Source organism: Hibiscus syriacus, unplaced genomic scaffold (genome assembly GCF_006381635.1).
Source record: "Hibiscus syriacus cultivar Baekdansim isolate YM2019G1 unplaced genomic scaffold, ASM638163v2 tig00110450_pilon, whole genome shotgun sequence".
Classification (NCBI taxonomy): domain Eukaryota; kingdom Viridiplantae; phylum Streptophyta; class Magnoliopsida; order Malvales; family Malvaceae; genus Hibiscus; species Hibiscus syriacus.
In genome coordinates, this window is record NW_024062743.1 from 6,042,471 (window position 1) to 6,114,559 (window position 72,089).

General features: G+C 31.7%; 4 protein-coding genes and 1 pseudogene across 4 annotated transcripts in view; 2 read left to right on the top strand and 3 right to left on the bottom strand.

The window, feature by feature from the left end:
* Positions 1 to 1,536, top strand: part of LOC120125948 (ataxin-3 homolog) — a 5,446-nt gene extending 3,910 nt beyond the window's left edge. Inside the window, exon 3 of the mRNA XM_039144263.1 lies at positions 1,449 to 1,536. Coding sequence (XP_039000194.1) covers positions 1,449 to 1,475 — 27 coding nt within the window. The 3' untranslated portion in view covers positions 1,476 to 1,536. The remainder of the gene's footprint in view (positions 1 to 1,448) is intronic.
* On the bottom strand, positions 899 to 2,703 carry LOC120125950 (probable sugar phosphate/phosphate translocator At5g05820). Its single transcript, XM_039144265.1, has 4 exons — positions 2,263 to 2,703; positions 1,454 to 1,557; positions 1,156 to 1,384; positions 899 to 1,072 (listed from the first exon to the last, which is right to left on the bottom strand). Exons 1-4 carry the CDS (start codon positions 2,701 to 2,703, stop codon positions 929 to 931), a joined length of 918 nt encoding a protein of 305 aa, XP_039000196.1. The 3' UTR covers positions 899 to 928.
* Positions 2,704 to 13,925: 11,222 nt separating this feature from the next.
* LOC120125947 lies at positions 13,926 to 17,554 on the bottom strand (annotated as a pseudogene).
* Positions 17,555 to 30,206: 12,652 nt separating this feature from the next.
* LOC120125949 lies at positions 30,207 to 31,499 on the top strand. Its single transcript, XM_039144264.1, has 2 exons — positions 30,207 to 30,660; positions 31,168 to 31,499. Exons 1-2 carry the CDS (start codon positions 30,270 to 30,272, stop codon positions 31,320 to 31,322), a joined length of 546 nt encoding a protein of 181 aa, XP_039000195.1. The 5' UTR covers positions 30,207 to 30,269; the 3' UTR covers positions 31,323 to 31,499.
* Positions 31,500 to 58,191: 26,692 nt separating this feature from the next.
* Positions 58,192 to 58,718, bottom strand: LOC120126071 (copper transporter 4-like). Its single transcript, XM_039144370.1, has one exon. The coding sequence runs from the start codon at positions 58,633 to 58,635 to the stop codon at positions 58,192 to 58,194; it is 444 nt and encodes a 147-aa protein (XP_039000301.1). The 5' UTR covers positions 58,636 to 58,718.
* Between the last annotated feature and the right edge of the window lie 13,371 nt (positions 58,719 to 72,089).

The window sequence follows — 72,089 nt, forward strand, 5'->3', positions numbered from 1 at the left end:
ATTTACATATAATGGTAATAAGGTTTAATTATGGTTTTAGACCTTTTCCTATGCTGAAATTTAAAATTAATCTCTTTACTTCTTTGGCATAATCAAATTATGCCACTTTTATAATGCCAAATCTAATTATTCCACTTTTATAATGTTTTTAATATTTCCAATTCGCATGATTTTTTAATGGTAACAATAAAAGAGTTCATATGCTATGATATAAACACATTTATTTTCATATTTTAAAACTCAAATTTTATTTGAAATTTTTTTAGTTGAATTTATGAATTTGAGTCAAGTTATTCGAGTTTATGTTCAAATTTAATTGTAAATATTTATAATGTAATGACACTAATTGATTCCAATTTAAATGATTGTCTATAATCATCTGCTATGATACACACACATACACATTTTTTCATATTTTCTCATATGTGATATACATTCATCGTACAAAGAGCTCATGTACTCTATTCGAACTTAAAACTCAATCTATTAATTACTAAAATATTTGAATTATTCGACTCTAATTTTATAACTTAAATTTTATTTGAATTGTTTTCAAGTCCAATCGAACTTATAAAATTACGAATCAAGTCAAGTTGAATATTTTTGTGTCGGATTGAATCAAAAAAATTTAATTTTTTTGATTCGAGTCGAATTATTTGAGTCTTATTTTGAAATTTGAATTTTTTTCAAACCAAATTTATTAAATTATGAATGGAATAAGTGGAGTTAAAATATTCAACTCTTTTTTTTTTTTAAATAAAGTAACAAGATTATAAAAGTAGAGGATGTAATAACTTTAACTCTGATGGATGTCTCATAGTAGTAGTGGGATTAGAAGTACTGTTAGAGAGAGATTTAAATTTGTGAGCCAACTCCGAGCGTAGCAAATCAATAGAAATGAGTTTCTTAGGATGTCCCCATAAATCATTTATTTTGCCTTCTTGGATTCACTGTAAAGGAAGACCCCAACGACTGTCAAGGAGTAGCCCATCATTCCCACAACTGAAACAGGGTTCTTGAATATGATAATCGACACCACCACAGCCACCGCACCCTTTGCATTCCCCAGAACCTGCAACCACATTTTCAACCGAGCTCGGAATAAAATCCTAAACATAAAATTCTGCATGCATTCCTGTGTTGTATAATCCGTACCTGGAGAGTCAATGCACTTGTGTGTTTAGTGACCAAAAAGTTGGTCAAATTCACCAAATATGCAAGCGATGAATTGAAAAGCAGGTAATACACTATTCTCATGTCTTTCCTTGCAAGTCCCACTGTTACGCCTATCACATTCCTCTCCATCAACACCGTGGCCGGAAGCAATATCGCCACTGCTATTGGTGCCATGTACATGAGCAGATTCATTGAGTTCAGTTTTTCCCTGGCATGAATAGTATTTGGTTAAATTTGAAAACTGCTCATTTCATTATCCACTTTTGTTGCAGCTTACTCTTCTGATGACAGCAAAATAGCCTGAAGCACAGACTTGGACGCCCTTGCAGCTGTTGCTGAAACACACACTATGAATCCGAAAACGTGAAAACTTGGTTCTGCCTACAACACCACGTACACCATTATGTGAAATTCTATTCACAAATCTCTAGAAAACTTGATTAGCAATCCTAAATTAAATCCTATCTAGTCTATTTTGATCATAAAAATTGTTGTTTTTATTGACAAAAACAAGTTTATATTGTATGTCGTTGACGATTCACTCTTCTGGTTCGAATGAAGAACCGTGATCGGTGGGAAAAAGATCGTTGATTGGTGTTTCTCTGTTCTAGAGGTGATGTCATAATGAAAAATATAGGAGTCGAGGAGAAGGAAAACGAGAAGGGATTCCTTCCTTAGTCGTGGCTAAGGAGTATATATAGTGATTCTAGTTGAGGGTGTCAAAGATTTAATGCTTAAATTCTTGAATTTCGTTCTAGTAGATCATGTGAATTTGTCAAAGGTTTTATCCATATGAGTGAAAGGGTCTATTCGGAAATGTTTGACTGGGAGAGGATTAGCAGTTTCTGGAGACTATCTTCGAGATATAAAAATAATAATTTGAACTTAAATTGACCGAATAAATAACTGAAACCTAGAATAATCCTAATTTCCAATGACCTGAGTCGAAAAATCAGAATTTAAAATAAATGTGCCAAATAGTTCATCCAAAAATCCTAAAAGCAAAACAACCAAACTCAACATTAACCTCACTAGCAGAAATAATCCAATTATCCTAAAACACTGGTAAAGTTATGAAATTGTTACCCTACTAGCAATGACGACTCCAGCAACCACAGGAATGAGCGTCATGTATGTAACCCAAGTCTCCATCTTCTTCATCATAAAATAGGCGAAAACCGCCGTGAAAAAGGGTGTCGTGGCGCCGACGGCCTGATTAAATGACACCGGAAGATACCGTAACGAGACGTTTCCGAGCACAACCGAAAAGCAGAAAACCAAACTCAACCCTGCGATCTTGACGAACTGTTTGGTGGAGCCGATGGTCTGCATGGGAACCACCTTGAGCCATGCTATGGCTACGTAGCTGAGCAAAGAGCAGGCGAGAATGTGGCACAGGGTCAAGAAAATTGGGAACTTGAAGCCGCAGTTGGTGAGCAAGTACTTGTTCAGAAGGAGGACTCCAATGTTGGAGCCGTACCATGAGATCACGATCCAGATCGTGGTCCATGGAAGCACATTCTTCATGGCTATAATGATTATTTCTAGGGATTTTATTTTGGGTGGAAGAAGCTAATAAGGTGTGGGCGGGGGGGGGGGGGAAGCGGAAGAGGAGACGTAACGTAAGAGTCAAGGATTGAAGTGTCAATGCCATTTGCATGGGGAAATGTACGTTTCGTGGTTTAATGATTCATCAAATGTTGGGGTTGCTATCGGATGATTATAAATCCGAATAGCTGTTGAAAACGTGATTCCATGTATGTTTCAAAACTTTTCAGGCTTCCTCCCTTTAAGCTTTGATGACTACTTTGGTTTTTCGCCCTCAAAAAATTGAGAATCCAAATAAGCTCAATTTAAATCTATGAATGACTTTTAGGTTTGTTTGTTTTATTGTACTTAATTTTCGTGAAAAATATAACGAATCCTGATAAATAATTTTCTTTTACATTTTCTAAAAAATAACTTACAATTCGTAAGTCATTTTTAAACTTTTTCACTTCAAATAAATACTTAAAATAATATTATTTTATGTATTTAATATTACTATAATATTTTAATAAAATTTAATAAAATTATTGATTACAAAATATATTTATTAATAATTTTCAAAATATAATTAAATATATTTATTTTAATATAGTAAAAATATTTTTTTATTTTAATACATAACCAATATTGTTGAAAACATATTGATGTTTCGATATAACAAATAAAATATTATTGAATTTTAACATTTTAAATTCAATTTTAAATTATATATTCGATTAAATTATTCGAATATCAAAATATTACTCCAAGATTTCAAATGACAATTTTAATCCTTACCTAAGTGTAAAATTGTGTATGGGTCTTAAAATATTTTTGAAACAATTTTTACAAAGTATTTTGAACCTTAATCGGGCCAAAAATGATTTTTACAAAGGGAGGTACCGATACACTATTTGATGTATCGATACACCCCCAACATCAAATGCATTTTATGTATCGATACACTAGTTGATGTACCGATACACCCCTGGCTCCGAGAAACATCGAATGTAATTAGTGTATCGATACACCCCAAATGTACCAATACACTAGGTCAACCAGCGATCAAATATTTGAATTTTACACTGAGTGTACCGATACACCTACGCTCCCAACAGATTTTTTAAATGGTTTTCACACCATAATTACTCTATTGACTTCACCAATAATCCCCAACATTCAGAATCAATTGAAGGTGTATTTAAACAAGCTGAGCAGCCATTGATCAATAACAATTGTGAGTGAAACAAAGAGAAAGCCTTAAACATCAAGTTTGAGCAACTCAAGCCTATTTTCTATTCAATATTCATTTTGCTTTCAAGTACACCTTTTGTACTCAATTGTATTCATTCTTGTGTGTTCTTTCTTTGTTCTAGAATTGTGCAAACATCTTGCCTAATGAGGTTTTTCTGTAAGTTTGTGAAATTTGTAATCTTCTCTTTGGGAGAGAGTGTTCTCAAGAATTTGGGGTATAATTCTTGAGGGAGTTGTAAGGTTACTCTTTTACCTCAAAAGGAAGAACAAATTAGTGAATTTGTTGGAAAATCCTTAGTGTGGATAGCTAAGGTAGTGGACGTAGACTTTGGTTGAGAAAGTCAAACCACTCTAAATCGATGTACAAATATTTTTATTTTCTGCAAAAGCTTCCACCAAAATTTTTATTGCCAATTCACCCCCTCTTAGCTATTTCATCGATCGATTAACTCAACAATTGGTATCAGAACTACACTCATTTGAAGGTTTAACCACCTCTTTAGTCGATTCGGGAAGAGTTACATCGATATTCAAGTCATCAATGGCCTCCACTTCAAACTTCGACTTCGTTCTTGATTCTCAGCCCGTCAACAAGCTTCCTTTCTTCAATGGAGCTAATTATGCTTATTGGAAGAATAGAATGAGGTACTTCATTCAATAAAGTGACATAGGAGCATGGAAAATCGTGGAAAACGGATACATCATACCATCCACTCGTTCAAACTTGTGGAGTAAAGAAGAGGCGAAGATGTTCCATCTCAACTCAAAGGCTATCCATATTTTATTTTGTGCTCTTGGACCAGATGAATACGGGAGAGTTTCATCTTATACAACCACCAAGGAGATATAGGATAAACTACAAGTCACTCATGAAGGCACAAATGAGGTAAAAGAATATAAAATTAGTCTTCTAACTCATAGCTATGAAAATTTCAGGATGAAACCAGATGAAGACATCAAAGCTATGACGGATAGATTTTTCGTGATTGTCAATGGTCTCAAATCATATGGAGAGATCATTCCAAACGAGAAGCTTGTGAGGAAGTTAATTTATTCTCTTCCTAAAGCTTGGCAATCAAAGAAGACGACGATCATCGAAGCTAAAAACCTAAAGTCTCTAACTCTCGATGAACTCATCAATTCTCGCCTCACGCATGAAATGATGATTCAAGATGAGGTAGACCTCGAGAAGAATAATGAGACAAAGAAGAAGACGGTGAAGAAGAAGAACGTTGGAGTTGCTCTAAAATCTACAAAAGATAAGAGTGATTCTGATGAAGATGACGATGACGAGGAAATGACATTATTTTCCAAACGATTCAGAAAACTAATGAAGCACAACAGAGAAAGAAAATTCAAATGAAATGAAGGCTTGAAGAATGAACCAAAGGAGAAAGACCAGATCATTTACTACGAATGCAAAAAGCTAGGGCATGTCAAATACGATTGCCCACAATTAAAGAAAAAGGGTCAATCCAAGAAGAAGTATAAGGCACACGTGACTATATGGAGCGATGATGAAGCTTCCGATGAAGAGGAGCAAGAAGTAGCAAACTTGTGCTTGATGGCTTTCGAGGAGGATTCTCAGGTAACCTCTAGCTCATTTAATTTTAAATATTATTCTTTTGATGAGTTGTTAGAGTAATATACTGGGTTGGCTTCGGATTATGAGAAATTATTTTTGAAATACAAGAATGATATTTCAAAATTGAAAAAAGAAAATAATCTCATATCTAAGACCAACTTTGATCTTGAGAGTAAGATTAAAAATTTGCAAATCAAACTAGATGAGTTTGAAAAGAATGCACTGATTTGCATAACTTACTTTCAAGAGTTAATGACGATCATCAAAAAGAAATTGATGATCTTAAAGCTTCTTTTGATAAAGTTGGAACAAAACATTTTAAAAATGGAGAAAGTTAAAAATCTATCTTTGTTAGAAAAAGTTTTAAAAACTACAATCATAGAGGTCCCAAAAGAACCTCAAATGGAAAAATCGTTAGAAGTATATAGGTTCCTAAAGGACTCGTTACTACTAAAGATAAAGATATCCTACACAAATGGATACCCAAGGGGACTAGGATTTTAAGTACTAATGAATATGGACCCAAAATAATTTGGGTACCAAAAATCAAAAATTAATCTATGTTTGTAGGGAAAGGAGAATTGCTACAAGGAACGAGAAACAAGTTCAAACTCGTGGTACCTTGATAGTGGATGCTCAAGACATATAACCAGAGACAAGAGCCAGTTCATAGAGCTAAAGGAAAAACATGGAGGAGAGGTGACTTTTGGTGATAATTCAAAAGGTCACATTGAAGGTATAGGTACTATAGGTAATACCTCTTCCATAAAAATTAAAAACGTGTTATATGTTAATGGGTTGAAGCATAATCTTCTAAGTATTAGTCAATTATGTGATAAGGGATACAATGTCTTGTTTGAATCTAACGGTTGTAAAGTTATTGACATTGCATCTAACAAGATTATGCTCATTGGTCATAGAATATAAAACATTTACATGGTGCATTTAGATTCTATAAATATGACTAATTTATGCCTAATTGCTAAGGATGAACATGATAGTTGGTTATGGCATAGGAGACTAGGACATACTAGCCTGAGTGTTTTACAAAGACTAATTCAAGGAGATTTAGTAAGAGGGTTGCCAAAGTTAAAATTTGATAAAGATAAAATCTGTGATGTTTGTGCTAAAAGAAAACATCAAAGAGCTTCTTTAAGTCCATTAATGATGTAGCAACTAGTAGAATATTACAATTGATCCATATAGATCTTTTTGGGCCAATTAGGACTGTTAACTTGGGTGGAAAACAATATTCTTTTGTATTAGTATATGACTATTCTAGATATACTTGGGTTCTATTCTTAAGTACTAAAGATGAAGCATTAGAAAAATTCATAACGTTTTCAAAAGTAATCCAAAACGAAAAAAGTTACTCCATTTCTAGTGTTAGGAGTGATCATGGTACTGAATTTGAAAATCTTTGATTTACTGAGTTTTGTAATTCTAATGGAATTAGCAATAATATTTCAGCACCTAGAACCCCTCAACAAAATGGGGTTGTTGAGAGGAAAAATCAAACTTTAAAAGAAATGGCTAGAACTATGCTTTTTGAAAACAATTTGCCAAAATATTTTTGGGCGAAAACCACAAATACCGCTTGTTATATTGTAAATCATGTAATGATTAGGCCTATTTTGAAGAAAACTTCATATGAACTTTTCAAAAATAAAAAGCTTAACAGTAGCTATTTTCATCCATTTGGATGTAAATGTTTTGTTTTAAACAACGATAAAGACAATCTTGGCAAATTTGATGCTAAAAGTGATGAAGGAATTTTTCTGGGTTATTCCTTAAATTCTAAAGCTTATCGAGTATTTAATAAAAGAACTTTAGTGGTAGAAGAGTCTATACATGTTTTCGATGATAATCCCCTTCCGAGGAAGGATTCTTGTGTTGATGATGACATAGGTATTGTAAATACACATGATGTTGGACATGACGTTGGAAAACCATTATCAAAGGAATAAATTAAAATTGAGGAAACTCAAGATGTTCTTGAGAATCCAACCATTGAAGAAAGGGAAATCTCTTACCCAAGAGAATACAACTATGTCAAGGATGGTGAAATTATAGGTGATTCATCCAAAGAGGTAACAACTCGATCTTCTCTTAGAAATATATGTAATTATGTTGCATTTATCTCATGCATAGAGCCTAAGAATATTCAAGAAGCATTAAAAGATGAAAATTGGATTATGATCATGCAAGAAGAGTTAAATCAATTTGAGAGAAGTAAAGTATGAACATTAGTTGAAAGGCCTAGTAATAAATCTAGTGTAGGTACTAGATGGGAATTTAGGAATAAGCTTGATGAAAGTGATAAAATAGTAAGGAACAAGGCTAGACTTGTTGCTCAAGGCTCCCGTAGCTAGGATGGAAGCAATAAGAATGTTATTATCATTTGCATGTTTCAATGAATTTAAATTATATCAAATGGATGTTAAAAGTGCATTTTTAAATGGTTTTATAAAAGAATAAGTGTATGTGGAACAACCTCCTGGTTTTGAAGATTCAAATTTTCCAAATCATGTTTTTAAATTGACAAAAGCATTATATGGTTTAAAACAAGCTCCTAGAGCTTGGTATGAAAGATTGTCAAACGTTTTAATAGAAAAAGGTTTTTCAAAAGGAAAGGTTGATAATACATTGTTTTTAAAGCGAAAAGGTAAAGATATATTAGTAGTTCAAATTTATGTTGATAATATAATATTTGGTTCTACTAATGATGCTCTTTGCCAAGAATTTTCTAAGCTAATGCAGAGTGAATTCGAGATGAGCATGATGGGTAAGCTCTCATTTTTCTTGGGACTCCAAATCAAGCAAAGAAAAGATGACATCTTCATCAATCAAGCAAAATACGTCAAGGATATGTTCACAAAGTTTGGATTGAAAAATGGAAAACCCCAAGCCACTCCAATGAGCTCATCTACAAAGTTTGACAAAGATGAATGAGGTAAATTTGTAAATGTTAAATTATATAGGTCTATGATTGGCTCTTTGCTTTATCTAACAGCAAGTAGACCAGACATTATGTTTAGTGTTTGCTTATGTTCTAGATTTCAATCATGTCCTAAGGAATCACATCTAAAAGCCATTAAGAGAATCTTTAGATACCTTAAGGACACTCCTAATTTAGGGCTTTGGTATCATAGAGACTCTAGCTTTAGCTTGCATGCCTTCTCTGATACAGATTATGGAGGATGCAAAATAGATAGGAAAAGTACCTCCGGTACTTGCCAATTCCTAGGAAATATGTTGATCTCATGGTTTTCAAAGAAACAAAATTGTGTTGCATTATCTACCACTGAAGCGGAATACATTTCAGCTGGTAGCTGTTGTGCACAAGTTTTATGGATGAAACAACAAATTTTAGATTATGGAATTGAATTTAGTACCATACCTATCAAGTGTGACAATACTAGTGCTATTGGTCTCACTAAAAATCCCATCCAACACTCTAGAACTAAGCATATTGAAATTAGACATCATTTCATTAGAGATCGTGTCACGAAAGGAGATATAGTTCTAGAATATGTTGATACTTTGCATCAAATAGCTGACATTTTTACAAAACCTTTAGATAAAGAAAGATTTTGGACATTTAGGAGAGAATTAGGTTTAACTAACCTACCTTGACTTAGTGTTTAAAATAATTTTAGCACTTTTAATTAGTTTTGAAAAATGCTTATAAAAATAATACTTTTGATTGCATTCTTTGCTAATAGTTAGGGGGAGTGTATGATCTTTTAGTGAAAATTAATTATATGTTCAAATATAATTTAAAGATAGATTTGATTGATTGAACATTGTTAATTTTCGATCTATGAGTTCCCAATACCACTAGAGCTAATTTATTTAGCATTTTAAGTGTTTAAAAATGGATTTTGTCATTTTTGTGCACAGTGTATCGATACCTATGTATCGATACATCCTCGCTATGTATTGATACACTATAAATGTGTACTGATATATTCCTTGAATGTGTATTGATACACTCAAGAGTGTACTGATATATCCATCGGGTTTTGGGTATTAAATCCTTAAAATTCTTCATTCTCTCAAAACCTAAACTAAAACACTCCTCACGCCGTCGTTCCTCTCTCTCACCATACTCTCAAATCTTGCTCAAATCCAATGTTTCAAGTCGGAATCCATTCTTTTTTCAACTCTCAATCCTGCTTGCATCAACAAAATCGTGCAACTATCACTACATTCTCACTCAATCCGAAATTTTCAAGGTAATTTTTTTCTAAAATCACTATTTTATTAATTTTTAAACTTAGGACTAGTTTTAATTAGTTCTAGGTTGAATTAGATATCGGGCATTACTCATATTATGTTTCTAAACTAGATTCTACAACTAATTTCATCAAAAACACAAAATTTGTCAAAAAAATTTAATTTCAAAATAAATAAAAAATGTTTTTTTAAAAATGTGATTTTTTTGATTTAATTATGTTTTTTGAAAACTAAATATTGATTTTCATTGTTTTCAAAAATTAGTTTTCAAAATTGCCCATTAGGATTTGATTTAGATAACCAGGAATATTGTGGACTCATATTGAGTTTTGGGATTGATTATATTGTATACATGTGTTTTTAAAATTGCAGGTATCCCTTAACCATTCCGGTTAAAAATGTCTCATTCAAAACGCCCTAGGTCTTCATCTAGTCGTTTCAACCAATCTTAAAACCGAACTCCTATTCCACCTCAAAATCCAAACCCAAACGCTCCCGATATGATTATCCTTAATTCTTGCTTTAACCAACCTAGTCGTCGAGAAGATCTCTACCATAGGTTCGTTAACTCATTCGAGTCATATAAAATCCGGGAAAAGCGTATCCCCTCAATCCAAGCAATGGTCGATATGAAATTTCAATATCTTTCTACCCTTAAATCTTGGAAATTTGATAAAATCTTTCACCTCAAACCTATCGTTTATCACCAACTAGTCCGTATTTTCTATTCCAATGCGGTTTATGTCCAAAACAAGTCTCGAACTGCCACCATATGAATTTGATCATATCTCTTAGGTCAATTCGTTTATATTTACTTTGACACAATTGCTAACACCTTTGGTTTAGATAACGAGGGTTTAGATAACGAAAAAGAAATTATGGTTACACCTTATAAAGCTAAGGCTAGTGCAAGCACCTTGTTAACTTATCACCAGCATTTTCTTCATTTGATCATCTCTTAGTGGTTTAGACCATTTGGATGTAGGTACTCCACCCTTAGAGTTTTAGATTTATGGTGGATACATTGTATCCAACATGAAAAGAAAATAAATTTGCCACAAATCATTTTCGGTGAGCTAGTAGAAACCGTAAACAATGTCCCGTCCAAATATATAGAAACCTTGGTTTACGGTTGTCTTCTAAGTAATTTGTTTATCAAATCCAATCTTAGGGTCTCGCTTGAAGTAGCCATCCCTCTAAAGAACCAAATAAATTTCACAACCTTGAAGAAATTGGGATGGTCCGGGGAAAAGGATCAATGGGTTCGATCCACCGATAAAACACCAGGTGCTAGCTCTTCACGAGCCCCTCTAGCACCGGCTTTGGATGATGATCCAGAACTTGAAGAACTCATACGCGATATAGATGATCAAGTACCCGAGGACGAGCCGATACAGCAAGAGAGTCAGATGCCTCCATACTTTCAATCGTTTATGGAGACACTTGATATGAGGTTTGCATCCATCGAGTCCCATTTAACTGCTAACAATGAAGTGATGAATCATTGATTTGATGCTATGGACGAAAGGGTTGACGCGCTTACACGAGATGTGGCTAACATATGGGCACATCTATCGCCTCCCGATCCACCAATGGATGATTAGATTTTTTTTTCTTGCTTTGTTTTCTTAGGTTGACTTAGAACTTAATTGTTAAAACATTTTGATTGTTTTGGATTTGTTTGTTATGGATGTTTGGATTATTGAACTTAGATGTTTATATACATATTTGGTTTTGATTGTTTGATCTGAATGATAAATTTAAGCTTAATGTTTATATTCATTTCATCATTTTGTGCATCATTTTAGATAAATATTATCAATCACCATTACACATTGTTTATGAATATTGTTTATAAACTAATGGCTAACATTTCTCTTGATTGTGATCTAAGCAGCTTAAGCTATATATATATAATCAATTGGCTATTTTCTTAAAAATCTTGTTTAAAACGTTTTATAGAGTCTTTTTTATTTAAAAAAAAGGGAGAATAGAGTAAGTGGGAGTAATTTTCAAAATTGATTTCAAAAATGATTTTCAAAGAAAATCTTAAAATTACTTAAATGTTTTGTTATATCAAAAAGGGGGAGATTGTTGAAAACATATTGATGTTTCGATATAACAAATAAAGTATTATTGAATTTTAAGATTTTATATTCAATTTTAAATTATTTATTCGATTAAATTATTCGAATATCAAAATATTACTCCAAGATTTCAAATGACAATTTTAATCCTTACTTAAGTGTAAAATTGTGTATGGGTCTTAAAATATTTTTGAAACAATTTTTACAAAGTATTTCGAACCTTAATCGGGCCAAAAATGATTTTTACAAAGGGAGGTACCGATACACTATTTGATGTATCGATACACCACCAACATCGAATGCATTTTATGTATCGATACACTAGCTGATGTACCGATACACCCCTGGCTGCGAGAAACATCAAATGTAATTAGTGTACTGATACACCCCAAGTGTACCAATACACTAGGCCAACCAACGGTCGAAATATTTGAATTTTATACTGAGTGTACCGATACACCTACGCTCCCAACAGATTTTTTAAATTGTTTTCACACCATAACTGCTCTATTAACTTCACCAATAATCCCCAACGTTCAGAATCAATTGAAGGTGTATTTAAACAAGCTGAGGAGCCATTGATCAATAACAATTGTGAGAGAAACAAAGAAAAAGCCTTAAACATTAAGTTTGAGCAATTCAAGCCTATTTTCTATTCAATATTCATTTTGCTTTCAAACCTTTTGTACTCAATTGTATTCATTCTTATGTGTTCTTTCTTTGTTCTAGAATTGTGCAAACATCTTGCTTAGTGAGGTTTTTCTGTAAGTTTACGAAATTTGTAATCTTCTCTTTGGGAGAAAGTGTTATCAAGAATTTTTGGTATAATTCTTGAGGGAGTTGTAAGGTTACTCTTTGTCCTCAAAAGAAAGAATAAATTAGTGAATTTGTTGGAAAATCCTTAGTGTAGATAGCTAAGGTAGTGGATGTAGATTTTGGTTGAGAAAGTTGAACCACTCTAAATCGCTGTGCAAATATTTTCTATTTTCTGCAAAAGCTTCCACCAAAATTTTTATTGTCAATTCACCCCCTTTTGGCTATTTCGTCGATAGATTAACTAAACAAATATAATTAACAATATTTATAATTTTAATTATATAATAATCTTATTTTAATAAAAAATATAATTTATAATAATTTCTATTTAAATAAAATATATTAATCTTTATATTTTTATTTATAAAATTATATAAATAATATTCTAATAACAATATTTGCATAAATGATATTGAATAAATTAATCTAATATTTTATAATAATATTAAGTTTCTTTATAATAAGTAATATTATTTAGGAACAATTGCATTAGAAGTCCTTGTACTTTTGACGAAAAAATTATTGGCTCTCATATTATTTTGTCTCTTAATGTGACACTTCAACTCAGAAAACAAACTCAATGTGACACTCTGATAACGTTTTTCGTTATTGACCATTAAGGTGATAACGTGGTAGTTTACAGTGCTGACGTGGTAGTCCATCTGTCATGTTGGAGTTATCAATTTAGCTCATCTATCATGTCATCCGACACGTTATCAACTATCGTAGACTGTCATGTCAGCATCGTATATCGTCACGTCAGCACTGTGAACTGCCACTTCAGCATTGAACTGTCAATGACGAAAAACATTCGTCAAAGGACCACATTGAGTTTATTTTTTAAGTTGAAGTGTCACATTAAAAGAAAAAAATAACATGAGAGCCACATTGGTTTTTTTAAGTATAGGAACCTCTAATGCCTTTTTACCTATTATTTGTATTTGATATTCATAATAAATAATTTTTAGAAAGTTTATCGACCAATAAAAAATACTTTACAAAACATCGTCTAAACACCCCTAAAATAATTTTAGAAACTGTTCTTTAAAAAAATATAATTTATATTACAAAAATCATTTTTTTTCAATAAAAACATTTATTCGCACTCAAAATTTAATTTAATGTAGGTATGGCTAAATAACCCATATCTGGCTGTGTTATTGCATATAATACAAGTAAACAACTCCCTTATTATTCCACCATATCTGGCTGTGCCAGTAAGTGTATTTATATACATGAACGCCTAATACAATATTTTCCCCTTTGCTATTCAACTACAAAGGCACTTGAAGTACCTGAAAAATGGCGAATTGAACCAAAAAGTGATTTCGAAGCACCAAAATGGCTTATCCTATAAACACCAGTGACCACTGATTCTGGTATCCTCCACTCTATGGTTGCATAACTCCGAGGACTTAGTTTTGCAGGCCTTGGCCACTTAAACCTTAAGCAAAAATCGTCTTCGTCGTATGCTGGGATCCATGTATTTTGATCTTGGAGAAGTTCAACCAACGAGAACGTGCTCTCCTTCATGAGGTCATTCCTAGGACATGCAGACCAGAAGGTGACCGAGACCATATCACCCCGCTTGAAGGTGGAATTTGAGACATCCTCTTTAACATCTCCAAAATTCACACCGAGAGGGGTCGCATCGAGGACAACCGGTGTTAATAAGCTAATCTGCTTATCGAGAAGATCTGGTGGCTGTTGTCCTGTTTCGACAGATCTGCCGCTGATAAGAGCCTCTGCGAGTTTCTTGAACTCTTGTATGTATGCATTAAGCGTGTGTGGTCCGTACAGAGTAGAGGCTCCCTAACAACAATAATAATATCAATAGACCAAATATCTATAGCCTATAACAATGAACCGTAACGATATAACAGACCGACCCAATTAACAAGCCAAAATTCGTGTTACAAACGAATCGATGACGAAGAAAGGTGCAACACGAACCTCATATCTCTGCACTTGATACTCCTCAAAAGTGGAAACATATTGGGAATAAGTATTTGTCAACCCTGCAATGACAATACGGACATTACTGCCGAATCGACTATTGCATCCCGTGGTAAGCACCGTCTTAACTGCATCTCGAAGGCGCCTGCCAACCATAGTTGTGAACTCTGCAAGAAATTATAGCATTAGGAAAATAGTTCAACATTCATCAAGACAGCTATTACTAAAATTACAAGCCATTTGAAAGGTATATAGTAGCCATGAACTGCAGCAACCTCCAAAATGAATAAAGTAAGAGAGTGATAATAATAATAATTATTATTATTATTGTTAAAGAAGATTACTTCTACCTGCAGGTACACTGAGAATGACAAGTTGCCCTATCTGCAATATTTGAACCGGAAGTATAGAGGGCTGCATGAATCATTCAATCTGAGGACAAAATTAAAACATTCCCAAATTCTTGTCAAATTCTTGTCCCTAGAATTTGAAAGCAAAATGAGGCCCCATGGCCATGTGCTATACAAATTTACATTCCAGTTTAAAACAGCATATACATATATCCCATGGTCTAACGCTTTTTCACCACATACATCAAGCGCACTCAAACTAAACACTTACTGCCCAGTCATACGGTTGCTTCATTTCACTGGTATCGAGCAAAATAGGCTTTGGTTTCTGACAATTGATCTGTTCCTCGCTTGGCATTTTCAGCACGTTCCTTAACAATCTCCAAAAGGCATTCCCCTGAAAGGAAACATAGTAACAGAATCACTGCATAGATTTATCTATTCCATCCTTACATGGCACTAAGACAAATGTGGCAAGTCTGCAGCTTTGGTTCTCTTACCTGATCATCTCCTTGTGTGAAATCAAATGCTCCGGGACCGTCAGTTGTTCCATCAGCAAAAGCAAACCCCATAGCTGCAGGGCAGGTTTTCACCACCTCATTCCCACCTCCAGCTTTAGGAATTGAAACTTCAAGGTTAGAGAAATCTAGAAAGGCGTGTTGATACCCGACCTTTCCTTTCAACTTTTCGGTTCCCTTATTAAAAAGTTCAACCGCCTTTTGACTTGCCTTTTTCCGATGATCTCTGTGCTTTCGAATTCATCAGGGTAGCTGCCAGCAAATGTTGACATGGTCCCATCAGTGAACAGTGATAAAGGGGGCAAAAGCGAATGTGTAAGATGCAAACAGAATACCCTGGGCCCCTGCCATAACACAGTTCATTCTTCCCATTGCAGGTGCTATGATTGAAATCGCATGGCAGTCCGGTGTCCATGCAAAATGCGCCAAGCGTGTTCGGGCTGACATCACCACAATTTGATTGACAGAATGTTGATACAAACTGGGGTCTATCTGCATGCCTTAAGGAATTCCTAACTCGTTTTGCAACATTCAGAAGTCTAGTAGCAGGTCGCCCTTGAGAAGATTTGAATGAAGCAGCAAGTTCCATCAACTCTTTACCTATTCGAATCAAATGCAGCGAGTGCTATATGTTCTTAGGAGTAACAAATGATCAAGAACATTGTGTATGCATAATTTCTCTGTCTGCTACTGATGCTTCTAAATAAGTTTACTTGGTCCTAGATTTAAGTCAGGTGGGCACATTTATCAAGCCAACTTAAGGTTTGAAAATGACACAAAATGGCAGATCTGAACGAGAAAATAAGACATCAGCTTTTCTCATAGAATTCGATTCCATCATCGAGTTCTAGTCGTTCTTTAAATTAAACCTTATCGTCTTTCTTGTAAGCATGGAAGGACATATTATAGCAAAAGGATAACTGCTAACTAGCATAACACGATCAAGCTTCCTACATTAGAACAATAATTCTCCATACAACTTAAAAGCGAGATTAACTTACGTTTGTCACCAAACTTAGGAATGATTCTGGAAACTCTTCGAGGGATTCTATCACGGGCGGATTTGTTGAAAGAGAGGGTGTCAGAATCTGTCATAAAACCTGTCTGTTTGAACCAATCTTCCATAAATCGTGTCAATGAGTTTGTACTACTCATAGAAGTTCCATGGGTAGCAAACCAGTTAAAGCTGCCTGTGGGACCCCACTCTTCGTCAACAAACTTAATCAATGCCATTTCTTTATCAACGTTGTACTTATATTTACTTCGTTCATCGGCTGGATTATTCAGATAAGCGCTTGGACTACGATTTATACCAGCATCCAAGAGTTCCCCTGTACCACCATTGTGTGCCTAAATATTCATATCAACCTAAAGAAAGTAAATATGTAATGACTATAAGTAAACTTTCTCACCATTGTTTATCAGAATATAACCTGGGCGGAGATTTTCATGAGCTTGAATAATGCTTTTCTCGATCCCATCGACAATAACATCAAAGGACTCTCTTACAAATCCAAGAGAAGTTACAATATACACAACATATTGAAGATATTCCCCAGGGCCAGCATGAGTATGAATGCCACTGATGGCAACATTCTTCTCAGTGTAAAGCTCATCATACCTACACAAAGTAAAGCATTATCATTGAAAAATAGGCTTACAACCTGCTTAATCCTAAAAGCAGAATAAAAGTTCAGGGTTGTACCTTGCTTTTAATCTCTCAAGTACTTTAATTGTAACAATTTGTGAGGCCATACAGGCTTCAAGATTCACAAACACGATACGGTTCCCCTGAGGTTCGGCGACGATAAAGGTTCTAGCACGCAATCGAAAATGAATGCCGGATGCGATTTGTTTGATATTTGCATAACCCATCATGTTAACATCAGCAGCAGGCCCCGTTATGTCATGGCTACCAAGGCCAATCAAATAATCCGAAGCTGATAAAGATACTCCAATTTGCAGTAAAAGAAACAACAAGGAAGAGAACCAGATAACCCTAGATGGCCTCTCCATAAAGCAACAATCTTTACAAACTATCTTCATAGCTTCAGCCTTATTTCATTCTTCACCCAAAAAAAAACGGAAAGTAAGCTCTATATTTCAGATTCATACAATAATGGGTCCAAGCTAGAGCTTACCATAATTGAAAATAACCAAATTCTAATAGCAAAACATCAAATCTGTCAAAGAAAAAGAAACAAACAAGAAGACGGGAAAATGGGTAAATACCTGTAGGTTGAAGCAGTGTTTGAGTCAAAATCTGAAGCTTGTTGAAAGTGACGTTGTAGGGAAGAAGCTCACTCATACAAGGAAACACTAAAGAGTGATATTATATATATAATATTTACTTACAATACAATAAATGCTTATATCTACGTATACACTGCTCGAATTTATTTTTTTAAAAAAGTAACAACAATTCCTTAATTAATGAGTTTGTTTTATTCGTGATACAGAGTGATATTGAATAAAGTAATTATATCTCCTTTGGGTGTGAGCCGTTGTTTAAAAGGATAAAAAGAGTAGATCATTACAAGAAGTGCCAAAAGGAGACATTCGTGTTGGGAAGCGAGACTTCCTTTCAGTTTCAGGCCAACGATTATTACATGAGTAACTGCAGGTGTACTAAAATATGTCTAAACATCATTGAACAAACAATTTAAAGTGTCTAAACATCCTGTCACTTCACAAATCAAACAAGCTTGGATGGTGAAGATTATGATTGTTAAGGCAAAGTGTTATGGATTGGTGTCCCACAACCAAGAGATGGAAGAATTCTTCTGTGTTTTTGACGGAGTTATCTCAGGAAGAGTGGATTAATATATTGTTAATATACGGCGTTACCGGAAATATAATAAGATACTTAATAAAGTCGGTTTAGTGCTATCAAAAATATTGAGTAAAAATAATGTTGTAGGTGGAAATCATGAAGAAATATTAAAAAATTTGGCAATTGACAAACTTAGCTTGTCAGTAGGTATCGATACCTTGCAAAGCAGTATCAATATGTAACAATATAAAAGGTTGAAGTTTGACAAAACCGGTTTCAATTTGACAAAACCAGTAGAAAAACCTGAATTATTGAAATTTGTATTTTCTAAGTATATGCACCAAATTATCGATACTTTAGGATTTTAAAAAAATTGCAATAATAGCGCCTATAAAGTATTGATACTTTATAAACATGTATCAATACATGACAATATATCTTGTAAAAATATGACAAAATCGGTTTCAATATGACAAAACCAGTAAAGAGCTACCAGATATGTTGAAGGTATCGATACTTTTATAAGTATATGTATCATAGTATCGATACTTTAGGAATTTAAAAGAATTGCAATAGTAGTGCCTATAAAGTATCGATACTTTAGAAACATTTATCAATACATGACAATATAACAAGTTAAAATATGAAAAAACCGATTTTAATATGACAAAACCGATAAAGCGCTACCAAATATGTTGAAGGTATCGATACTTTAATAAGCATATGTATCATATTATCGATACTTTTAAAAGAAAAAAAATGAAAACGTATCGAAAGTATCGACACCTGACACAAAAGTATCGAGACTTAGGTAATTGTATCGATTAAATATAAATAAAATTTCCAGTTAAAATATCAAATGCATAACTACATTTCCTTTGAAAATAGATAGAACACGGCCGTAGTTTTCAAAATCGAAGCGTATTAGTTGTTGTGAAATAGAAGGAAGACCATTTTAAAGCGAAGTTGTTTGTTTGTTGTTGCAGTCGAATCTAAAAGTATATTGTCGAAACCCTAGTTTTTTATTATTACAGTAATAAAAAATAGGGGTTTTATGGGTTTGGGGATTTCGAATCAAATAAGGATTTGGGACCGATTAGAGTTAGAAAGTGATATTATAGGTAGAAAATAAATATTAATATTTGTATATAATATTATAGGTAGAAAATGATATTGTAAGTTGTATAAATATACCGATACTTGTAGTAGAGAGTATTCTCATTCGTTTGAAGGAAATCCTAGTTTTTTTAGTATTATAGTAATCGAAAATAGGGATTAGGGTTTATGGGTTTGGGATTTCGAAGTAAAGAATGATTTGGGACTGATTAGAGTTAGAAAGCGATATTATAGGTAGAAAATAAATATCGATACTTGTGTATAATATTATAGGTAGAAAATGATATTGTAGGTTTTATAAATGTATCGATATTTGTAGTAGAGAGTATTCTGATTCTTTTGAAGGAAACCATTTTACTGTAAGATTAGTTATCGATATTTGTATATTGAATAAACTGTATGTAACCAGTATTTGATTTGATTTGATTTGCGTAAACTGATATATGAAGGAAAAATGAAGTCAACGGATCTTTCAATTGTTGTTCGGGAATATGACATTAAAATGGAGTTCGAGAGTATCAACAATGAAGTAAATCGAAAGCAACCACTGAGTGGATATATTTACTTATAGTAAGTATCAATGTATTTTTGTTATTATTGTTGAAATGGTAATTGAATTAAAGTATTTAAGAACTTTTAATTGATTACAAATTTTAAATGTTGACAGAATGATTGAATGCCAAAAGATGAAGGAAGCTGGTAATCACAACATCTGCTCGATATGTAAAATGAAATTGACATTGAGTATTATTTAGTGTTAATGTATTGATTAAGAAACATTTATGCTTAATTTTAGGTGAAACATGAGGTGTTGGAGAAATGGAAGTCGATGAGTGATGCTGAGAAGGAACAGTACGTGACACGGTCAAAAAAGGATTGACAACAATACAAAGCTTGGAGGAAAGCACATGAAAAAAAGATATTCATTAAACTTGTAAATATTGTGATAAAATATATATAAAAACAATAACATTATATATTTTTTTAAAATGGAGGAAGTGTCGACAAGGTGTCGCATCAAAAGATTGAACTCCATAATTGAACACCTGAAAGAGAATAATAAAGTTCATGTGTTGGAAGAAATAGAGTTTAGATCTTTGATCGGAGTAAGGGATCGACCAATTCGGAGGGAATTGTGTCGATCCTTGATGAAGGAATTCGATGTAGAACAATGTAGAGTTAAATATGGTGATTATTTATTTCCTCTGGGGGTCCTATGTGTTGTAGCAGTCTTGGGGCTAGAAGATAAAGGCAATAGTGTTGAAGAAGTCATTAAGACGAAGAACTGGAAAGAACTTGGGATAAAATATGATTTAAAGCCCAAGGTGACATATACTGAACTTGGAGAGGAAATTAAAAGTGAGCTTACGAGGGGGATAACCTGAAGGCACGTGTACTATTGTACCTTGTCGGAATCTTTCTTTGTCCAACGGGTGATACATCCCCGAGCAAGGATAATATGAAGTCGATTTGCGATGAAGGCTTGCAAGGTGAATTGAATTGGGCTGAATATGTCCATGTCAGATTGATTAAATCAATAATCAACTTTCAGAAGGGCCGAAGCCAGAGATACCTCAAAGGGTGCATAGCAATCTTAGAGGTAAATGAGTTAAAGGACGTGTTGGGTTTTTATATAAAATGATAGTATAGTTATTATATAAAATGATAGATTTAATTATAAATGCAGGTTGTACTATTCAATTTTTTGTCTGACTGTGCAAGTGTGTCGGCATTCCAAAGAACCGAAGTGGCAAGCATCCGTGTATGGGGTAAGGAAGAAGTAGTTAGAGTGATGGCAAAGTTGAACTTGGAAAGGCCGAGCAAGAAAGAAAAGGTAATAAAAGTAATTATATAATATTAAGAATATAATCCAATATATTAATATTGTAATTTAATTTTGAAGGTTATTGGAAAGGAGGTAGAGGAGGCAGATGAGGAAGAGGAGAAGGAAGAGAATGAAGGAGAGAAGGTAGCAGGGGGATGATGGTCAGGCCAGTTCAAGTAAATTTAACATTTTGATGTCTGAGTTGGCGGAAAAAAAGTCATTTCTGATTGTTTACAAAGACAATCCAGAATCGAAGAGGCAATTGAGAGCCTTAAGGGGGAAGTGGGTGGAAAAATTGATGGAGTGGTGAAAGAAGTGGTGGAATTAAGGGGTGAATTTAAGGAGGTGATGGGAGTGGTTGAGAAAAAATTGGATGAAGGGGAAAATGAAGGCTGAAATAAAATATATGAAGAGTTATGTGAAGGAAAAATACGATGAATTTAAAACATATGAAGAAGAAAAGATGGATGAAGTGAGGAGGAAGAATGTTATACGGACATCGGAGATTATAATGGATGTTGAGCTGGATTCAGAATGTACTACACCCAATAAGAAGAAGGAGAAGGTAAGTTGAATAAAATAAAACTTAATTTGATTTTTTTTATTGTGTTGTGACAAATATTTGTATGCAAAATTGTAGGTTGAAAAAGCTAAAATACCAAGAGAAATTGGTAAATACGAAAGTGGAATGTGTGAATATATATGGAATAGTGGGTTACAATCGAGGTAGTGAAATATATTGCTTTGTGAGTGATATTTAAATATTTCATGAAAAAATATTAATCCAAATTCCTCATACAACGATATTGTAATCGAAATGGGAAATCAATACGCCACAGTATCCGACGTTGCAACGTTGAAGCCTATGGAATGGGTTAGCAGTGAGGTAAGTAGAAAGTATAAAATGTTAAAACCTAGTGAATATGTTGTAATTGTGTAATTAATTTTGTTAGGTTATTGATATGGTCGGCTGGGTGTTGGTTTACGAGTCGAATAAGATACCGGTGAACGGGAAAATTGGCTACATTCCATACAACTTAGTGGCGAGTTAAAACCTAATATGTTGATAATACTAATAACAAATTAAGTAATTAACCTATTTTGTTATCGTCGGATTTCCAAAGCTCCATCAGCTTTAAAATGTGCTACCTATTACGTTATATAAGCGCTACCTAATATGTTATTATGCTTGATAATGTTTCCAGTAATTAACCAGTTATGTTATCATCTATATTTTTTGGCGCATTTTACATAAGATGATAACATAACTGGTTATAACCGTTTTTATTATCAACTCAAATAATATTTCCGGTTAAATCATATAACATTTCCGGTATCGATTTTAACTGGTCAGTTGTTTAACCAGTCACACCGTTTTTTAGCCATATTTTAACTGTCTTGCAGCAGAACTTCCCGTTTTTTATTGTCTAGTGAAACGTGGAAATATGAGGAGGCATCATCTTATATGCGCCTAATTTCTTTAACTGAAGTGGCAAATCACTACATGAATCAAAATGGACTTCGTAGTAAAAGAATTATTGTTATTCTTTAAGAACTTGGGTTTGAGCACCATAAAGAGTTATTTTTAAACAGTACTGACCCCAGATTATTAGGGGAAAAAATGGCAGAGCACTAAGCCTTTCCACTACCTTGTCCCCTATTTAGGGTTGTAAAATCGGGTAATCGTTCAGGTTTCAGTCGGGTCCTGGCAGGTCGGGTAAAATCGGGTACAGGTAAAGTCAGGTAAATTTGACACCATATCCAGATCGGGTTCAGGTCAAGTCAAATCAGTTCGGGTTATTTTCAGGTTGATTTGACACCAGATCTAGATCGGGTTCAGGTCAGGTCATTTTCAGTTTGGATCGTTGCCAGTTCAAGTCCGAATCAGTTAAAAAGCAGGTTAATTCAGGTTCGGATAAACTTCAGGCGGATCTCGTTCAGATCGGGTCACATCATTGGCAGATAAAATTCAGGTCGGATCTCTATCAGATACGGATTGAGTTCAATTAGAGTTAATTTTTATTTTTGGATTAATTATTTTCATCTTTCGCGAACGTTGAATTGCAATTTGTAATTGTATATGATTTAGAGTAAATTACTAAGAATATAAATAAGCATGGTTCAATTTTATAAAAAATACAAATTTAAGAATTAAATTGAACAAATATGAAATTACAAATAAAAATTTAAATAAATTAAACAACACACATTGATTAGGGATCAAATTGAAATAATTTTAAATTGTGAGGTTGAAATTAATACAAAAAAGTACTAAATTATACCCATTTAAAAAGTTATGGGTCAATTAAAAAAATAGAATTAAGTAATAAGTATGGATCAATTTCATATGCAAATAAAATTCGGAGGACTAAATTGAACAAATATGAAATTAAAAATAAAAATTTAAATAAATTAAACAACACACATTGATGAGGGATCAAATCGAAATAATTTTAAATTGTGAGGTTGAAATTAATACAAAAAAATACTAAATTATACTCATTTAAAAAGTTATGGGCCAATTAAAAAAATAGAATTAAGTAATAAGTATGGATCAATTTCATATAAAAATAAAATTTGGAGGACTAAATTGAACAAATATGAAATTACAAATAAAAATTTAAATAAATTAAACAACACACATTGATGAGGGATCAAATCGAAATAATTTTAAATTTTGATGTTGAAATTAATACAAAAAAGTACTAAATTATACACATTTAAAAAGTTATGGGCCAATATAAAAATAGAAATAAGTAATAAGTAAGGGTCAATTTCATATGCAAATAAAATTTGGAGGACTAAATTGAATAAATATGAAATTACAAATAAAAATTTAAATATATTAAACAACACACATTGATGAGGGATCAAATCAAAATAGTTTTAAATTGTGATGTTAAAATTAATACAAAAATGTACTAAATTATACCATTTAAAAAGTTATGGGCCAATTTAAAAATAGAAATAAGTAATAAGTATGGGTCAATTTCAGGTGCAAATAAAATTTGGATGACTAAATTGAATAAATATGAAATTATAAATAAAAAATTAAATATATTAAACAACACAAAAGGGATCAAATCGAAATAATGTTAAATTTTAAGGTTGAAATTGATATAAAAATGTACTAAATTATACTCATTTTAAAAGCTATGGATCAATTAATAAATAGAAATTAGTAATAAGTTGAGAAAAAAATTAAAACAACTAATATATATATATATATATATTATGTATAAAGTATAAACTATATATACCATGTATAAACTATAATACTATATAGTTTATATATGAACTATTGAACTATATAGAAACTACATAGTTTATATATAAATTATATATGAATTATATATAAACTATACAATTTATATTTATATATTATGTATAATTATAAATAATATATATTGTATAAATTATATAGTTTATTAATATAAATTATATAGTTTTTTATATATATATAGTATTTAGGTTTTAGGGTTTATATTTATATTTATATAAACTACATACTATAATTTATATGTATATACTATATTTTATACTATTTACATAAACTATAGTTTATATTTATATACTATATATATGAACTATAGTTTACATATGAACTATATATATAAATATATATATACTAAGGTTGATATTTATATATGAACTATAGTTTACATATAAACTATAGTTTATATTTATATACTATATATTATATATATATATTATATATACCATATAGTATATTTTACATATGAACTATATATAAAAATCCTAAACCCTAAACCCCAAACTATACATTATATAGTTTATTAGTATATATAAACTATATGATATATATAGAATATATGGTATATATAAACTATACATTATATATAGTTCATTAGTATATATAAACTATATACTATATAGTTCATTAGTATATATAAACTATATAGTATATGGTATATACAAACTATATATTATATAGTTCATTAGTATATATAAACTATATATTAATTTATTAATATAAACATATATATTAATTGAAAGAATTGAAAAATATATAATGATCAAATTGAACAAATTTTAAATATGAAGCTTAAATTAATAAATTGTAACATTAAATTGAAAAAAGTTGAAATATGAAGCTTAAATTAATATATTAAATCATTAAATTTGAACTAAATTGAATAAATTTAAAACAAAGAGACAACACTACAATATCAAATGAAATTAAAAAACATGCGGGCTTAAGCCACAAGGTCACGCCAACTGTGGCGCCAAAATCAGCATAATTTCCCGTCAAAATCATCTCCCTCGCTTTTTGCCGCTCTTCTTTTCTTAGCCGTGGCTTCCTATTCTTCTCCTGCTGATTTCAACAACGATTACTCTCTCTTCTACTCTTCAAAACCTTGATTATATTTTATATATTTGAAGTGTAATTTTTTGGGTTGCTAATATTTTTAAATCTAGATAATTTTTTTCAGGTCCTTCCTCTCCTGACACCTCTTCCTCGGCTCATCGCCTCCGGCGTGGTCTCCGTCAAGCCTCCACTCCTTCCTCTGCCACCGCAACCCCACCTCCAAATCCTTCTCGTTTTGCCAATTCGGCAACTACCCCAACTCCATCCCGTCCGTTAAAGTGGAGTTGGGAGTTGTAACTACCCCAACGCCATAGCAAGAACTTGGGCTTTCAGTGATGGTGGAGACAGACCTCTTCAGTACTCACCTGGCTCCTACAACGAGCTGATGTTCCAGGTTCAAATTAAAACATTTTCAGGTTAAAAAATCTGGTCCTTGATCTGTTTCTGATTTCTTTATGTTTTTTTTGTTTCCTTGAAGGGATTGGATTTTGTAGTATCTGAAGCTAAGAGGTATGGGATCAAGCTAGTTTTAAGCTTTGCGAATAGCAATAATTCGTGATTTCTGGATCAGTTGCTGGCCTTTTGCTACATTATTTTTCTTGTTCAGGGAAAGGGAAAAAATCAACAAAAGTTACTTCTTCCGACAGTTCTGATGAGCAAGTGAAGAGAAGCAGAAAGTCTTTGAAGGATAGAAGGAATAAAAGAAAAAGAAGATATTCTTCATCTGATTCCTATAGCTCCGACTCTGATTCCGATTCCTATTCTTCAGATTCAGAACTGGTTGTGATGATGGTTCCCCCAATCGGTTCCCTCTGTTCGATGATGTTGTTGTATTTATATAGCCCCGATGAGGGCTGTTTCTGGTCATTTTGGAGGTCGATCTCGGATATTACGGGTCGTTTTTATTCGTGGTTGATCGGCCAGCCCGGAATGGGTCAGTCCCGAGATTTCGGCCGACCATTTCGCCAATGACCCTTTGACTCCCGTGCTGCGTTGTAACTGAACATGCTTTAGGGTTCCCAAACCTTAAACTCCAACGGGCTAGATCAGGCCTAAAGCTAGACCGAATTTAAATTAATGGACAGTTGACCCATTTGGACCTAAAAAAATAAAATAAAATAAGTAATATAAAAAATAATAATAGTAATAATAAATAATAATAATAATAACAATAACAATAATAAATAAATAAAAACTATATAATATACATTTTTAAAACTGTTTCTTTTAAAAACTATATATTATATATAAATTTTTAAAAATATTTTTAGAAAACTATATAATTTTTAAAAAAATGTTTTTAAAAACTATATAATTTTCAAAAATGTTTTAAAGTTTATATAATATATATATATTCAAAATATTTTTCAAAAACTATATATTATATTTATTTTCAAAAACGTTTTTAAACTATATAATATATAAATGTTTTCAAAATGTTTTAAAAACTATATATTATATATATATTCAAAATGTTTTAAAAACTATATAATATATATGTTTTAAAAACTATATATCATATATATTTTTTAAAATATTTTTCACAATTATATAATATATAAACAAAATAAAATAAAAAATAAATATAGACGAAAATGAGTGTTTACACTAACTTTTACAGGTCTCAAGGTCTTAGGAATTTGAGTGCATATAGATATCCTTGGCGACAATGCAAAGAAACATTCATGAAAAAATACCAAACAAAATGGATCTTTAATAAAGAAAATGAAAACGTGATTTGATATGACGTAATCAGATGCAATAATTATTTACTCACATAATTTCCTTGAAAGCTTCCAACCTTCGCCGTCAATACAAAGAAATATATGGCCATTGACCAACCAGCTGAGTTTCTTCATGGAAACCAACCAAAACCATCGTGTTAAGTATATGTAGGTGGCATTCAAAGGAGCATATGTTCCACTTTTCCTTCCGGTTTCTATTTAACACGCTGATCTAGTTTAATCCTTTTCTAATATAAAATTAAAGTATACAAATAATATAAAATTAGGGTATAGTATAAAAACAATCCCATGACTATAGAATGATACTTTGTTGAGTCCTTCAACTATTAAAAGTTATAAAATGGCCCATATATTATAAGATTATGATTTTGTTGAGTCCCTCGACTATTAGAAGTTACAAAATAGTCATTCGACTGTTCATATATTACAAACTCATCATTTTTCATTAAAAAAATTATGATCATCTGAGCTAGACGTTAATCTGTTCACTGAAATATGATAAAATTTGATTCTAGAACCGTTTGAATTGTATAGTCTTTTGAGATTCTAGAATCATATTTTATCATATTTTAATCAGCACGTTACCGTTCAACTTAGATGACCATCAATTTTTTTTAAGGAAAAAGATGAGTTTGAAACAGATGAATAGTCAAATGATCATTTTGTAACTTTTAATAGTCGAGGGACTCAATAAAACAATGTCTTATAATCAATGAACCATTTCGTAACTTTCAATAGTCAAATGACTCAACAAAACAGTATCCTATAATTGAGTGTCCATGTGTACTTTACTCATAAAATTAATATAAATAATTTTTTTGATCTCGTTATATAATCTATAAGAAAAACTATACCACAAGTCATTGTATTATGATTAATCTTATAATTAGGTTATCACAATTTAAAAGTCATAAAAATCACTTTATTTATCGATTGTTATAATTATATCATTTTATCCTTAAATGTATTATAATAGACAATAATTTTTAATTACATTTGAAGAATATGGTTTTATAATCAATAAATAAAGTGAAAATATTGCAACAAAAAAGTTTTTGTTACATATTCAATGGTAAAATAATTTGATAGTTATCAATAAAATATCCTAATTGAGAGATTTTAAAATACGATTATCCAATCATAAGCTCACTCATAATACAATGACATACGATCTAATTTACCCTAATTTATACCATTAATGAGGTATGAATCTCATAATGACATATTAATAAAACAAAAATTATTTTTAAAAAGTATTTGTGATGTATCCCCCCTTTAATGGTAAATTATGTTTTTCACCACCCAAATTATTCATGTTTCTGTTTTTGTCACTCAACTCTAAGTTTTTTAATTTGATAATTGAATTTTCAAACCGCCCTTATTTTAGTCATTTGAATGTTAAATTAGAGATTTTAGGGTGGCATGGACGGTTTTATACTGGCGTGAATTGATTTTTGCTAGCATAAAAGATATATATTGTCCATCTCATTTTTCGGTTTTCTTTTATTTCATCTTCTTCCACCCACCAACTGAAACATTAAGACCTTCATCCTTATGTCACTCTAATGCTAGAAAAACCATTCTCTGACATCTTCTTTGACCATTTAAATACACTAAAGAACATGTTTCATCATCTCCTACCACACTATAACTTTAGATTTTCTGAAAAATCTCTTTAAAACTAATGAAACTCAATCCACAAACTGAGAGAAAAAAATATTCTAATTGTCAATCTTCACTGTCGGATCAACATTAAATCATGATATATAGTTTGTCTCCTCCTTGTTGACCCTCTCACTATTAATATTTGTAATAAGATGCTCCGGTGCTGAAAAATCAAAGGGAATTCAAAAATTTAGATTTTAAGAAGATTTCAAGGTTTTTGAAAAAAAAAAGTAAAAATTTCTGGGATTTTTATAATTTCAAAATAAAAAATAAAAAATAGATGTGTTGTAACAACGTTGTTAATTATTTAACGGTAGAGTGATTAAAATAGGAACAATTAAGTTTTTAATGACCGAAACAGAAAAACGCAAAGTTGAGTGATGAAAAACAAAATTTAGCCATTTATTTATGAAATTGTTCGCCATTTAACATGAAAATTATTTTCTTTTTTGCCTCCCGGAAATTGTCCCAACGAAATAGCAAATACAAGTCAATGTTTAATTGTGAATATGTATTATGGTAGAAATATCTTTATTTTTTGTATATATTTGACAAGTATATTCACATGCTTTTAAAATGAATTAATCTAACACTATAATTTCGTCTTTGGTTGGCATTAAAGGAAGAGAATAATAATAATATTAGTTAAATTAAACCACTTAAATTTGGACATGCTGAGCCAAGTTGAAACTTCAAAATTCTAGAAACAAAATTACGAAACGGCCAGGAACTTGGAAATTTCTCCATCGTGCGTGTAAATAAACGCTATAAACTGGTAAACGGCCAAACGCGTCTTTACCTCAAAAAAATAATTAAAAAAAATACTTAGGATGAAATTGCATGTTTAGTACCTTAACTATTATTTTTATTTCATTTTCGTCATTTAGCTACTATTTTTTTCAGATTCATACCTACTGTTATGTTTTGCTTTCATTTTGGTCATCGTCGTCAAAAAGTAACAGAACTGCTGGTGTGAGAATTTTAAAAAAAATCAATGATGATGCGGCATTACCTTATAGTCACATGTCTTCATCATCGTTAATTCTTTAACGGTGGGTGAATAAAATGAAACTAAAATGTAACGTTAAGTATGATTTTGAAACAAAAAAATAAATGGGTGACTGAAACATAACACAAATGATAGTTGGGGTCCTAAAAGTGTAGTTTACCGAAAACTTATTAAAAAGAAAAAAAAGAAACAAAGCCATTTCTTGCACTATATATAAGCATGTATGCCCTCGTCTCCATCATTAATTCTTCCATCTTAATTCAAACAAACCCAGAAAACCAAATTGATCATCAAATCCATGGCTTCTCTCAAATTCCCCGTCTTTCTCTTCCTCTCTTCTCTTTTACTCCACGCTTCTCTGGCCGAGATTATTTGCGAAGATTTGCCCAAAGATGTGTGCGCGTTTTCGATAGCATCGTCTGGGAAGAGATGTTTGTTGGAAACGGCGATGGGGAAAGAGGGAAAGGTAGAGTATCAGTGCCGGACATCGGAGGTGGTCGTCGAAAGAATGGCGGAGTACATAGAGACTGATCAATGTGTTGCCGCTTGTGGGGCCGATAGAAACTCCATCGGCATTTCATCCGACGCACTCCTCGACTCACAATTCACTGCCAAGCTTTGTTCCACTGCTTGCTACCAGAAGTGCCCCAACATTGTTGACCTTTACTTCAATTTGGCCGCCGCTGAAGGTATGAAATCGCCACCTCCGCTTTTACCCACCACGGTCGCATGACATGATTCTATATTAAAAGATGAATTTTTAGAAATTTTAGAGTAAACTATATGCTTAGTATCTTAATTATAACTTTTATTTTGTTTTGGTCACATACCATTAAAAAATTAACAGTAACGCTTATGTGTACCATGAGACACCACCATGTTAGTAGTTTTATTATTTTTTAGCGAGTGGCCAAAATGAAATCAAAGCATAATGTTAAATATGATTTTGAAAAAAAATAGTTAAGTGACCAAAACTGATCAAAAGTAATATTTAGGGTATTAAATATATAATTTATCCAAATTTTAAAGAGATAACAAGCTTATAAATTTTATAAGGAAACAAATTATCAATAAAAAATAGAATAAAAGTATCTAAAATTATATAATAATTGTTCGAATCAAACTATTCATGCTTTTCTCGTATAACACTTGATCCTGTGTTCAATGGCATGATTAATGTATATTTTGGTTTGCAGGAGTGTTTTTGCCTGATCTTTGTAACGCTCGGCGCTCCAACCCTCGGCGGAGCATGGTGGAGCTTATAGCGAGCTCTGGCGCTGCAGCTGGCCCTGTTTCCAGTCAAGCAGCAGCTTCATCTGCCGTCGAAGCCCCTGCCCCATCTCCCTTTTGATGATCCAAGTTGCTTTTCTTTTTTCCAACAATTGTGATTTCCTCGGAATTATGTTACTTCGAGATGTAGATGAACACTTTAGAGAGATCTTTACTTTAGAATTTCAGTGTATGCTTATATGATTTGATTTTCAATTTTTTAATAAAAAAGACTCACACGTCTTCTATTTATCATCAACTAGGGTTGAATACGTTTTGGCCTCTAACTTTGGTTTTCAAATGCGATTTGGTCCCTAACTTTGGTTTTGATATGTAATTTGGTCATTGACTTTTGTTTTGATGCAATTTGGGCTCTAAATTTGAGTTAGATACAATTTGGCCCCTCACTTTAACTTTGATATGCAATTGGGCCCTTGATTTTAGCTTTGATATGTAATTTTACCTAACTATTTTTTATATAAATATATCCTTAATTAAATACTTGTATTTGTATTAAATTAAAATTCTGCTATTCCTGGTTCAATCTACCCTCCCTGGATGCGTGTCTAAATATTAGGGGTGTATAAAGCTGACCCGACCTGTAAAACTGACTGAAACCGACACGAGTCAAAACTGTTTTTGACCTGCGTTGTGGCGATTCGAAACCGACTCGAGTCAGAACTGGTGTTGGCTTGAACCCGAGTTGGACCTGGAAATTGTGGATCTGAACCCAACTTGCACCCGATCTAAGAACGACCTGAACCCGAATTGAACCAAAAAATATGATACCCCAACTCGAACTGCATCCGACTGATATGAACCCGAACTCAAGATTGACCTGATAAATAACTGGTATTACCCGACTTGTTTTCAACCTGACCTGTAATTGACTCAACCTGTAAATGATCGGACATGTTGTTGAAATGATCTAATATTTACCTGACTTATAAGTAATAAGTTACAATTAATATAATTATGTTATTTTAAATTTATAATAAACTTATGCTAATTAAATTTGTATATTATAAATTTGATTTTTATATTAATTCCAATTCTTTATATTATTTATAATTCTTATATTATAAATTTTATTTATAATCATTAAATTAAATTTAATTATTGTCTTATTGAACATGGTTTTATTATATTATATAAATTGAGTTAAAATATTCATAAATCTAATTTACTTTTAATGTGAAAATTGATTAATAATTTAAGTATAACTTAACTTAAAATTTTAAAATAAATATATATTAGTTGAATAACATAACAAATACTAAAACAAAAAATTTATAAATGAATACGTTAATTTTATCACACTTGAATACACTAAAATTACATTAAAATTAACTAAACAAAATAAATTTATGTTGAAATAAATGCTCTCAGATCTTATACCTAAGGTTTTACGAGGCTAAAAGCCTAACTTTACTACCATAAATATCATCATCGAGCCTTTATACCTAAATGCTGCCAACATGTTTAATTATGAGCAACTTTCTAGCTTTAAAAGACAAAATGCTACCAACATAATTTAACATGAGTAACTATTTAGATAAGAATTTACAAGGTATAAAAATTTCCGACTTTACCAAACCCTTACAAATATCATGTAAAAGCAAGTAATATCAAACAAATATCAAACATAAGCAAACAATATAAAACTTAATCAAGCAGAATCAAGCGCCAACTATTCCTTCTTGTAAGACACACTACAAAATAAAAAGAATTATTAATGAAATAAACATAACAAATATAAAATATTAAGTTACCTTTGAAGGGAAGAAACAAGACAAAATCTCCGATTTCAATGGTTTCAGTGACCATTAGACACCCTAAAAATTTAAAAGGAAAATTAAAATAATTAATAAAAAAAATTTGAAATATTAATGACATTAACATAAAAAAAAACAATTTGGCTTACCTTTACATAGAAGACTCGTTAACCACAGTAAAACATTCTTCATCCTTATCCTCCGACTCAAAACCATACAACCAATTACGAGTTGTTACAAAAATCTCAATATTTTTAGGTAAGAGTTTAGCTTTTAATTTGTTCAAAATTTGACCCCCATACTAAAGGACGATTCAAATGCAACTGAAGTAATTGGAATAGCCAATATGTCTCTCGCTATGCGAGAAAGTACCAGATATGAAATACTTTGATTTTTCCAATACTCTAAAATATCAAAGTAGTTTCTCCAGTATGAGGTTCAAGAGGCAAACTGATGTAAGAATCAACATCAAAATTGTAATAACTAACCTGAAATAGATCTGATTTTCTAAATGTTCGAGGCTGATTGGAACTTGAGTCACTTCTTCCTAAGGATGTGTTACTTTGGACATAAGAAGAAGAGGAAGAACCACAAGTTGCATTTTTTTTGAATAAAATACATATAACTCAAGAAACTCATTATAAATGAGACTTACCCTTTGTTGAACCTCATCCTCAACATAAAGAACATTGTACAACTCTTTCAGAAGTTGTAATTTATATTAAGGATCAAGTAAAACAACAAAGGATAGAATCGTTGAGTGATTAGACCAATACTTCTCATATAGTTCATGCATGGGTCCTGTCATTGCAGAAATACCTTCATAGGGATCATTATGAGCATTACACAATAATTTTTCAATTGCATCAACGTTAACCAAATACAAGTTAGAAGTGAGATACTTAGAACCAGAGAACAGAGTAGTAATTTCATAAAAAGACTCAAGAAAATCACAGATTGTTTGAACAATTTCCCACTCATGATCAATAATGAAATCCAACTCATTTTCCTTATTAACAAACAAGTTAATTTCTAATCTAGCCTCAAGTGCCCTACGAACCATCAAGTAAGTATAATTCCATCAAGTAAGAACATCCAATACTAACTTACCAGAGAAAGAAAATCACAGTCTTTAACAGCTAATTCAAATGCACAAAGTTGAGAGTCAGAAGAATCAATAAACTGAACAATCTCACACAGTTTAATAACAAAAGAATCAATTACCTTCAAACCTTTTTGAACTATCAAGTTCAAAATGTGGACAACACACCTTATATGGAAGTACTTACCATTGCAGGGAAGAGGAGAAATGACATTCAAATCATCTGTTAGCCACCTGACCATTTTATCATTTGTAGAAGCATTATCAAGTGTAATGGTAAATGTTTTTTTTTCAAGACCCCACTCACATATCATCTTTTTAACAAACTTAAAGATTGACTCACCATCATGAGGAAGAGGAAAACGATGAAAATTAAGTATTTTAGACTGAAGTTTCCAGTTATTATCAACATAATGAGCAACAAGAGCAAAATAAGAACGTGAAGTGCAGGCAAACCAACCATCACATGTAAAACAAACACAACTTGAAACAATATGCATTGAATCAAGTAGCAATTTTTTATGCTTTTCATGCTCCAACGTACAATACTTAGTAACATTATACCTAGATATATCCTTAACAGATGAATTAAGGTAACGATGCAAATCCCTAAGTTTTTCATGCTTAACAATATTATATGCATAACCATGACACAAAATAGCCTCAACAAACAATTCACAGTATTTTTTTTATCAAAAGAACTTACCAAAGCAGGATTTTTCAGCAAGATATTCCTTATAAGATTGGAATTTCTTAGTATGCTTTCTAGGGTTAGATGTACCAATATAAGAATCATCTTTATACCTTTTATTTTTGCAATACTTACACTCGACATAAACAGAACCATCGACATATTTGATGAAGGTGTAATTCTCCCAAACATGAGAAGTTCTTCTCCCAAACTCGGCTGAACATTTAGCTTTCCTCTTAGATGATTTATTGATATCAACTACTTCTGATAGTATATCATTTACATCACCTTAAAAAAAACCAGGGTTAGTATACAAAATTAAAAATGATATATATATAAATAAAAAATATACAAAAAATGAATGGGCAATTTACCTTTTTCAGAATATTCTTCATTCTGATCTATTGGGTTTTCTCCTACAAAATAAATAAAGAATATATTAATTTGAATATTAAAATAAAAATGAAAAAAGGGAATGAGAAATACTTGGATAATTAAACTCATAAGATAAAATATCCATGAAACCGTAGAAAAAAATAAAGGTTTTGAATAGTTTGGATTCGGGTTCGGGTTCGGGTTCAGATTCAAATTTGGGTTTGGATTGGGTTTGGGTTTGGATTCGGGTTTAGGTTCGTGTTTGGGTTCAGGTTTGGGTTCGGGTTTGGTTTCACGTTCGGGTTCGTGTTCGGGTTCGGGTTCGGGTTTGGTTTCAGGTTTGGGTTTGGGTTTTGATTAGGGTTTGGGTTTGGGTTAGGAGATAGAGAATATGAACAATGGTGGGTTTGATATAAACAAACAATTTGTGTTTTGATTTTTAGTGTTTGTAAGGATCAAAGAAGGGTTTCGGGATGAACAAGGATGAACTAAAATTTGGGTTTTGTGTTTGATCAAAAAAACCAAGTTGGTTTTAAGTTTTGGGTGTTTGTAAGGGTTTGGGGAAGAACATAAATGAACACGGATGAACAATAGATGAACTTTTGGGTGTTTGATCGAAAAAAATAAGAATGGGTTTAGGTTTTTATGTTTCTGAAGATCAAATAATGGTTTGGGGAAGAACTGGGATGAACACGGGATGAAGTTTTGGGTGTTTGATCGAAAAAAAACACGAAATGGTTTTGGTTTTGGTGTTTTTGAAGATCAAATGAGGGTTTTTGGGATGAACACGGATGAACAATGGTTGAAAATATGGGTGTTTGATTGAAAAAACCATGATATGGTTTGGGTTTTGGTGTTTGTGAAGATCAAATGAGGGTTTTTGAATTTATATAGTATAAATTATATAAGTATAAATTATATTATATAGTATATAAATATCAACTATAGTATATACTATATAAATATCAACTATAGTATATAGTTTATATATAAAATATAGTTTATATAGTTTTTATATATAGTTCATATGTAAATTATACTATATAGTATATATAGTGTTTATATATAATATATAGTATATAAATATCAACTATAGTATGTAGTATATAAATATAAACTATAGTTTATATATATAGTATATACTATATAAATAGTTTATATAGTTCACTAATAAACTATATATATAATTCATTTGTAAACTATAGTTCATATATAAACTATATAGTTTATATATAAATATCAACTATAGTATATAGTTTATATAAACTATAGTTTATATAGTTTTTATATATAGTTCATATGTAAATTATACTATATAGTATATATAGTTTATATATATAATATATACTATATACTATATACTATATAAATATAAACTATAGTATGTAGTATATAAATATAAACTATAGTTTATATATATAATATATACTATATAAATAGTTGATATAGTTCACTAATAAACTATATATATAGTTCATACGTAAACTATATAGTATATATAGTTTACATATAGTATAAGTTAGTATATATTATTTATATATAGTTTGAATACTACTATCTATAAACTATATAGTTTATATATAATTCCATAAATTAACCCTAAACCATATATACTATATATATAAACTATATAGTGTTGAGTTAATCGATCGATGTAATTGGCCAAGAGGGGGGTGAATTGGCAATAAAAATTTTGGTGGAAGCTTTTGCAGAAAATTGAAAAGATTTGCACAACGATTTAGTGTGGTTCGACTTTCTCAACCAAAGTCTACGTCCACTACCTTAGCTATCCACACTAAGGATTTTCCAACAAATTCACTAATTTGTTCTTTCTTTTGAGGCCAAAGAGATAACCTTACAACTCCCTCAAGAATATACCCCAATTCTTGAGAACACTCTTTCTCAAAGAGAAGATTACAAATTTGCAAACTTACAAGGAAATCCTCACAAGGTAGATTGTTTGTACAATTCTAGAACAAAGAAAAGAACACTCAAAAATGAATACAATTGAGTACAAGTAGTGTTCTTGAAAGCAAAATGAATATTGAATGAAAAATAGGCTTGAAATGCTCAAACTTGAGGTTTGATGTTTTCTCTTTGATTCTCTATTGATTCTTGTTTCTTGTGTTTTCTTGTTGTTGATCAATGACTTCTAAGCTTGTTTAAATACTCCTTCAAATGATTCTAAATGTTGGGGATGATTAGTGGAGTCAATAGAGCCGTTTAAGCATGAAAACAATTAATTAAATCAGTTGGGAGCGTCAGTGCATCGATGCATACCCAAGGTGCATAGGTGCATCAAGTGTAAAATTCAAATATTTTGACCGTTGGACCCTTAGTGCATCGGTGCACTAAGAGTGCATCGGTGCACTAAGAGTGCATCGATGCATGAAATGCATTCAATGTTTCAAAATAGCCGGAGTGCATCGATGCATGGCTGGTGCATCAAATGCATTCGATGTTTTCATAAAACTCTAAGTGCATCGATGCATAGTATGTGCATCGATGCATGAAATGCATTCGATGTTCAATTTATTCCATGGTGCATCGATGCATGGATCGGTGCATCGGTGCATCACTTTGAAAAATTGATTTTAGGCTTGATTTTGGTTCAAAATACTTTGTAAAAATTGTTTAAAAAATATATTAAGTATAAAACACAATTTTACACATTTAGTAAGGTTTGAAATTGATCTTGAAGACTTGGAGTAATAATTTGATATTCGAGTAATTAAATCGAATATACTTAGAAAATCATTTGTAAAATCTTAAAATTCATTTATACTTAATTTGTTATATCGAAACATCAAAATGTTTTCAACAATCTCCCCCTTTTTGATATAACAAAACATGTGTGTAATTTTAAGATTTTCTTTGAAAATAAATTTTTAAAAATTACTCCCCCTTACTCTAACACTTCTCCCCTTTAACATTTTTACACTTCTCCCCCTTTTTGTTAAATCAAAAAGACTTAAAAATCGATTTAAACAAGGTTTTGAAAAACATAGCCAATTGATTATAAGTATATTTATAGCTTAAGCTGCTAAGATCAAAGATCAAAAGAGAGATTAACCATTAGTTTCATAATCAATATTCATAATCAAAATGTGAAATGGCATAATTGGTCATAATGAACTAATATGTAAATGATGCAAAAATTAATAAACATTAAGCTGAAAATAATAAAGTTAAAATCAAACCAAATATATATAATAAGTTCAGTCACCCAAGCATCCAATACATATCTCCTAACAAATTCAAACATTTAAGGATCCAAAATAAACAATCCAGAAACATCAAAATCAATCCAAGTTTTAGAAAACCAATAAAGCATAACAAGGAAACAAATATACTCCATCGGAGGATCGGGAGGAGGAGGATAATGAGCTCGAATTTCAAGAGTGAGAGCGTCCATTCGTTCACACATTTCCCGCTGAAACTCAGTAATCTGAGACTCCATGGAGGTAAACCTCAGATCAAACGACTCTAAGAAAGATAAAAAAATATGGTGGCGTTTGATCTTCTTGATGTGCTGGTTCCGGTGCAGGCTCATCGTCTGGTACGTGATCGTCGATATCTTGCATGAGATGCTGAAATTCTGGATCATCGTCAGTAGCCGGTGCCAGAGGAGGAGGAGGAGGAGGAGTACGAGAAGAGCTAGGAGCAGCTCGTGAAGAACTCGCTCCCTGAGTTTGCTTACCAGGTCGAAAGACCTAAAGACCGATTACCTCGTCTTGTTTCCAATCGGCTTTCTTCAACGAGATGAGATTGATTGGGTTTTGGAGAGGAATAGGATTGTCAAGAGATACATTTAGACCGAGTTTGATAAAAAGGTTACTAAGAAGACATCCATAAACTAATGTTTCGACATGTTTTGAAGGAACAATGTTTATGATATCCACTAGTTGACTAAAAATAATGTGGGCAGATTTATTTTGTTTTTATTCTTGAGACAGTGCATCCACCATAAATCCCTAGCACGAAGAGTGGAGTACCTACCTCCGGATGGTCTAAACCACCAAGAGATCATTAAATGAAGAAAACGATCGTGATGAGAACGTAGAGTACTAACACTAGCATTTGGAACATAGGGATAATCCACAATTTCATTCTCATTAAATAAACCTTCGTCATCTAACCCAAAATGGAAAGCTATAGTCTCAGGGTCAACATTAATATATTGGCCTAAAAGATATGATCTAATTGCTATAGTCCCACATTGAGTTTGGTTTTGAATGCATACCGCATTGGAGTAGAAAATGCGGACTAACTGATGATAGATGATAGGTTTGAGGTGAAACATTTTATCAAACTTCAAAGTTTTAAGAATCGGAAGGTATTCGAAGTCAATATATATCATGGCTTGAAGAGAAGAAATACGCTCTTCCCGGATTCTATAGGATTGTAAAGAATTTATGTACCTAGAGTACAAGTCGTCTCTACAAAGCTCAGGCATATTAAAATAATCCTATAAGAGATGTAGGTGGAGGAGGAACGGGATTAGGAGGTTGGTTTGAACGAGAACGACTCAATGAAGTTCTAGGGCGTCTGGGATTAGACATGGTTTAGGAATCGAAAAAGGAATGAAACCTGCAATTTGAAACACATGTATGCACAATAATCAATCCCAAAACTCAATTGAGTCCTCAATAATTCAAGGTTCTCTAAACCGAATCCTAATGGGCAAGGTTTTGAAAACTATTTGAAAATAATTTTTGAAAACTATTTGAAAATAATTTTTGAAAAATCATAATATGTATAGTTTTCATGAAAACAACATAAATAAATCAAAAACATCAACTTTAAAAATTAAATTCAGATTTTTGATTTTTTTAATTTCGAAAATTCAAAAATTCTTTGAAAATTTGTGAGTTTTTGATGAAATTGGTTGTAAAATCTAGTTTGAAATCATCAAACAATCAATACCCGATATAATTTTCATCCTAGAACTAATTAAGACTAGTCCTAAGATCAAAATATGATAAACTAGAAGTTTTTAGAAAAATACCTTGAAAATTTCGGATTGATGAGAATGAGATGTTGTGTTGCATGATTTAATGATAGTAGCAGGATATAGAGATGAAAAGCTCGAAGATTCCGACAAATTTTCGTTGATTTTGAGCAAATGGAGATTTAGAGAGAGAGAGGCGGCAATGGAGTGTTTTTGAGGGTTTTGAAACAAAGAAGAGAATCAGGGTTTTTAACCAAAACTCGATGGATGCATCGATGCATGGCCTTGTGCATCGATGCACATTTAAGGCATGCATCGGCGCACCTTCATGGTGTATCGATGCACATTCAAAGGGATGCATCGATGCACTGTTAAGTGTATCGATGCACTATTAAGTGTATCAATGCATGAAGCACAAAAATGACAAAAATCCATTTTAAACACTCAAAAATGCTAAATTAATTAGCTCTAGTGGTATTGGCAACTCATATAATGAAAATTAATCATGTTCAATCAATCAAATTAATCCTTAAACTATATTTGAACATAAAATTAATTTTCACCAAAGAACATAAACCCCCTAACTAATAGCAAAGAATGCAATAAAAAATTATTATTATAAGCATTTCTCATTTATTCTTAAAAGTGCTAAAATTATTTTAAACACTAAGTGAAGATAGGTCAGTTAAACCTAATTCTCTCCTAAGTGTCCAAAATCTTTCTTTGTCTAAAGGTTTTGTAAAAATATCCGCTAATTGATGCAAAGTATCAACAAATTCTAGAACTACATCTTCCTTAGCGACATGGTCTCTAATGAAGTGATGTCTTATTTCAATATGCTTAGTTCTAGAGTGTTTGATGGGATTTTTAGTGAGACAAATAGCACTAGTATTGTCACACTTGATAGGAATGGTACCTACTTCAATTCCATAATAAAAAAGTTGTTGTTTCATCCATAAAACTTGTGCACAACAACTACTGGCTGAAATATATTATGCTTCAGTGGTAGATAATGCAACACAATTTTGTTTATTTGAAAACCAAGAAATCAACATATTTCCAAGGAATTGACAAGTACCGGAGGTGCTTTTCCTATCTAATTTGCATCCTCCATAATCCGCATCAGAGAAGGCATTCAAGCTAAAACTAGAGTCTTTAGGATACCAAAGTCCTAAATTATGAGTGTCCTTAAGGTATCTAAAGATTCTCTTAACAGCTAGTAAATGTGATTCCTTAGGGCATGATTGAAATCTAGCACATAAGAAAACACTAAACATAATATCCAGTCTACTTGCGGTTAGATAAAGCAAAGAACCAATCATTGACCTATATAATTTAACATCCATACATTTACCTCCTTCATCTATGTCAAGCTTTTTTGATGTGCTCATTAGAGTGTCATGCGGTTTCCCATTTTCTAGTCCAAACTTCTTGAGCATGTCTTTGACGTACTTAGCTTGATTGATGAAGAAGCCATTTTTTCTTTGCTTGATTTGGAGTCCCAAGAAAAATGAGAGCTCCCCCATCATGCTCATCTCGAATTCACTTTGCATTAGCTTAGAAACTTCTTGGCAAAAAACATCATTAGTAGAACCAAATATTATATCATCAACATAAATTTGAACTACTAATAAATCTTTACCTTTGTGCTTTAAAAACAATGTAGTGTCAACCTTCCCTTTTGAAAAACCTTTTTCAATTAAAAAATTTGACAATATTTCATACCAAGCTCTAGGAGCTTGTTTTAAACCGTAAAGCGCTTTTATCAATTTAAGAACATGATCTGGAAATTTTGAATCTTCAAAACCTAGAGGTTGTTCCACATACGCTTCTTCTTTTATAAAACCATTTAAAAATGTACTTTTAACATCCATTTGATATAATTTAAATTCATGAAAGCATGCAAATGCTAATAACATTCTAATTGCTTCCATCCTAGCTACGGGAGCGTATGTTTCATCATAGTCTATGTCTTCTTCTTGAGTATACCCTTGAGCAACAAGTCTAGCCTTGTTTCTCACTATATTACCACTCTCATCAAGCTTATTCCTAAATACCCATCTAGTACATACAGTAGATTTATTACTAGGCCTTTCAACTAATGTCCAAACTTTACTTCTCTCAAATTGATTTAACTCTTCTTGCATAGCCATAATCCAATGTTCATCTTTTAATGCTTCTTTAATATTCTTAGGCTCTATGCATGAGATAAATGCAACATAATTACAAATATTTCTAAGAGAAGATCGAGTTGTTACCCCTTTGGATGGATCACCTATAATTTCACCATCCTTGACATAGTTGTACTCTCTTGGGTAAGATACTTCCCTTTCTTCAATGGTTGGATTCTCGAGAAGATCATGGGTTTCCTCATCTTTCGTTTCTTCCGTTGATGATGGTTCTCTAACGTCCTGTCTAACGTCATTTGTATTTATAACACCTACATCATCATTCAAACAAGAATCCTTCCTCGGAAGGAGATTATCATTGAAAACAACATGTATAGACTCTTCTACAACCAAAGTTCTTTTATTAAATACTCGATAAGCTTTAGAATTTAAGGAATAACCCAGAAAAATTCCTTCATCACTTTTAGCATCAAATTTGCCAAGATTGTTTTTACCGTTGTTTAAAACAAAACATTTACATCCAAAAGGATGGAAATAGCTAATGTTAGGCTTTTTATTTTTAAAAAGTTCATATGGAGTTTTCTTTAAAATAGGCATAATCATTACTCGATTAATAACATAACAAGCGGTATTTGTGGCTTCCGCCCAAAATTTTTTTGGTAAATTGTTTTCACAAAGCATGGTTCTAGCCATTTCTTCTAAAGTTCGATTTTTCCTCTCAACAACTTCATTTTGTTGAGGGGTTCTAGGTGCTGAAAAATTATGGCTAATACCATTTGAATTACAAAATTCATTAAATCCAAGATTTTCAAATTCAGTTCCATGATCACTCCTAACACTAGTTATAGAGTAACCTTTTTCATTTTGGATTACTTTTGAAAACGTGATGAATTTTTCTAATGCTTTATCTTTAGTACTTAAGAATAGAACCCAAGTATATCTAGAATAGTCATCTACCAAGACAAATGCATATTGTTTTCCACCCAAGCTAGTAGTTCTAGATGGCCCAAAAAGATCTAAGTGGATCAATTGTAATACTCTACTAGTTGATACATCGTTAATGGATTTAAAAGAAACTCGCTTCTGTTTTCCTTTAGCACAAGCATCACATATTTTATCATTATCAAATTTTATTTTAGGCAATCCTCGAACTAAATCACCTTGAATTAGCCGTTGCAAAACGCCCATATTAGCATGTCCTAGTCTCCTATGCCATAACCAACTATCATGCTCATCCTTAGCAACTAGGCATAAATTAGTCATATCAATAGAATCTAAATGCACTATGTAAATGTTTCCTATTCTATGATCAACAAACATAATCCGATTAGATGCAATTTCAATAACTTTACAACCATTAGTTACAAACATGACATTGAATCCCTTATCACATAATTGACTAATACTCAAGAGATTATGCTTTAATCCATTCACATATAAAACATTCTTAATTTGTATGGAAGAGGTATTGCCTATTGTACCTATACCTTCAATGTGACCTTTTGAATTATCACCAAAAGTCACTTCTCCTCCATTTTTGGCGTTAAGCTCTATGAACCAGCTTTTGTCCCCGGTCATGTGTCTTGAGCATCCACTATCAAGGTACCATGAGTATGAATTTGTTTCCCATGCCTTGTAGCAATGCTCCTTTTCCTACAAACATAGATTAATTTCTAATTTTTAGTACCCAAATTCTTTTGGGTCCATATTCATTAGTTTCCAAAATCATAGGCCCCTTAGGTATCCATTTGTGTAGGATATCCTTATCTTTAGTAGTAATGAGTCCTTTAAGAACCCACATACTTCTAACGATTTTTCCATTAGAGGTTCTTCGGGGACCTCTATGATTGTAGTTTTTAAAACTTTTTCTAACAAAGTTGGATTTTGAATTTTCTTCATTTTCAAAACGTTTTATTCCAACTTTATCAAACGAAGCTTTAAGATCATCAATTTTCTTTTGATGATCATCATTGACCTTTGAAATTAAATTTTGCAAATCCAAAATTTTCTTTTCAAACTCTTCTAGTTTGATTTGCAAATCTTTGATTTTACTTTCAAAATCATTGTTGGTTTTGGATATGAGTTTATTTTCATTTTTCAATTTTGAGACATCATTTTTATATTTTAAAAATAATTTCTCATAATCCGAAGACAACCCATTATATTCCTCTAATAACGCATCATAAGATAAATCATCTAATTCAAATGAGTTAGAGGTTACCTTAGAATCTTCCCCGAATGCCATCAAGCACAAGTATGCTACTTCTTGTTCCTCTTCATCGGAACCTTCTTCATCGCTCCATGTAGCCACATGAGCCTTGTGCTTATTCTTTGATTTACTATTTCTCTTCAATTGTGGGTAATCATATTTGACATGCCCTGGCTTTTTGCATTCATATCAAATGATAGGGCCTTTCTGTATGTTTTTCTTCTTCTCCTTCTCCTTTGGTGTCTCGTCAATCTTATTGAGGTCCACCTCATCTTCAAGCATCATTTCATGAGTGAGGAGGGAACCGATTAGCTCTTCAAGAGTTAAGGACTTTAGGTTCTTAGCCTCGATGATTGCCGTATTCTTGGATTGCCACGATTTTAGAAGTGAGTAAACTAACTTCCTCACAAGCTTTTCATTTGGAATGATCTCTCCATATGACTTGATACCATTGACAATCGTTGAGAATCTATCCGTCGTAGCTTTGATATATTCATTTGGTTTCATCTTGAAATTTTCATAGCTATGTGTTAGAAGACTAATTTTAGATTCTTTTACCTCGTCGGTGCCTTCATGAGTGACTTGTAGTTTATCCCATATTTCTTTGGCGGCTGTACAAGATGAAACTCTTCCATATTCATCTGGTCCAAGAGTACAAAATATGATATGGATGGCTTTGTAGTTGAGCTGGAACATTCTTGTCTCTCATTCACTCCACAATCTTGGATGAGTGAGAGGCTTGATATATTCGTCTTCTACAAGATTCCATGCTCCCATATCACTTGCTTGAATGAAATACATCATCCTATTCTTCCAATAGGCATAGTTAGCTCCACTGAAGAAAGGAGGCTTGTTGACGGGCATCGAATCGAGACCGGAGTTGACATTTAAAGTAGAGGCCATTGATGACTTGATAATCGATGTAACTCTTCCCGAATTGACTCAAGAGGCGATTAAACCTTAAAATGAGTGAGGCTCTAATACCAATTGTTGAGTTAATCGATCAATGAAATTGGCCAAGAGGGGGTGAATTGGCAATAAAAATTTTGGTGGAAGCTTTTGCAAAAAATTGAAAAGATTTACACAACGATTTAGAGTGGTTCGACTTTCTCAACCAAAGTCTACGTCCACTACCTTAGCTATCCACACTAAGGATTTCCCAACAAATTCACTAATTTGTTCTTTCTTTTGAGGCCAAAGAGATAACCTTACAACTCCCTCAAGAATATACCTCAATTCTTGAGAACACTCTTTCTCAAAGAGAAGATTACAAATTTGCAAACTTACAAGGAAATCCTCACAAGGTAGATTGTTTGCATAATTCTAGAACAAAGAAAAGAACACTAAAAAATGAATATAATTGAGTACAAGTAGTGTTATTGACAGAAAAATGAATATTGAATGAAAAATAAGCCTGAAATGCTCAAACTTGAGGTTTGATGTTTTCTCTTTGATTCTCTCTTGATTCTTGTTTCTTGTGTTTTCTTGTTGTTGATCAATGGCTTCTAAGCTTGTTTAAATACCCCTTCAAATGATTCTGAATGTTGGGGATGATTAGTGGAGTCAATAGAGCCTTTTAAGTGTGAAAACAATTAATTAAATTAGTTGGGAGCATCAGTACATCGATGCATACCCAAGGTGCATCAAGTGAAAATTTCAAATATTTTGACCGTTGGACCCTTAGTGCACCGGTTCACTAAGAGTGCATCGGTGCACTAAGAGTGCATCGATGCATCAAATGCATTCGATGTTTTCATAAAACTCTGAGTGCTTCGATGCATAGTATGTGCATCGATGCATCAAATGCATTCGATGTTCAATTTATTCCATGGTGCATCGATGCATGGATTGGTGCATCGGTGCATCACTTTGAAAAAATTGATTTTAGGCTTGATTTTGGTTCAAATTACTTTGTAAAAATTGTTTCAAAAATATATTAAGTATAAAATACAATTTTACACATTTAGTAAGGTTTGAAATTAATCTTGAAGACTTGGAGTAATAATTTGATATTCGAGTAATTAAATCTAATATACTTAGAAAATCATTTGTTAAATCTTAAAATTCATTTATACTTAATTTGTTATATCGAAACATCAAAATGTTTTCAATATATAGTTTATATTAATAAACTATATAATTCATATATAATTTATATATAAACTATATAATTTATATTAATAAACTATGTAGTTTATATATAGTTCAATAGTTCATATATAAACTATATATTATTATAGTTTATACATGGTATATATAGTTTATACATAATATATATATATATATATATATATTATTGTTGTTTTAATTTTTTTCTAAATTTTTGAAATGAATGCAATTTAGTCTATTTTACAGATTTTTTTCATATTTTACAATCATTTCGATTTGATCCCTTTGTGTTGTTTAATTTATTTAAATTTTTATTTATAATTTCATATTTGTTCAATTTAGTCCTTAAAATTATATTTGCATATGAAATTGACCCATACTTATTACTTATTTATATTTTTTAATTGACCCATAACTTCTTAAATGGGAATAATTTAGTACTTTTTTGTATTACTTTAACCTCACATTTTAAAATTATTTCGATTTGATCCCACATCAATGTGTGTTGCTTAATTTATTTAAATTTTAATTTGTAATTTCATATTTGTTCAATTTAGTTCTTAAATTTGTATTTTTCATAAAATTGAACCATGATTATTTATATTCTTAGTAATTTACTCTAAACCATATACAATTACAAATTGCAATTCAACGCTCACGATAGACGAGAATAATTAATCCAAAAATAAAAATTAACCCGATTTGAACTCAATCCCTATCTGATAGAGATCCGACCTGAATTTTATCTGCCAATGATGTGAGCCGATCTGAACGAGATCCGCCTAAAGTCTATCCTAATCTGAATTAACCTGGTCTTTAACTGCTTTGGACCTGAACTGTTTTTACTTGAAGTGACATCGATTCGAACTGAAAGTAAACTAACTTGAACCCGAACTGTACCTGGTGTCAAATCAACCTGAAAATGACCCGACCTGATTTGACTTGGACCCGACCTGATCCAAGTCGAAGCATCAAATTTACCTGACTTGACCTGTATTCGATTTTACCTGACCTGACAAGATCCGATTGAAACCTGAACGATTACCCGATTTTACACCCCTAGTGAATATGGTTGCTTTTCTTACAGCTGTACAACAAGTTAATCCAAGTGGGCCTGAATTGTTTTCCCAATATATGTGTCTAGATCCTATTGTTAGTTGTCATAACGTCCTGAAAATTTGAAAAAAAAGAAGAAAATTTAAGATTCATTTTTATTAAAATTGAGTTTCTCTTTTAAAATTAAAAATATAATTCGAGAGAGTTACCACCAATCTTTGTTTATAACATGATTGGATCATCTAATAATATTTTGTTATTTTTTTAATTTTAATTTTTAAAATTTATTAATAAAAACACTTTTTGCTGTATTTTTTTAGGAAAAAAATGAGTTCAGAAGTCGATTACGTGTGGAGAAGGGTTAACACCCTCACAACACTCGAAAATCGTTACCTAGTCAATTAATTATTGTCTTTGCAATGAAATTTTACCATTCAAGTTCTAATTTAATTAATTATCCCTTTTTAGTTAAATAAATACAATATTATTTAACCAATTAAAATTCTATAGAGAAAAATTATCAATTTGTTGTATTAAAATTGAGAGAATTAACCACCTAATATAAAGTAGGACGACATTGTTTCCTTTTCCAACTAAAGCGATGAATTGCCAATATTTCTTTTCAAGAATTTTAAGTTAAATTGACAACATTTATCATTTCAAGCCGATAGGAAACACCATCTAATAAAGATAGAAAGGTGATTTCCCCCCAAATTTCTTATGTTTTAAAAATTTTAATTTTATTTTTTTAATAATTTTTATGACATGACATTTTTAATTGTATTTTATAAATATATAATTAAATTAAAAAGTTGAATTGAATTTAAAAGTTAAAGTGACTAAATTAGTAGTAATTTGAAAGTTAAGTAATTAAATTAAAAAAAATTAAACTTCTATGATCAAAATAGAAGTGATAAAATAGTTGAGTGATTAATGGTACGAAAAATAGACTTTTTTATTTTGAGTTATTCGAGTCGATTCACTTTTCGAGTTCGAGTCGAGTTGAAATAAAAAAAACATAAGATAAGACAGATGATTTTCATTCTACCAAACGAGGTTATAAAATTCAATATTTATAAATAAAATAAAGAAGAAACATAATAAAAATTGATAACATTATTTTCTTTAAGAAAATAACATTGAATATGAACAACTATATATAATTAGGGTAAAATATACAAATTGTCACTCAACTTTCTTTTACACACCTATTTTAATTATTAAAATTTAAAAAATTTCAATTTAAACGTTAAAATTTTTAGTCGCTCAATCATTTTTCTCTAACTCTACTGTGGCACGACATTTTTATTAATTTTTAAATTACCATGTGGACATTAAATAAAATTTTATTTATATTATTATTTTTATACTTTTTGACTTTTCACCATATCTAAGGGTAAGCGTTCGATCGAGTCGAGTAAAAATATTTTGAGTTATTCGAGTTGACTAGTCATATTTTACAACTCGAACTTGACTTGAAATTTTTTTCAAATCAAGCCGAGTTTAAGAAATTTGAGTTGAGTTATTCGAATCGAATTGTTCGAGTTTCTCTATAAAATAATATGTTTTCATTAAACAACGGGCCTCATCTATACCCACTATAGATAGATAGCATGTTTCAGATAGGCAAATATATCACTATTTTATTATTTAATTTTCATCCCCATCACTGTAAATTCTGCTTCATCCTAAACTACTTCATCTCAAAGCTTCAAATCTTCTTTTAATTATGCTAATTGATTATTTCAAATGAATATGAAAAATTTACACTGAAAATAAAGCTCATTAAATTAAAAGTTCCTTATCACAAAAATGTGGGTGGCAATAAGTTCATTGCAAATTTTGATAAATAGAATAAGGGAATTCCATCAACATGTATTGTTACCAGGACTTCGACTAGAAGAAAAGCTAGCAAGGATGAACATCAAAGCACACAATCAACCATCCGAACCCAAAAAACCACAAGGAAGGAGGCCATGGGAGTGGAGGAAGAAAACAAAAAATTTGAATCTGCCGGAGATTGAGGTTAATGATCAGAGGAAGAGTGGCATGGTTGAGACTCTATTGTCGAGTGGTAGGAGAAGGCCCGGTGAGACCACCTACGGTAGAAGGCGGGTGAGATTGCTGGAGAAGTGTGTGGTCTGATTGAGCATCAATGAGATTGAGAAAAGGTCAGTGAAGGTTGATGAAATGGTAGAAGGTGTTGGAAGCAAAAATGGCCAATCTAGAGCAACATCGAACTGATGCTGTTTTCGGTGAGAATTAGGGAGTAGGCATTTTGACCTTCTCGCGTTGTTAGCTGTTAGGTCTGCAAAGGAGTTTAGAAAAACTGAACTTAAGTAATAAAGTATTAAACGGTGTAGTTTTGAAATTTTAAGCCTAAATATCAAAACGACGTCATTTTGAATTTCGGTTTTTCAAGTTGAAAAAATCTCAACTCGAAAACTGAATAAAAAATTTGAGTTGCCTCGAAAAACTTGAAATTGAAAAAAATTAATTTTTTGAGTCGAATTTTGATCACCCCTAACCATAACCCCTTGTTGTTCATCTTCAGTTGGAGCCTTCACTACCAATGTTCCTTACCAGTTGAGTCTCACTCGAAAAAATGATGTGTTATCCAGAACCCGTCTCATCATTGGAATTCCAACCCAATGACCATCTCTTGGCTACATCCGTCTAAAGAGCATAAAAATCAAGATCTAAGACATGTCATGCCATGCCATGTAGATATGCAAGACCTTGAATTTCAATCAAAAAGTGTTAGGTATGGCTCATATACCAGTTGGAGAATAGATGCTGAAGCAGAGTACATTGTGAATAATAAAGACAACAACTGCTCATCGTTCTTGAGAACGTAGGCACATTGCCGAACCTCATTAAATATTGTGTTCTTTATTTGTTTTACTACTTGTTGATTTCCTAAGTTAATTAGCATGTTTTCACAACAATTGGTATCAAGAGAAAGATTTGAGATGGCTATGTCATGTGCGGAATTCCAAATGGTGAAGTTTAACAATCATGGTAACTTTGAATTATGGAAAATGAGAGTAAAGGATTTGTTGGCGCAACAAGGGATTTTGAAGGCTCCACGACCTCAAAAGCTAGAATCGATAAAGAACGATGATTGGGAAGAACTACAGCAGTGAGCGGCAGGAACCATACGATTATGTTTGGCAGACGAGGTTATGTATCACGTAATGAGTCTGTCGTCTCCAAGAGAAATATGGAAGAAATTGGAAAGTCATTTTATGTCAAAATACCTAATTAATAAACTGTATCTAAAGCAGAGGTTGTATGGCTGAAGATGCAGGAATGTCATGATTTGGCGAAGCACATGAATGTCTTCAATCAAATAATTATAGATTTGGTTCAACTTGATGTGAAGATTGAGGATGAAGATAGAGAAATGATTTTGTTGTGTTCATTGTCTTCCTCTTACGAACACATGGTGATTACTCTTATAATATGGGAAAGAAACAATAAATGTTGAAGAGATTACTACAGCCTTGTTGGCTCATAACCAGTGGAAGTAGAATGCAGGGGATAGCTCTCATGCTGATAGTTTATATATAAAGGGTAATCAAGACTGTGGAAGAAAATCAGAGAATGAGGGGTCTGGAAAAAGAAATTTTAGATCAAAGTCTAGGGGTAAAAAGGCAATTCATTGCTACAAGTGCAAGGAGCCAGAACATATGAAGAGAGACTATCCAAAGTGAAAATAGAAGACTGATGAGAAACGTGATGAATCATCCAAGTATGTGAATGTGGTGCAGGATGACAATTCAGATTACAGTGATGATAATATGCTTTTTATTTCGACAACTCAGTTGACCGATGCATGGATTCTTGATTCAGGATGTTCTTATCATTTAACGCCTAACAGGGAGTGGTTTTTGACATACAGATTCGTTAATTTTATTAGGCACTTTGCATAAGAATAGTTTTATTCCTAAGGTAGATGAGGATAGGTAAACCAATAGAGTTTTTTAAAGGTGCACTGACTGTGATGAAAAGAAATATGACTGCATGGAATATCTATAAACTGTTTTGGAGTACAGTTGTATGTGGAGTTCATTCTGTTAAGTCATATGATGATAATACGAAACTATACATATGTGTTTTGCTCATCTTAGTGAACATGGAATGGATGAATTGCATAAAAAAATATGTTGCACGGTGTTAAAAGTTGCAAGCTCATTTTTGCAAGTTTTATGTTCTTGGTAAACAGACTAGAGTTACTTTCAAGATTGGAAAACACAAACTGAAGGGATTCTTGATTAAGTGCATTCTGATGTATGAGGGCCTACTAGAAAATCATTATTGGGTGGATTTATGTATTATGTTACATTTATTGACGTTTTTTCTAGGAAAGTTTGGGTGTACTTCATAAAACAAAAATCTTAAGTTTTTGCCAAGTTCAAGCTGTGGAAAGTTGAGGAGGAGAACCAAACTGGTAGAAGATCAAATATTTGAAGATTGATAATGGCATAGAGTACACAGATTCACAATTTAAGAAATTTTGTGAGGAGCATGGGATTCAAATGCATTTTACAGTGCACAAGACACCACAACAAAATGATGTTGCAAAAAGGATAAACAAGTCATTAAATGAAAGGGCAAGATGTTTGAAACTGAATGCATGCTTCTTAAAAGCTTATGGGCAGAGGCTGTGAGCATGGCATGCTACCTCATTAACAAATCACCGAGAGAATCATTAGGTGGAAAGGTTGCAGAAGAGATATGGACATGTAATGCAGTTGATTTTGGTCACTTTTGAATTTTTGGTTGCCTTCTTATGTGCATATACCTGGTGATGAGAGATCAAAGCTTGATGTAAAGTCAAAAAAGTGCATTTTTCTGGGGTACAAGAAAGATGTCAAGGGATACAAGTTTTGGGATCCGATTGCAAAGAAAGTGGTGATTAGTATGGATGTGGTCATTGATGAGAAGTTCATGTTGCATCATGTAGAATAGAATCTAGTAGCAACTGAGAGAGAGGAAAGTTCTAATCCAACTTCTGGTTGTTATAGTACAATCGATTTGCAGGATTATAAACTAGCCAGAGACAGAGAGAGACGTACGAATATAAAAGCTCCAAACAGACTGGGTTTTGAAGGCATGGTCTCCTTTGCACTTCACATTAGTAGTGATATCCAACTACTTACCAAGTAGCTATTACTAGTCAGGAGAAAGTAAAATAGATGGTTGCAATGGTTGATGAGATGGAGTTTTTGCAGAAAAATCGTACATGGGAGCTAGTTCATATTCATGAGGGAAAGAAGTCTATTGGTTGTAAATAGGTGTATAAAAGGAAACCAGCAGTATCATAAAAAGAGGGGGAAAAGATCAAGGTTCGATTGGTAGCAAAGGGTTATTCACAGTAAAAGGGAATAAATTATGATGAAATATTTTCTCTTGTGGTTAAGCATACTTCAATCAAGTAGTACTTGCATTAGTAGCTAGTTGGGATTTGCATTTAGAGCATATGGATATCAAAAATGCCTTTTTTCATGGTGATTTAGAGGAACAAATTTATATGCAACAACTAGAAGGGTTCAGTCAACCTGGACATGAGTTTTTGGTTTGCAGGTTGAAGAAATCCTTATATGGGTTGTAACAGTCTCCAAGACAATGGTATAAACAGTTCAACTCCTATATGATTAAAATTGGCTACAAGCGATGTGAGTATGATTGTTATGTTTATTTTAAGAGCCTTGATGATAGTTCTTTTATTCATCTGCTATTGTATGTTGATGATATGTTAATAACTGCAAAGAATATGCATGATGTTGTTGGTTTGAAAGCTTTATTGAGCCAGGAATTTGATATGAAAAACTTAGGTGTTGCAAATAAAATTCTTGGAATGGAGATTCACAGGGATAATGGCTCAAGGAAACTGTGGTTATCTCAGCAGGGCTATGTTGAGAAAGTGTTAGATAGGTTTGGGATGAGCAATAAAAAGTTGGTAAGAACTCCATTAGGAAATCATTTTAGGTTTTCTTTAGAACAAGTCCCTAAAATAGATAATAAAGTTGTTGACATGGAAAAGGTTTCATATATCAGTGTTGTTGGTTGCTTGATGTATGCAATGGTATGTACCCCTGATTTTGCTCATGTTGTTAGTCAAGTTTGTAAATACATGTCTAAACCAGGTAGGAGACATTGGGAAGCACTCAAGTGGATTTTAAGGTATTTGAAGGGCACTGTAGGGAATGTAATTGTTTTTGGTAGTTAGCAGGATAATCATTTGGTTGTAGGATATGTGGATTCATACTTGGATGATAGAAGATCTACAACTGGTTATGTTTTTACTCTTCGTGGAGGGCCTATATGTTGGAAGTCAAATTTTCAATCCATTTTGGCATTATCTATAACTAAAGTAGAATACATGGCAGCAGCTGAAGCTGCAAAAGAAGCTTTATGGCTTACTGGGCTAGTAAATGAATTGGGTATTCAGCAAGCTGGAGTTCAATTGAATTGTGGCAGCCAAAGTGTTATTCATGTGACTAAAAATCATGTGTATCATGCTAGAACTAAGCATATTGATGTGAGGTTTCACAAGATTAGAGAGTTAATTGCATCTCGAGAGATATTGTTACAGAATGTTCATACTAGTGAGAATACATGTGATATGTTGACCAAGCCAGTTACTACTAACAAGTTTATGCTTTTCTTGGACTTGTTGAACGTTTACAGTTGCTAGAGAAGCATGGTAGCCCAACCCACTTTGATGTTTGATAAACTTTTGATTTTCTATTTTATCTCTTAAGGGGCAGGATATTCGCCAACGTGGAGATTTGTTAGGTATGGCTCATATACCAGTTGGAGGATAGATACTGGAACGAGGTGAGTGAAGCGAACGTAGCAATCAACATCTGTCCATTGTAGAAGTTTCGTTACTGTTTGTGGGCTATGATTAAGTGGGTTGGGGACGATACATGGTATTTTTGTAATTGTATCGGGGTTACTCTTATATACTGTAACTGTAACCTAATTTTGGATTATTGCGAATAATAAAGAGAACAACCGCTCATCACACCCGAGGACGTAGGCACATTGTCGAACTTCGTTAAATCTTGTGTTCTTTATTTTCTTTACTACTTTTTGATTTCCTGAGTTAATTAGCCTGATTTCACAACAAAAAGGCTTTCTTGCTATTGGAACTAAATTATTTATACAAATTTTAACCTTTTTTTTATCTCAGACTTATAACAACTATATGACTCATTATATTGTAAACGTTTACCAGGTAGGGAAATTTTTGTATTAACCATATGGAGGAAATGTTTCACTTTTGATTAGTGTATAAGTTTTGCTTTTGCTTGCTAAGCCTCTTGTGTGGTAGTCAAAATCCAGATTTGTCCAGGCTGAGGAGAGAATGAGAGAAATTGGAGAGGAAGAAAAAAGAGGAGAATAGAGAGAATGGAAAAAAGAGAAAAATATTTTTATAAAGATTTAAAATGACATCGTTTTAATCTAAATTTACTTTTGTGTGGGATTCAAAAATGAAGTTAGGATGACGTTGTTAATTATTTAACGAGATACCAAAATATGAATAACTTGAAAGTTGAATGATTAAATTTAAAATTTTTAAATTTAAGTGATCAATATATGAGTAAAAAAATTGAGCGATAAAAAATAATTTACCCATATAATTAATATGAGATGTTACCTTTTTATATTAACAACAACACGCTCCTTTTAAATCCTTACATGGTTGAATAGGGGGGGGGGGAATAAACAATGTTGAAGTAGTGGACAAAGTCCTTCTCCAATATGTTCCAATAGATGGCTAGTTCAAAAAAAAAAAAAAAAGATGGGATTTGATTACTTTCAAACAAAAAAAAGAGATCTTCTGCAGTAACATTTATGTTTTATCAATCAGAAGTTTGAATCTAATCAAAGAAGAAGAAAGAGATAGCTCACTCTACCTCTAATGCTAAGTTTTTCTCTACTTTCGTCGTCGATAAAATCTCTAACATTATTTCAAGATATCATCAACTTCTTCTTTTTCCACTTTTTCATGGCTTATGACTGTGTTTTTGTTTCCTTGTTTGGTTGATGGAAAACGAATAAAGATCTAATGAAATTTTGTTTAAATCAGAGAAAATAATATCTGAAATCAATTTAGAATTGTTCTGGAAAAAATATTTTAGACATGTCCATGTTCATAATTCAATAATTATTTAAAATCATCGATGTCTCATATAGGGATATAAAAAATTGATCCGACTTGTAAAACTGACTGAAATCGATTCAAGTCAAAATTGTTTGTGACCTAGGATGGTGGTGATTTGAAATCGATTCGAGTCTGAATTGGTGTTGACTTGAACCCAAATTGGACCTGAAAATTTTGGATCTACACCCGATCTACACCGACCTAAGAACGATTTGAATCTAAATTGAACCGATAATATGATAATCGAACCAAACCGACATAGGACCTGATATGAACCTAAACTTGTGATTAACCTGGTAAATAAATGATATTGTCCGACTTGTTATCAACTTAACATGTTATGAACTTGACTTGTAATTGACTCAACCTGTAAATATACTTGTTATTGATTTGATATGATATTTACCTAACTTGATTTTTATCTGACTTGTAAGTTACAATTAATGAAGTTATGACATTTTAAATTTATAATATTATAGTATGATAAAATACGTCTTTACAATTAAAAGTATATGAAAAACTATGATTAATAATTTAATGTGTTTACTTTTTATATTTATAAATTGTAATATATAAATGTACTAAAAATCTATTAAACAATAACTTATGATTGATGATGATTTAACAATCCAATGATCTAAGAAAAATAAATCAAAACATTAGTGATAAAATTATTTCAATTTATAGTTGAGTGACCAACGTGAAATAAACACTAAAATTTAATGATTGATGGTGTAGTTTACCCATATAAATATTATATAACTAAATGGAGTTAGATTTAAAGTAAATCTTAAGCCATGTTTACGTTATTCCCCCCCCCCCTAAATTTAACTTTCCAATTTACTTTTAATTTTTATGAGAGAAAGTTAATTGTTTGATTTAATTTTTAAGAACAAAGTGACCTTCGTGATAAAAAAACTGTTGTATTCTTTGAAGACTCGGGTTCAAGTACCATAGATACTAGGAGTGTGAGTGTTTAATATCAAAAGATTGAAAGTTATCTTTTAATACAACTTCCTTATATTTACCTCATATTAATAGAAAAAAATAATATAACTTTTAATTAAAAAGTTCAAAATTTTTTAATATATATGATGAGATAATTTAATTCATTTTATTTTTTAATTTTAGAAATTTGTTAATTTTAATCCTTTTAAAACTAATACAACATTTTTTTGAAAATGACCAAGATATTTCATTTATCGAAAGTCATATCAACAAACGTATTGTCAGTTACAGACTGAACAAATACAGTTGTGACTATCATAAATAAAATATAATAATAATCGCTTAGTGATAGTATGATAAATAAAAACATTAACAAGTGAAGTAACGACGTACATAAACTGGTTACACCAACAGTTCTGAGCATCAAATATGGATGAGAGAAACTTAAAGAAGAACCAAAATGGCTAATAGAAAAAGCTATCTCCCCTTAACGACAATCTCATCCGGCACATATATGCGATAACTAACGAATTGTCTTGTACAAACAATAGAGGAATCAGACATCGGGAATGTAACCAACCATGAATTCATGTAAAATAGTAGACCGATAAGAAAATCAAATTAAAAAATCTGTTTCGGAAGTCCATAAACACCAATAGCTATGATCTTTATCAAAAAGGATCAAGAGAAACATTATTATTAAACTAAGTTAAAACTAATAACGAAAAACTAATAAAATAAAGAACGAACGGGAAAATGAAGCAGGAGGACAGGGAGGTGACTGTGAACGGCCACCACCGCTGTCTCAAAATAAGACTTTGAAAAACTGCCGCTGCAAAAAATTAACCACCGCAGAGAAGAAATTGAGAGTGAGAAGTGGGTAAAGTCAAATTATTTAAATTTTTATTTTTACATTAAATAAAAATGTAGAAATAAAAAAACGTAAATAAAAATGCAAAGAAAATAATACAACATTAAATATGTATTTCTACATTTTACAACTAAAAATGTAGGGAGGGGGACGTAAAGGAAAAAAAGAAGAAAGATGTTGTGACAAACATGTGAAGAGCACTAATAGGACAAGCAAGAGCCGAATCAATCTCAATAATTAACTTTTGGGTAAACTACAAGTTTAATGCTCTAACTATTGTTTTTCTCCTATTTTAGTAAATAAATTATTTTTTAAATTACGTCTAACGTTATGTTTTGATTTTATTTTAGTCATTCACCTTCAAAGATTAACAAAACTACTGACATGATATTTTTAAAAATATTTAATTATAGCGTGATGTTATTTTATAGTATGTGACCAAAAGGAAATCAAAGTATAATGTTAAATATATTTTTAAAATAAAAAAATACTTGTATGACTAAAACAGAAGAAAAATGATAATTGGATACTAAACGTGTAGTTTGCCCTTAACTTTTTACTTCCTCGGAGGAAGGTCGGGCACTCTCTCAGACTTTCTAAAAGCCTTAGTCCCAAAAACCAAGAACCCGATCACATGTCCAAAAATGGCAGCGAGGAAAACGCCGCCGTTAAACGACATGACAGCCAGCATCACCATATAACTCAACCCTGCACGCGCCGTGTGCATCGCCGTCTGAAAGAATCCGGCGGCGACATTATTGGCCCCGGGCTTTATGATGCTGCAATAAGATAGCCATTCCACCACCATTGCCAACACAAATACGAAGATGAGGGCCAGAGCATACATGCCGGAGCTGCAACCGGGCCAACCCGAGAAGAGAATTTCAGATTTATGGCCCCAGTAGAAACTCATATGAAAGAGTGAGTTCTTCCGATGAACGTGGAGCTCCGAGGTGTTGTTCCAAGCCGACGTCGTTTCAGCCATGTTCTTCGTCTTCATTCAATTGGTTTGGTTGTAGTTTTTGTGATGGGATTTTAAAGACGACTAGTTTGGTATCTCTTGAAAAACTCGTTTGAAAGCAATCCCAAATGGAACTTCCATTTTCCAACTTCACACGGACCCAATGACCGTCACAGCAGAGATTTTCAGATTTTATTCTCTTTTTCTTAATAAGTTATTAACTACTTTATTTATTTATCCTACTATTCTTTTTTTCGTGGAAAAATATCTGGCTCTGATTTTATTGCGCGTTTGATTGGGGAACATGAGATTTCAATGGTAATATAATTTACATTTTCTGTTTGGTTAGCATAAGAATTACATTCTCGGTAATGTAAGATTATCAATTGTAGATATTTTGGGTATATTACCGAGAATGTCAATATTTTCCTTTCTTTAGGTATTGTTGGATTACCGACGTTTTAGACTAAAATGCCCTTAATTTTTTTTTTCAAAAATATCATTCTTCTGGCATTGAATAATAAAAATTCTACGTAGGTTAAATTATAAATTTATCCTTAAACTATTTTAGATTTACAAAAAGAAGTCTATAATTAAAATTTTATATGAAGTTCAGGGGTTAAAATAAAATTTTACCCTTTCATTAAACCTTTTTATATTTTCAATTTTGTAAAAAAATATATAAATAGTTTCCAACTTGTTAAAAAAGTATATATATAATAAGGACAATTTGGTTAAATATACATTTCAATAATATTTTATTACTTTAACCAAACACAATAATCTTACATTCCTGCTAAACCAATCAAACAAAAAATACAACATTCCAGTAATCCTATTTCCTGGCAATCTTACATTCCCACTGGTAATCTTACATTCCGTGAACCAAACGCATTGGATTCCTCGATTTTCTTATGAAAGGAAACCTATAAATTTGGTTTTGTTTTGGTCACTTATCACTAAAAATAGTAATAATGATGTTCACTTGTTATTAAAAAATAATATCACAAATTTGTTACATCGATAATTATGTTTATATTTTGACGGCAAGTGACCAAAATATAATGTTAGATATGATTCTAAAAAAATAATTAACTGACCAAAACGAACCACAAAAATAAATAGGTGGATTAAATATGTAATTTACCCCCTTTTCTCTTCTACGGAGAACTAACTGCCTCTAGGGGTGAGCATTCGATCGAGTCAAGTCAAGATAAAAAAACTTCGAGTTATTCGAACTGACGAGTTGTATTTTACAACTCAAACTTAATTTGAAATTTTTTCGAGTCGAGTTTAAGAAATTTGAATCGAGTTATTCGAGTTTCTATATTAATTTTAGTATAACTATTTATATTATTATGGTAAGAATTGGTTACAATTTTTCGACTTTCTCTAACCATATAAGGTATATATTTTATATTCCTTTCACGTTATAATGTTATTAAATATATCAAATATAATCCAAAATTATAAGCTATATTCACAATATTATATTTTAAAGAAAATATTTTGAGGGTAAAATATTGATGATAATATAAAAGAGTCAAGAAATTGATAGGAAGAATAATTGTAGTCAAAAGGCTAAATTGAGTAAAATGTAAAGTTAATTGACTAAATAAAAGAGAGAGAGCAATTTTTTAGTAAAAAAAAAATAAGTACTGAAGTTACATATGTATTTTATAATGGTATATGAGCATGTGGTACAAATTTTGTAAAAGAAATGGCTTAAAATAAAGGTTGAATTGAAGAATTTAGGAAATTATGAGAAATTGAGGGAATAAATTGAAAAATAGAAAACTTGTCATCATAAAGATAATTGAAATCATATAGGAATTCTAAGATGGTTTAGGACTGTGAGTTTTAAATTTGGTAAAAAATGGACTTACAATGAAGGAAGAATGGAAGGAACAGTGAAATTACGATTAAATCGTAAAACTGTCAAAATACTTAATCAAATATTTGATTTTTTGAGTAATTCAGAATTTTTTTTTTAAAAAAAAGAGGTTATGTATGGTTTTATTTATATATAAAAACATACAAAACATGCGCAACCATGAACTTCCTTGAAAACCCCCTAAATTTAGATAGATAGAAAACAGTCACAACAAATCACCATAACACTACCAGATTCAACAAACAAAAAACCTGTTATATAAGCAATCCTCGCAACATGCCATGAACCATGTATCACATGTACTATATTTCAACGTGAAAACCATAAAGAAATACCCAACTTACCTTAGCAAATATACTCACCTAAACAAAAACAGCTTGCAGCCGAGTAGCCAATCGTATCATGTTCATGAGAGAAAACGATGGGCACCTGATGAATTCTTATATAACCAAATCGTCCAAATCAGACCAAAGAAGCTCATATTCCAGATTGGTTTGGTTTTCCTATGAATCTGCTGGTTATTCTATACAGTAAGCGTTGCTTTCACGCTCTCCAAAAACACAATATTCAACTTCCATATATGGCACCAATGCTGCTAAACCCTCCACAAAATCTCACAATAACAGAGCATATGATTAATTGTTCTATGTTTCACAAAACGCACAGATTTGAATCCAACAGAGCTACACCACACTTCGATAATTCCAACAACGACCGGAGTCTTTGATAGACAGCCTTCCAAACGAAAGTTTTAACTTTGTACTGGGCAATGTTCGCCCACACAACTTTCCAAATATTGTCTTCGCTTAAACCTTCGCAAGATGCACTCACACAATAGATTTTCGGAGTATATAATCCATTGGGAGCCCCAGACCACTGCAATCGAGCTGCCCTTAAAGGACATCGAACAGGTCTGTTGATAACGTTTATAAACTTTTTCCAAAGACCAACTTCCCTGTCAAAAAATGACCTCATCTCAATTCTTCACTCCCAAACCTCATTCACCAACACACTGAATTCCCTTACTTTACCACTCTTTCGAATAGCGATCTAGAAAATTCTATGGAAAGCCACTTCAAAGATGGGACCTCCGTCAGAAATCTTCCCAGAACACAATCCTGAAACCATCACCCACAATGCATCTCTCATAAGCTACAAAGACGTCATCATCCTTAAGCATGGGGCCAGTAGTATTTCTCCATATCCATGAGTATTTCCTAATATGAATTTGACTTGGTAACAATACGTCACTATCGAAACCATACTTTGCTACAATTACTTATTTTTTCACAAACATCCAAACTTGATTCTGAACCTCTAAAGTCATTTATTTAGAAGCGATCCATTCTTTATTCTTACATCAAAGAAGCCTAGCCCTCCAAAAGAAACTGACTTGTATATGTTCTCCCACTTGACCCAATGTATAGAGTCTACCACCGTTCTATCCCCATACAAAATTGGTGATACATTTATTCAATTTATTAGCAACCGTTTTAGGCATGAGGAACAAAGAGAGGTAGTACACTGGTAAATTTGAAAGAACGAATTTTACAAGAGTTATTCGAGCCCTGAAGGATAATAACCTTCCCTTCCAACCATCCAATCGAGCTTGAAATTTCTCAACAATGGGTTGTGTTGCGTGTGTGAGTGTACTATAATATGGCACATAAAGATGTATACAATCGAACAAGTAATATAATAATGAAATAGTATTGTCTCCATAGAGATTGGAGGAATTTCCAAGTTAAGTTTGTAACACCCCAACCCGTATCCGACCCGGATCCGAGTCTGATGTGTCACATTAACTTTTAAACCTTTACTGGTTCAAAATAATGAAAAATTCCCATTAAAGAAAACTTCATATTATTTCAAAATAAAAGTTTTCACACTTATCAGAGCATACACAATTCAAATTGTTTATATTACATACCAACTACATCTAAAAGAATAAAATGCATATCAAACATTTCTTTTTTGATCTGAACTTTGTAAGGAAGATGCTGACCTGTCTTGCTCCTCTCAGCTTCTATATTCACTTTTTGTAACCTGCGTGTGAAAAACTCACACGCTAAGTCGACGACTTAGTGAGGCATAAAAGATATAATAGAACTCTAATGCGCGATCATGCATGAACAATTTCTACTAACATATTATATACAAGCATAATACACACACACACACACATATATATATACACTTCATATCATCTCATACATTCTTTTCATTTATATCTCTTATCTCTTTACTCCTATAGTCTCTTACATTCATATTCTATATCTCATAACAGATTCTTATATCATCCCATAAGTCATTTATATTCATTCACATATACATTAACATACATTCATATATATCATGTAACAGATGCAATCACCCATAACATACATATATCATATAATACAATTCATATTACACATCATATATATATATATATATATTTCATACGTTGTATTCAAAGTTATCCCTTTATTAGCCCATGTACACATGTGAGAACTATAGATATGTGAGTCTATAGAGGTTGTGCACTAATGTTGTCACCACAGCTCGTATAAATGCACCGAAGTGCCACGTAGAATTGCACCGTAGTGCCACGTAGAATTGCACCGTAGTGCCATACAAGATTGTCCCTAAGGACCACGTAGAAAATTCTTTAAGAATCATATACATATGCCAAGGATCAAGTATGTGTCTCAAAAGACCTCACACATGTTCCAAAGAATACATATATGTCCCAAAGGACCTCGTAGACCCTCGACTCTTGGCATGCCAACTATACCTCTAGCTCTCATGTCACACAACATGGGCATTAATATTTATGTTATCATACATTCACATATACACATAGTCTCATAGTTCTTTCACATAGCTCATTGTCATATAAATCACATATCACATATACATATAGACACATGGTTCACTTACGCGTAGCACATTTTCCTATGATTCACATATCACAAATCTTATCACATATAATTGTATTCTTTTTCATATAATCACATAGTCATATAATATTTCATATGATCTCATAGGTCATATCACATAGATACGTATTCAATACTCATAGTCACATATCTTATCTTTTGTTATAATAAGTTCATATTTATCATTTAACACATAGATTCTTATTGCATATTTTATATCATATTCTTATACCACTAATTCATAATATAGTTTAGGTCAATGTCGCTTAACTTATTTTGCTCGTTCACTTATTTATATAATTTCATTACCCCAATTTCTATAATTTATTACAACATCATGTACTCCTTTTCCTATAATTGATGCATTGATGCCATATAATTTATATTTCTAATTCCTATAACATCCTCACATGATTTCAAGTACTTTGATACTATACTTCATATTATATAAAAACCTAACAGTTTTAGATCATAGTTTTATTTAACATATCGACCTTCCTATATTACTTATCTAACATATTCATATACTCATATCACATAATCATTTCATCTGACTATATCTTATGTTCATTTCATGCTAAAATCATATAATATCTAATTTACCCATGTATAGTTTACGCTACATATTCAAATAATCTTATTTGAATCTTATAGGTAATTCCTACTTATCTTATCTCATTTCCCTTTTACCAATTTACATGATTTATAACACTAACCTTTACAATAACATATGACTTATATCACTTATCTCACAATATTTAAATACTAGATTATTCTATTTATTTAATTCAGTTCCATATAACTCCTATAATCCTTCTCATAGGGATTCTATAGTTCTTCATTTTATAACTCATATATCATAATTTCTATAGTGCTTATCCTATGGGTTTGTTTCACCATTATATAGTCATGCACACATACAAATCATGTAATACATATAATCACAAATAGCACATATACTCATCTTACACCCATGATCATGCTCATGATTCCATGCATACTACCATAGGAAATAGACTCATCGCGAGTCTTGTTTCCATTCATCATACATCACTAAAATGCACTCACCTTAGCATTGCTTTCTTTGACTCGATCCTAATCTTTCGATTATTCTGGAACAATATTACATTATGTATCTACATAGTAATACATTGATACATATCAGTATACTAATTAATATATTCTAAACTATTATTTCTTAGTATAAAAGAAAGGCTATTTTCATCTCTTAATGAAGATATGTATCGATGCACTACACAATGTATCGATGCATCCCTTAACGTATGCATCGATGCACTATCTATGCATCGGTACACAAATCCCATTTGATGTTTGTATTTTAGGGGGTGCATCGATGCACTCCTTATGCATCGATGAACTAATTGCATTCGATGCACTCCTTATGCATCGATGCACTAATTGCATTCGATGTTCATTTATTTGAGAGTGCATCGGTACACATTGAATGTGTATCGATGCACACAACCTAGAAATGTTATTTTGAGTACGAAAATCCCTTCATAATCCTATCAATACTTTATATTTCACCTCTTTTTATATCCCTAACTTGCATAAACCTTCTTAAACTAATTATTATCCATTCAATACCTCTAAAACTTAAAAATCCAATCCTCCATATAGAATTTAAGAATCTCACTCAAATTCCAACATGTTCTAAATCTAATTCTAACACTTCATATCCCTTAATCAAGTTGGTGACAAGTCAAATTCAACTTCCAATTTCATTTAAACCCTTTTATTCAAATTTTCACTTGATCACCCCTTATATTAAATCTTCCATAACTTCCTTATCTTTAATTTTCTTTCTCATTTTAAGTTCTCTTAATATTTCTTAATGCTCTATCAATTAAAACCATTCTTTTAATTACAAGAAAATCAATTGAAAATCAAACTCACCTTAGCCATGAAGAGCTCACGTTGAGAGGAAAAAGAAACTGAAGAAGACTCTGGAAAATTATCTCATTCCCACGTGTTTATTACCCTTTATAAAGGGAAATAAAAATCTTCCCTGAAAAATTACCATAATACCCTTATTACTTTCAAACTTTGTTATTCAATCCATCATCAAAAATTTTCATTTAAGTCCCTGAACTTTTCATCTTTTTTGAATTTGGTCACTAAATTTACCAAAATTCTATTTTGGTCATTGTCTCGGATTTCGGGATGTTACAAAGTTAATGCACTAAAACTCTATATTCTAGTTTATAGCTATATGATGGTATGAACAATTGAAGAGATGCTACGGCAAAATAGAAGGTATGTGTATGAAAATGCTATGGTAATATGGCAAGTATAAAGTGTAAAATGTTGTGGCAAATAGTAGAGTAACAAGTCAAGAATACTAAGGCAAATTAAATTGAGAATCTAGGAATGACTAAGATAACCTAACAACCTCTCACAAACAAGCTACAATGAGGATAAATGGTAGGGTTACTAAGGAATCCTAAGCCTTGTCTCCTAGAATGGTTCAAGTCTTTCATGTATATATTGCTCAATAGAGTTCGCTACAAGTGCTCCTAGGCTATCTCTAGTAAGGAACGTCATAACGAAAATGCTATGGCAATACCTCTCAGCGTAAACTGCAGCAAAATCCTATCGACTATGTACTACTCCTTTTAGTTGTTGAAATCATTTCCTTATCTTAAGGTGGATTAGGGATTTGCTACCCAACATTGCTCACGTTGATCTAACCTAACTCTCTCTAATATTAGGCATCAAACTTAGTAAATATCTACTCTCATAAGCTCTTATAATCCTAAGTAAATGAATACAATGACAAAAATAATATATAGCATGAAAATATTAACCATTCATTTCAACAAACACTTAATAATCCAAAGTATACCCACACAAATAAGGTTAGTACATGGTGGGGTACAAATCATCCAAAATAACAATTTGTTCCATTACAAACCCACAAATGAAATAATGAAAGCATAAAGGTAAGAAGAAACTCCCAAACAAGTGAGTTATCGTGAGCTTCATTGGACCACCGCAAGTCACTTTAGCAAGCTAGCTTCTCTCAAAGTTCTAGCTTTTTATCCCCTAGAAGCTTGGCTATAGAGGACACCAAGATGGTAATAAATGATCACATCAAAATATATATAGATATAACATTGTTCACCATCAGGTAATGGCGCCAAAATTCTTAAAGTAGAAAACCACAACTGCTAACTCCAAATCATGAGTCATATAATTTCTCTCATGTGTCTTTAACTGTCTCAAAGTATAAGACATAACTTTGCATTCTAGAATAAATATACACCCTAGGCTAGTATGAGATGCATCACTGTAAATCATTTAGTCTTTACCTGATTTTGGTTGCACTAGAACTGGTGCTTTTGGAAAAGTCTTCTTAAGCGTATCAAAGCTTTCTTGGCACTTGTCGGTCCATAAAAATGACACATCCTTTCTTAATAACTTAATGAGTGGAGAAGTAATCATAAAAAAATTCTTCAAAAATCTTCAATAATAGTCAGCTAATTCCAAGTAAATTCGAACTTCAGAGCCATTTGAGTTTACCACTCCACTATTGATTATACTTTCTTGGAATCAACCTTGATTCCCTCTAATGAAACCATGTGACCAAGAAAAACAACTTTCGGTAACCAGAATTCACACTTTGACAACTTAGCATAAAACTTTTTATTCTGAAGTGTCTAAAGTACAATGGGAAATGTACATCATGTTTTCCTTTAGTCTTGGAATAAACCAAAATATCATTAATAAATACAATCACAAATCGATCCAAATACGGTTAGAACACCCGATTCATCAAATTCGAATAGCACACTACAATTTCATAGTGCTCATATCGGCTTTTAAAAGCTATTTTTGAAACATCTTTTTTTAATATTTAACTGATAATATTTGAATCGAAGATAAATCTTTGAAAATACTGAAACATCTTTAAGTTGATCAAACAGATCATCAATCCTCAGAAGAAGATATTTATTCTTCACTATCAATTTGTGCAACTACCGATAATTTATACATAATCACATAGATCCATATTTCTTTTCAACAAAGAGGATCGGTGTATCCCACAAAGACACACTCGATCTGATAAAACCCAATCAAATAGCTCCTGAAAATATGCCTTTAACTCAGTCAAAACCATTCGGAACGGAGCCATTGAGATAGACATAATACTAAAAAAATATCAATCTTAAATTCCATTTCACAATTAGGAGATAATCCATGTAACTCATTACGGAACACATCCAGAAATTCCCAAACTATTTGGAATAACCCGAAACTTAACCTAAGATGCTCGAGTATCAATCACATTAGCCAAGTAAACTGAACAACCTTTTGAAATCAACTTCTTTATAATCACCGTTGATATCACAATCAACAATGATTGTATTTTTTCTTCAATTACTATCATTTTAGAACCATTTACATCTTTTAGAAATAATCGCTTCATGCGACAATCTATCCAAACATAATGTGGAAATAACCAATCCATGCCCAAAATGATCTTGAACTTATCAAATGACAATTCCATAAAATTTGTCTGGAACACAACCCCTTTAATTTTTATTAAACAATTTCTACTTATCCACTTTCCTCTAGCACTATAGCTAACATATCACTATCAAGGGGTTCTAATGGAAGACATTTTTCTATAACTGATTTCGTACTAACATAGGAATACTTGGAACCCAAATTAATCAGACAAATTACAAACTCATCTTCTACTATCTTCTCACTAATTAATTGATGATAATCTATATATAACCACATAAAATCATCTTTCTTTAAACTTTTAGCAGATGATTTACTTACCTATTTCTTACTCTTACTCTCTGGCTTGAAGGATTTAGTCTTTAATATATCGCTCAAGACTAACTCAAATCAGACATTTCTTTAAGTAGCTTAATTTATATACTTTTAAAAAATTTAAACATACTTATAGAAACCCCAGAATCATCAGTAAATTCAATAATCTCCAGATCTTCTTTGGTCTCTAAAATTCTCTTGTATACCTCCTAAACATTCTAATATATTTCTTTATTCATTTACCTCATTAAGAGGTGTGGTATTTCTTCCACAAAATAGAGAATAATCTCTTACAGCTTCAACCCTTCTACGACAAATCACAAAAGTTTTCTCTGGACTATTTGGGTTGATTATAATCTCAATACTCTTTTATCCTTATCAGATTTCTTACCCTCACTTTTAGCTTCATCCTGAAGGTCAAAATTGATTGTTCAAGACGATCCTTCTTCTTTCAACATCTAATACAACCACATTTCAAAATTACATTAGTAAGGAGCAACATCATTAATAAAATTATTTAACCATACCAGATCAGTAATTCTGACTTTCTAGTGGCATGTACACCTTTTCAACATATAACAGACTTAGTTTAGGCCTGAGTCGGCTAAACTTGCAGCTCTGATACCAATAAATGTAACACTCTTAACCCGTATACATACTTAATTACAAGTTAAAGATGTCACATTGATTTTTTATAACATTCCATACTAGAAAACTCGTAAGATTTTGTTTCATTTTAAAATTACAATTTATCTATTACAACCAATTTAACTAATCGTGTAAAAAATAAAATAATATTTTTATTATTATCCAACTTAAATTTAATTTTAAGCAACAATTAGGCAGTTCAATATTGTTTCTCAACATATATAAAGCTGTCAAAATACTGCCTAATTTTAAAATCATTCAATTACCCTTTAAATTATATTTACTATATACCATTTTAAGTTAATCTACCAGAGTAATTTAAAACATTTATAATATACATGCTACTAATGAGTAAAAAATGTCTTACTGATACTGTAGGTTGATTTGATTTCCCAATAAGAGATGCTCTTAGTGCTCCTTATTTCATGTCTTTTTCTTTATCTAAACCTACGCATGAAAATCATCACAAGCTAAGTAAAACTTAGGGAGAAACAATACAACTAAGGTGAGATAAAACATAAAATGTCATAAATTACTTTTAAAATGTAATTTAAAGAAAATCATTGAAACTTTTAAACCGAGCAATTCAAGTTGATTTCCTCTTCAGAAATCGAAAAATAATTATCTCGTGATTTTATCAAAATCGTGTAAATCAACATTAGATACAATAACTATTTCATATTCTTTTTTATTCGTACATAATTCAAAACTTTTATTTTAACTTTCATATTCTTTCCTTTCAGACACTTTTCTTAACTTTCACATTTATTTTCATAGCCCAATGTACATGTAAAAGAATGCAAGGTATGTGAGTTGAACAACATGTGTGCACTAAGCACCGACGTTGCCAATCATCATCATATGATGCACTCCAAGTGCAATCATATCATTTGCACCAATGGTGCCTTTCATAATGTACACAAATGTACCATAATTTACTTTACTTTACTCAACTTCCTAGCATGTCAAGTGTACCTGTGACTCTCGATGCATCATACAATGGGCTTCCAAATCATATTATATTCATTTAAATCAAACATTTCCTATGCAAAATCATTTCCAAGTCATCATTATCAAAATTATTATCTGGGCAGTTTATACCTGAAATCATCCATAATCTAAAATACAAAAATAATATAAAATCCTTTGTTCTTACCCAAATTATTTTAGAAAATTCATTCAAATTTCTTTTCAAAACTTGTCATATAAAAATTTATTGGGTAATTTTATACCCAAAATAAATCAGAAATCATTTTGGTAACCATTATAAAAATGTTCCATGATCTGATTCAAACATTTCTTTAAAATTAAATCATCTGAGGTTGACTTATCACAAGTCTTCCTTAATTAGAATAATTAAATAAATAAATTGCACTCACCTTTTCCTCATTATTGAACCTTTAATACAATATTCTTTAACTCATATGCTTTGCCTTTCACTTTTGAGTCATTGTGATCACAAGATTTGTCATAATTTGTACGACATCACATACATAACACCATTTTCAACTATATGTCAGTATTATATTAACATAATCTAATTTCCATAAAATAAGTTCTATAAAACATAAGCGATGCTAAATCAATATAAAACTAAATTACGATTCCATCATAACTTCAAATTTTCCAAAATAGCTATTTGATTTCATAAACATTCATTTCCATCATAAATCCTTCAACTTTCACAACCTTTGCATAAAAATCACTATATATGAATTCTTTTTTAGAATTCATATCAACTTTTCCATTTAATTCATAATGGTCCTTCACCATTATGCTCACTTCAAGTTAATTACTAAAATTTCCAACATATAATTACTACACTCAATCCAATACTTAAATATTTGAAAACTTGTAATTTTATCATCCATTTTCCTAGCCTTTTCTAATACAAGCCTTAACTTTAGAAAACTTGCAAATTTGATCCCAAGTAAATACTTATACTTGAAATTTCAACATTGTAGTATCGTACTCAAATGGTACCTTCACATTTAACAAACTTGCAACTAAGTTTCTAACTTCCACGACTCAAATTCCATCTTGGAATTTTACTAAATTTTCACTTTAATCCCAAATCAAAATTCTAACTCAAAATTCAGCATCTAATAATTAACATTGAGTGCTTATAATTGCACAATTTCTCATTAATGTCTCATAATTTCCAAAACTTGCAAAATGATCATTTAACTATCTCAAGCTTCCAAATTGATAGAAATCAATCTCTAAAACATATTGAGCACGTTTAATATCAATTCTAAACCATAGGAAATTTTTCAGCACTTTTCCTTGATTATTTCCCCATGGTCGAATTATCTAAAGCAATTACGGTAAATTTTTCTTTCAATTTCAAGTATGAGTTCAACCTTTTAACATCAAATTCATGTTAATCCAATCATCAAAACATCAAATTAAATCAAAATTCAATCAACCTCTATAAACCCGAGTATGGTTGAATTTCATAGAGACTTATACAGTTGATTTAAATCATCACTCATGCTATAGAATTATTCAACAACTTCAATAACATAAAAATCTTTCATCAAATCTTCAAAATCAAAATGTTCTTCAATCATCAAATTCATGAATCTCAATATCTAAGTATGATTTCCATGTAATGTTTATACCAAATGATAGAGTATTTCAAGAGGATTAATTCTCTCTATCTAATAGCTTAATCCAAAAATCAATCGAATAAGCTTTAAAATAAATTTGAAAATTCTAACCTCTTGAGCTATTGTGGTTTGGCCATGTTGAAGAAGATGGTTAATTTTGTATTGATTTTTCTAGCAAAATTATCACACAATACATAGGGCTTTACATAATATAATTGAATTTAAAATTCAATTAATGAGAAAGCCCACTTTTCCATTAATGAATAATGATAATTACCATTTTCCATTGAAATATCTTCCATTAAAAAATCCCATAGCCAAAGATGAACCAAATTGGAGTTGACTTTCTACATTAGCCATGCCATTTTCAAAAATTGCAATTTACTCACTAAATTTTCCCAATTTTAGCTAATTAAGGAAAATTAACTTCAATTCCACTAATCCATACTAAATTTCACTTTTCTAAAATATCAAAATAATATTTTCAACCTTTATCTAGCATCCTTCCAATTTCATGTAATTCTAATTCGATCTAATTATCTAATTTCTTACTATACTTTACTACTTTATAGTTTTTAATACAAATCCCAAATCAAAATTTTGATTCCCACA

Excerpts from the sequence above, each read along its gene's own strand:
- LOC120125949 (XM_039144264.1), top strand. The coding sequence starts at position 30,270 with ATGGCTTCTCTCAAATTCCCCGTCTTTCTCTTCCTCTCTTCTCTTTTA. Across the intron at positions 30,661-31,167 it reads CAATTTGGCCGCCGCTGAAG|GAGTGTTTTTGCCTGATCTT; the intron begins GTATGAAATCGC and ends TTTGGTTTGCAG.
- LOC120125950 (XM_039144265.1), bottom strand. The coding sequence starts at position 2,703 with ATGAAGAATGTGCTTCCATGGACCACGATCTGGATCGTGATCTCATGG. Across the intron at positions 1,558-2,262 it reads GAGTCGTCATTGCTAGTAGG|GCAGAACCAAGTTTTCACGT; the intron begins GTAACAATTTCA and ends GTGGTGTTGTAG. Across the intron at positions 1,385-1,453 it reads ATTTTGCTGTCATCAGAAGA|GGAAAAACTGAACTCAATGA; the intron begins GTAAGCTGCAAC and ends TATTCATGCCAG.
- LOC120126071 (XM_039144370.1), bottom strand. The coding sequence starts at position 58,635 with ATGAAGACGAAGAACATGGCTGAAACGACGTCGGCTTGGAACAACACC.